General features: G+C 32.7%; 2 protein-coding genes and 1 non-coding gene across 3 annotated transcripts; 1 reads left to right on the forward strand and 2 right to left on the reverse strand.

Moving 5' to 3' along the window:
* Nucleotides 1–12,987: 12,987 nt before the first annotated feature.
* On the reverse strand, nt 12,988–14,339 carry LOC18041418 (putative F-box protein PP2-B12). The gene is made up of 2 exons (XM_006431718.2): nt 13,873–14,339; nt 12,988–13,390 (listed from the first exon to the last, which is right to left on the reverse strand). The coding sequence occupies exons 1-2, from the start codon at nt 14,337–14,339 to the stop codon at nt 12,988–12,990; spliced, it is 870 nt and encodes a 289-aa protein (XP_006431781.1).
* An 8,354-nt stretch (nt 14,340–22,693) lies between these two features.
* Nucleotides 22,694–30,734, reverse strand: LOC18041130 (ubiquitin carboxyl-terminal hydrolase 12). The gene is made up of 5 exons (XM_006431721.2): nt 30,719–30,734; nt 30,482–30,611; nt 29,813–30,198; nt 23,487–23,539; nt 22,694–22,705 (listed from the first exon to the last, which is right to left on the reverse strand). Exons 1-5 carry the CDS (start codon nt 30,732–30,734, stop codon nt 22,694–22,696), a joined length of 597 nt encoding a protein of 198 aa, XP_006431784.2.
* A 33,690-nt stretch (nt 30,735–64,424) lies between these two features.
* Nucleotides 64,425–64,528, forward strand: LOC112098670. Its single transcript, XR_002905780.1, has one exon. It is a non-coding gene; the product is annotated as a small nucleolar RNA R71 (small nucleolar RNA).
* The last annotated feature ends 7,561 nt before the right edge of the window (nt 64,529–72,089 follow it).

A 72,089-nucleotide genomic window follows, 5' to 3' on the forward strand; every position in this document is an offset into this window, starting at 1 on the left:
TAGTGATGCATAATAAAAAAAAAAGATAAATAAAGTGGGTTGACTAAGCATTTTTGTTTGATTTGAGTTCGTATTATTTCTAAGCTGAGGGCATATTTATTTCATCTTGGTGAGAGCATGTAATATCACTTCTTTATTATTTTCTCTCTCAATTACCATTCATTGGAGTGACTATTTTTATTGGTTTTAATTTCTTTGTGAGAGTGTCACTACTTCCAGTGAGATTTTGGGGTTTGACATGTCATTCTTGAAAGTAGCTATGACAAAGTCTACTGGGCTGATTCATGTGGATGGTTGATGTGGGTGTGATGTTGCTTTAGACTGGAGATAATGCTTATACTTTTATTTGATTGCTATCATTAATCTGATGGAATAAATACGAGTGTTTCTATTAAAAAAAAATTATTTTGAATTTGAATTTTGTTTTCGCTTTATTTGCTAGGGACTAGCAATAAGCTGGTTGGGGGGTGTGTTGAGTGTTAGAAAATGCATATTTATAAAGGAGAAAACCGTCATTTTACATTTCAAATCTTACTAACAACCCTTACTTTTATGTATTTAACCTTCTTGTGATTTAATTACATGTGTTTTATTTTAATTAAGTATTTTATGTATTTTAGGGGCATTATAGTCATTTCACAATAAAGGAGAGATCAGACGGCAAAACGGACATCACTTTTGAACTCAGGACGATCGAAAACCTTAGGAGGAGCATAAAAGGAAAAATGACACTATTCATATGTACGGTATTATTCACGTGTACGGTACTATCTACGTTACTGTTCACAATACTGTTCACATAGATGGATCGGTGATGTGGCATTGACCGATAATGTGGCATTGACTGATGAGGTGTCATGATCCTGTTGGGCTAAAATTCTTATGTACTGTTAATGGTGACGTGGCAGCATATCAGTGGATGAAAAATCTCGCGTATGGTACATGCATCACACAGGATTATTTTCAACCAAACTGCGTTACTGTTCATCTGAGTCAAACCGCGTTACTGTTCATCCGAGTCAAGCTATGTTACTGTTCATCCGCGTGGTCAAACGACGTACTGTTGACTGATGACGTGGCGCAATCCTGAGCGTCCAAACTGTTTTTAATCCGATGGCCATGATTTACTCCATGTATCTATAAAAAGGGGGCCTCCCCCCCCCCTAATTTGATATCTCTGAATCCATTTTTGGGATCCACTTTCTATAATTCCTTTTCCATCTTGTATTTTCTTCGTATTTTAATAAATTTCCATTTTTCCCCTAGTTCAATTATGAGTGGCTAATTTTCTTTCAAGCTTGGGTTGAAGGTGAAGTCTCAACATGTGTCATAGGCTTAATTTGGTAAATTTATTTTCTCTTCCCCTCTAGTTTTTGTGGATGTTTTGACTTCTCGTCGACAAATAATACTAATCTTGTCTAGTACCGCCTTGGTTTCATTGGCCCTCTAGTACAAGGTTATTATTATTTGGCACGATAAGCCCTTGGCACCATATTGATTAGAGCGTGATTCATGAGGTGTGGATTCCCCCCTCATGATTTAATTGACATTAATATGGATTATTTAGCCCATGATGCATGTTGATACGGATCCAGATACCCAAGTACATCATTTCAATAGATTTCGCTTCAATTTATTCTCGCCATTGCAATTCCAATTTTAGAATCTCAATTCCAATTTTAGGATAATTTAAATCACTTCCACCACAATTTCAACCACCCATTTACAAAATTAATTCTACACACAATTAAAATCCACCTCCTCGTGGGATCGACACTCGTCACCATTAATCTATACTACAATAGATTCGTGCGCTTGCAAGTACATTAAAATTTGCACAACATCAACTATGATAGTATATCCTTCAAAGCAAAAACCAAAAAACTTGTTTTCCCTTTTATTGAGAAACCTAAAACAAGAAACTTAAATATAGTTAAAGCCTGTTCTGTTTATCAGAACCAAATCAATGCACTCCTCAAATTAAAACAAAATGACCTTATTTGTTTGAAAAAAGATTTGAGTTTACAGAGAATCGAAACCCAATTACAAAATGATTTTATAAAAAGAAAAATCTCTGATTTCAAAGATCTCATTGAAAAAGAAATATGTGCTGACCTACCATCTGCTTTCTGGAATAGAAAACAACATTTGGTAGATTTGCCTTATGAAAATTCTTTTGATGAAAAACAAATACCTACCAAAGCCTGTCCAATCCAGATGAACATGGAATTGGAATAACATTGCAAAGAAGAAATAAAAGATTTAGAATTAAAAGTACTCATTGTAAAATCCAGGTCCCCATGGTCTTGTGCCGCTTTCTATGTCGACAAAAACTCTGAAATAGAAAGAGGAACACCTAAACTTGTAATAAATTACAAACCCCTGAATAAAGCATTAAAATGGATTAGGTATCTCATACCTAATAAAAAAGATTTACTTCAAAAGCTACATTCTGCTTTCATTTTCTCAAAATTCGACATGAAATCAGGATTTTGGCAAATTCAAATTCATCCTAAAGACCATTATAAGACTGCTTTTACTGTTCCTTTTGGACAGTACGAATCGATTGTTATGCCATTTGGTTTAAAAAATGCACCCTCAGAATTCTAAAGAATTATGAATGATATTTATAATCCTTTCTCTGATTTCTGCATAGTTTATATAGATGATGTGTTGATCTTTTCCCAAATAGTTGATCAACATTTCAAACATTTAAAGACCTTTTACCTTGCCACTAGAAAGGCTGGTTTAGCCATTTCTAGTTCTAAAGTTTCCTTATTTCAAATAAGAATCAGGTTTCTAGGTCATTACATTTCCAAAGGAACCATTACTCCTATTGAGCAATCTCTTATATTTGCTGATAAATTTCTTGCTAAAATTCTTGATAAAACACAACTACAAAGATTTCTAGGTAGTTTAAACTATGTTCTTGATTTTTGCCCAAACATAAATAGAATGTCTAAACCATTGCATGACAGATTAAAGAAGAATCCTGTTGCATGGACCGATGAGCACACTAAAGCCATTAAATTAATAAAAAATTATGTTAAAAACATTCCTTGTTTATTCCTTGCGAATCCTGCATTACCTAAAATTGTTGAAACAGATGCTTCAAACTTAGGTTATGGAGGAATACTAAAGCAAAAAGAGAATAATAAAGAACAAATAATACAATATGTTTCTGCCCATTAGAATGAATGTCAAAAAAATTACTCTACTATTAAAAAAAAATTATTTCTATTGTATTATGCATTTCTAAATTTCAAAGTGATTTATTAAATAAAAAATTTTTACTCAGAATTGATTGCAAAGCTGCAAAACATGTTTTGGAAAAGGATGTTCAAAATATTGCTTCAAAACAGATTTTGGCAAGATGGCAAGCCATTTTGAGTGTTTTTGATTTTGATATTGAGTTTATTAAAGGTGATACAAATTCTATCCCTGACTTTCTAACCAGAGAATTTTTTCAAAACAGATAAATGCCGCCCAAGAAAAAAGACAAGGCCAAAGCTGTTCTTAAAGACACTGAGTCACAAACAACCTCCAAAGAACCCCAATCAACTCCCTCTAAAGAAAAATTACTTTATTCTGCCATGCCCATTAAATCTTGGATTGAAATGGTTGAAGAACAAGAAACCCAATCTAAAGCCATTACCTCAGAAGATCAGGTAAAAGAATGGATGAATTTCATTACAAAGTCTCCAGAGCTTATGCTCGCCTTACAAAATATTTCTCAAACTAAAGCCGTTTCTCAAGTTCTTGAGAAAGAAAAATTTATTTCTAAAACAATTTCAAAACCTTCTTCCTCTAAAGAAATCATTTCATGTGAAAGCTCTTCTTCACAAATTATTGTTTCTCAATCAAAGCTTTCACAAAAATCATCGGATTGGTTTAATAAAGCCTATCAACAAAATGTTTTAACTATGGAGGATGGGTTTTATCATTCTGATCCATTTCAGGCAATTTCAAAGATTTTCCCGAAAGGCTGGTTTTTCAAACCATGAGATTTATCCAAACCCCAGTCTTTCTACCAAAGCATACTTGAGTTCACTGAGTCAATAAAATTTAAACATTTTTTCCTTAGTGAAGCTCATTCTGAGCCAGCCTATTCCACGGCTACCATTCTTAAAGTCTTAAGTCCAAATCAGTAGAGTGACCAACTCCACAAACCAAAAACCTTTTCCGCCAATTTTCAAAGACGTCTAAACCACTGCTTATCTTTCTCCTATTGGGATTATCATCAGGCCTGGTTTAACACCTTTTTTATCCAAAATCCAAAAAAGTCTCACTCTTGGTTATTTTTCTTCAATTAAAAAATAACCGTTCAAAGCCTTCCAAATTGGTTCCAAATTTGGTGGAACTATTTTGGGCCAAGCCCAAAAGTTCTAACCCAAAATGCCATCAAATGTTTAAATTTATTTAAAGCCCACTATGTTCCTTCTAAGTCTGAGAAGAGGTTTCCTCCTTTTCTCTGTTTCTGTACAAACTTTTTCCTTCCCTGGGTTTGGATGTGGAATTTCTAATACCACACCATAGACACCCAACTAGTCTTACAAAGAACCTTCAAAGTCAAATGGTGGTCTAAATTTGACGAACAATCAAAATTGTCTGAAGCCACGGTCCAATCTTGGCTTTCTACAAGAGGCCTCCTTGCCCCAAGTAAAGACGTAACCAAAGCCCAAAGCACTTTCCTTGCCCAGAGAGCGAAAGCCTAATCCCTGCTGGCCAGTGCCAAAACCGAGGATGAATATTTCAAAGTGATGCAGTAACTTCTTACCACAAGATCAGAGACATCTGCTGCAAGTTCTCCATTAAGCTCCTCAGGAGAAGCTGAATTGTTCATCTCCCTCGGAGATGAAAATGAAGATGACTGCTTCAGAATTTTCTCCCCATTAAAGCATTAAAGTAAAAAAAAAAAAGAGTAACGATTGTCTTCATTTTTATGTATTTTTTCACTTATACAGATTATTGTAATTATTTTCAATCCAGTTGTATTTTCCTTTATTTTCTTTGGGTGGTCCTCTGGACACAAGTGAGAGCACACATGTCTCTTCACCCATCTTTTGTTTTCTTTCAAAGTTGTAAAGAAGAAAGATGCTGTCCCCCACATGTCTTGACAGTCCCGATCCATCATCTACACATGTGAAGCTACAACAAAAGCCAATAAAGCTAAGTCCATCCACAATAATGCTGTCTCCACTAACCAACCACGCATGTGAAGCTACAGCAAAAGCCAATAAAGTTACAGTTTCGCTACAATGGACGAATAAAGCTACAGTTTCGCTACAGTTGAAGCTACAGACTCACCACAGTTCAAGCTTCAGTTGTTTTAAATTCAAAGCTATGTAACATTTAAGAGTAGAGTTTTGTTTACAATTTTTAGATTCTTTCTCTTTCTTTCTTTGGTAAATCAGGATCAAGACATCAAGGAAACTCATTCCTGTCTTGTAATTTTTCCTTTCTACAAATCTGTAAATATTTTCCATTGTAAAGCTCTCGGATCCAAGCAATATATGTAAGCATCTCTCATTTAATCTATTTAAAGTTTCAAATGTATGTTTAAATTTCTGCAATTTCAATTTATAAAACCTATTACGTTCCTCTAAGGTAAAGAGACCGGATCTCTATCCTTAATTGTATCTTCTCTTCTCCCTCCATCCAATCAGAATACTATTTCTGGGACCCAGATCTAGTATTATCTATGAGCCTTTAGATCTGTTGCTAGGTCTGCTTTAAAATCATATAGTTAAAACGTTTTAAAATTAAATTGGTATATCGGCTAGAAAACAGAACGTGCGAGATATTGATCTGTTCTAAGTCAGATCTGACCTCAAAGGTAGATTAAGTTCTGCATCGATCTGGTAACAACGCCACGTACTGATTTAATTCTAAATTATTAATTGAATATTAAAGTTTAATTTACATTTTCTATCGAATTCACATCCATCATTCGATCCTATTTCCTACTGGTATCAAAGCCACGAGGAGGATAATGTAATATAGGTTAGAGACTTTGTGTTTAAAGACTTGTGTTAAGTTGAACATTGTTTGTGTGGTGAGTGTTTACCTCTGGGTGCCTAGGTAGCATTTGGTCGTAAGTCCCGATTTGGTTGAAGGGCAGTAAAACCAATTCTTAGCCTTGGATTGTAGCCATACCGACAAGACTAAAACTAGAATATAGGCTTTTACTCATGGATTCTTTGCTCTGTAGAGCATCGTCCTTTTCTAGCTATTCTTCCGGGAAGACTATCGATTCAAAGAATGTTGTAAATTCAGAAGAATTTGTTATTGAAGACTACAAAGATTTCTTGGTAGTTTAAACTATGTTCTTGATTTTTGCCCAAACATAAATAGAATGACTAAACCATTGCATGACAGATTAAAGAAGAATCCTGTTGCATGGACCGATGAGCACACTAAAGCCGTTAAATTAATAAAAAATTCTATTAAAAACATTCCTTGTTTATTCCCTGCGAATCCTGCATTACCTAAAATTGTTGAAACAGATGTTTCAGACTTAGGTTATGGAGGAATACTAAAGCAAAAAGAGAATAATAAAGAACAAATAGTACAGTATGTTTCTGCCCATTGGAATGAATGTCAAAAAAATTACTCTACTATTAAAAAAGAAATTCTTTCTATTGTATTATGCATTTATAAATTTCAAAGCGATTTATTAAATAAAAAATTTTTACTCAGAATTGATTGCAAAGCTGTAAAACATGTTTTGGAAAAGGATGTTCAAAATATTGCTTCAAAACAGATTTTGGCAAGATGGCAAGCCATTTTGAGTGTTTTTTATTTTGATATTGAGTTTATTAAAGGTGATACAAATTCTATCCCTGACTTTCTAACCAGAGAATTTCTTCAAAACAGATAAATGCCGCCCAAGAAAAAAGACAAGGCCAAAGCTGTTCTTAAAGACACTAAGTCACAAACAACCTCCAAACAACCCTAATCAACTCCCTCTAAAGAAAAATTACTTTCTTCTGCCATGCCCATCAAATCTTGGATTGAAATGGTTGAAGAACAAGAAGCCCAATCTAAAGCCATTACCTCAGAAGATCAGGTAAAAGAATGGATGAATTCCATTACAAAGTCTCTAGAGCTTACGTTCACATTACAAAATTTTTAGAAAATTTTTGAAAAACCAAAGTCTTTTTTCTTTATTGCAATCAGAATAGAAGTTGTTATGAAGAAGAGTTTTATCTAGTTCAAAATCTTTTTCAAGAACATTTATTACATTTTCAGTGATAGCAGAAAATGTAGGAGAAGTTGGAAGAGAAGGTTCCTTCTCTTCCTGTCTTTGCTCATGTTGATTACTAGCGTAGATTGGGTGAGGAACACTAGTGGTATAGTCAACAGAGTGAATAGAGGAACTAGGTATATCCGATGTGGAAAACCTAGGTTGATCTTTTACTGATTGGAAAGGAAGATTTATAACAGAAGGAATTTTTGAAAATTTTCTTTTCAAAGAAGGAATACTTGAACACGAATCTTTATCAGAGAATCTAGATGATGTAGATCTCTTAAAGGATAATTTGACTTTACCATCAAAATACTGAGTCACATTTTGTAACTCTGTATTGGGCTCAAGTTGTTTTGGAATCACTGGTGCAGTGGCTCCTTCAAGAATCCATTCGTCTGGAAGATTGATATCTTTTCATTGGATTGGCTTTGGAATAACGGTATTAGCTTTAGACAAGTCAGTCTGCAAGAGAAGAGTCTCATCTCTTTTTGACTGAAATTTATGTTGCGTGCTAAACGCAGAGATCATGGCTTTGTAAGAAATTTTATAGATTAATGCAACTGGGACAGATTCCTCAATCATGTGATAATTATGGGTCTTGATTTACAAAATCATGCTTTTTAAAATGTTTTTGTCCTTTAGAGAAATCATTATATTCGGGTAACAGTTAAATGAGATAGGACCTTTACAAAGACTTGATTCTATACTACTTAGTAAAGAATCATCGAAAGAGATGAATCGCCCATCTCTTAAGACAGCAAGAATAGAAGTATTTAGACCTTCTTTTGTTAAGGGTTTTATACCAACTTGAATTAAACCGATGTGGACATAATTAAAGTTCTTTTCTTTTAGTTTCTTTAAAGAGTTTTCTGAGAATAAGTGAATTGTCTCAAATGGATTTGAAAGGGTTATGTCACGTTCTTCAGTTTTTATAACATAATCATTCTTTAAAAAATCAATTTTTTTTGTTTTATAGATCATTTCTTTAGAGATCTTTGGTAATTCTCAATTATCAATTGCTTTATTAAAGTCTTCAATAACATATTCCTCATAATAGGCCTAAATTTAAATAGGATTCTGAGTCAGAATCGCTATTACTGGATACAGATGTATCTGAGTCAATTAACTTATCAACCTGTAGAGGCTCACTGTCTCCCGTCATGGAAGACTCAGAGTCAGAAGACTCAAGAAGCAAAGGAGCTACTTTAGAAAGGATTTCTTCGTCAAGGCCAAGCTCATGGAGCTTCCTGCTCATTCGATAGAATTTTGCAGTGTGGCATTTCTTTCCACATTTATAACATGTGGCTTCTTTATAATTAAAGGGGGTTTTTGTCGTGTCTTTAAAGGTTTTCTTTTTAGAGAAATGGGGTTTCCTATAAGGCTTCGAAGGTTTCTTATGGAAGGGTTCTCTAAAGTTATGGAAGGGTTTCCTATTGCTTTTATATTTGTAATGCTTTCTGTAAGGTTTTGAAGAACACTTACCATTACAATCTTTAGAAGTGGAGGCTTTAAAGGGATCATAATTGAATTGCTTACAGAAGCTGCATAATTCTTGCTTAGATTTTCTAAGCTCCCATTTTAGACGTTTATGAAGTTTTAAGTCTTGACAAAGCTTCAAACCTTCCTTATTAAGAAAACTGACTAATTCACCGTAGGTGAGTTCGTCATAAGGAATACGGTTGTCATAGAGGGCTTTTATGGAATTCCTAACCTTTTCTCCTAATAGGGTAGGTAAACCTGCAAGGAATTTTTCTTTCCAGGTTATATGATTTGCATCATCCCTAAGGAAGAGTTTGGTAAATAATGTGGTTTTGTAACTTTGGAATTCACTAAGTTTCCTACATCTCAGGTTATGTAGTAACTCAGCATTTTTATCTCTTAGGTGTGAAGGATCACCTATGAAATGAAGGGATATAGTCAGAATCAAGGTAGCAACGGCATCCTGAATTAGACTATTGAACTCATCGAGGATGGGGGCACCATTCTCATCTGTTTGAATAGAATCAAGGATATCTAAATGTTGCTGTTTGGTGAGAAGATGGTCCCACCAACCTTTAAGTTGACCTGTAAAACCAGCAATGAGAATTTCTGCAATGGCCTTGTCAGAAGTTCCCGATTGAGTTTTATAAGCATTGGCTGCCATGGTCATCTATTGCAATAATCCTAGGATGTTGTATTCAGACATACCATCAATGTTCTACTCATAGACAGAGGATGCATTAAATCGTAATTGGTTTAATACACTAGGCCTGTTGTCTATGGCAAGGTCAGGTGGAGACTTGATAGTAGGTAGAGCTAATTCCTAATGAATTTTGTTGGCTTTAGAAACAGGTTCTTCTTTAAATGCTTTTATATCAGAAGAGGCTATAGAAACATCGTCTTGTTCTAGTACACCAATCTTACTAGATTGGGCACTGTCAGGGGCTATTTGGATTTTATTAAAAGAAGAAGAAGAAGCTTATATTCTATCTATTTGTTCTTTAATGGCTTTAGCAAAATCTGATTTTGACTCTTGAACAAGCTTTTGACTAGTTTTCGAAACCTGAAAAGGTTTGAAAATAGGTTCTTTAAGCTTTTTGTCAGAATCCGACTTTGATGTAATAGGGGAAACACTTATGGTTGACTTCTGGAATTGGTTTTCTATCCTAGTCAACTATTTTCCTATAGTATTTAGATTGGCATTACAGAAATTATTCTGTTGGATAATTCTATCTAAATCCGATTCTAGATCTTTATGGATTTTATAGGGTGAGGCTTTAATCTCAATAGGAGGCTCACCATGTTCAATGATTAGACTCCTAAGAGGTGGATGCTCAGATTCTATGACTCTACCACTACCAGAGAGGTTCCACTCAGTGGTTTTCTTTCTAACAATAATGCGATTTGATTCTTTAAAAGGATATGAAATGTTGTTATCGGAAGCATACATTTCAAACCAATTAAAAAACATAATATGAACTTTATGCAAATTTACAAACTCATAATAAATTTCTTGAATTTCTTTTCTTTGGTTTATAAAATTTTTGAAAAACCAAAGTTTTTTTTCTTTATTGCAATTAGAATAGAAGTCGTTATGAAGAAGAGTTTTATCTAGTTCAAAATCTTTTTCAAGAATATTTATTACATTTTCAGTGACAGCAGAAAATGTAGGAGAAGTTGGAGGAGAAGGTTCCTTCTCTTCCTGTCTTTGCTCATGTTGATTACTAGTGTAGATTGGGTGAGGAACACTAGTGGTATAGTCAACAGAGTGAATAGAGGAACTAGGTATATCCGATGTGGAAAACCTAGGTTGATCTTTTACTGATTGGAAAGGAAGATTTATAACAGAAGGAATTTTTGAAAATTTTCTTTTCAAAGAAGGAATACTTGAACACGAATCTTTATCAGAGAATCTAGATGATGTAGATCTCTTAAAGGATAATTTGACTTTACCATCAAAATACTGAGTCACATTTTGTAACTCTGTATTGGGCTCAAGTTGTTTTGGAATCACTGGTGCAGTGGCTCCTTCAAGAATCCATTCGTCTGGAAGATTGATATCTTTTCATTGGATTGGCTTTGGAATAACGGTATTAGCTTTAGACAAGTCAGTCTGCAAGAGAAGAGTCTCATCTCTTTTTGACTGAAATTTATGTTGCGTGCTAAACGCAGAGATCATGGCTTTGTAAGAAATTTTATAGATTAATGCAACTGGGACAGATTCCTCAATCATGTGATAATTATGGGTCTTGATTTACAAAATCATGCTTTTTAAAATGTTTTTGTCCTTTAGAGAAATCATTATATTCGGGTAACAGTTAAATGAGATAGGACCTTTACAAAGACTTGATTCTATACTACTTAGTAAAGAATCATCGAAAGAGATGAATCGCCCATCTCTTAAGACAGCAAGAATAGAAGTATTTAGACCTTCTTTTGTTAAGGGTTTTATACCAACTTGAATTAAACCGATGTGGACATAATTAAAGTTCTTTTCTTTTAGTTTCTTTAAAGAGTTTTCTGAGAATAAGTGAATTGTCTCAAATGGATTTGAAAGGGTTATGTCACGTTCTTCAGTTTTTATAACATAATCATTCTTTAAAAAATCAATTTTTTTTGTTTTATAGATAATTTTTTTAGAGATCTTTGGTAATTCCCAATTATCAATTGCTTTATTAAAGTCTTCAATAACAAATTCTTCTGAATTTACAACATTCTTTGAATCGCTAGTCTTCCCGGAAGAAGAGCTAGAAAAGGACGATGCTCTACAGAGCAGAGAATCCATGAGTAAAAACCTATATTCTAGTTTTAGTCTTGTTGGTATGGCTACAATCCAAGGCTAAGAATTGGTTTTACTGCCCTTCAACCAAATCGGGACTTACGACCAAATGCTACCTAGGCACCCAGAGGTAAACACTCACCACACAAACAATGTTCAACTATAACACAAGTCTTTAAATACAAAGTCTCTAACCTATATTACACTATCCTCCTCGTGGCTCTGATACCAGTAGGAAATTTTATTAACTTTATTATTTTAGTTATTATTAATTGTTGTTAATATTATTTTTATTAATATTATCATTATTATTATTATTAAATTTTATTAACTTTATTATTTTTATTATTATTAATTATTGTTAATACTATTTTTATTAATATTATCATTATTAACATTTATTATTATAATTATTATCATTAAATTTTATTAAATTTATTATTTTAGTTATTATTAATTATTGTTATTATTATTTTTATTAATATTATCATTATTAACATTTATTATTATTATTATTACTATATTTTATTAACTTTATTATTTTAGTTACTATTAATTATTGTTAATATTATTTTTATTAATATTACCATTATTAACATTTATTATTATTATTATTAAATTTTATTAACTTTATTATTTTAGTTATTATTAATTACTGTTAATATTATTTTTATTAATATTATCATTATTAAGATTTATTATTATTATTATTATTATTATATTAACTTTATTATTTTAGTTACTATTAATAAAAATAATATTAACAATAATTAATAGTAACTAAAATAATAAAGTTAATAAAATATAATAATAGTAATAATAATAAATGTTAATTATTATCATTATTAACATTTATTATTATTGCTATTATTATATTTTATTAACTTTATTATTTGGGGCAATGTTAATTATTACTTTGATTTTTATTTATTTTTGTGTAGGCTTGAGGTGGGGTTTGAAGTGGGCTTTCTAATCTCCATCATTAGTTCATTACTCAACATTAAAAGATATTAAATGGGAAGGCATTGTTTTTAAGAGATAATAATTGCGAAAAAGAAATATGCAAAATAAGGAATAACGATTTTTGAGATATTGTAGAAATATCAGAAAAGGAAATCCTAAATAATTTAGAAAATAAAATCCTAAACTTAATTAACGTCAAAGACTAAAGTAAAATAAGAAAAAGGAAGAATCATTGTTATAAAAGGAAACTAATTGTGAGGAAGTGTAAATTATGATCGTTAGGACTTAATCTTGCCATTCAAATTAAGTATGATGGGGTGAGTGCGTGTGTACTAATTAAAGCTCAGCTAGCAGCCACGAATCGATCTTTGGTTTGAAATGTCTTTTTATTTTTTCCAGGAAAAAATAAAGACTTACAGCAATATCATTCACAACAATAACTCTAGCATTATAAGTCATTCGTTTAGGTATATATGCTCATCTAAAGATCATCAGTATTTTGAAGTGTTTCATTTGGTTATTTGCCATATTTAGGCCTAAGCTCAATTCCTTGGATAATGATGCCACGCTTTTGCACAGATCCTGATTCACACAGCTTACAGACCACTGTCCCATCATCTCCATTTTCATTAAAGAACTCACCCATCTCAATTTCCGTCCACCCGTCTCCTCTGTCTTGAGATAGTTGAGGAGACACATTTGTCGGAGGATCTAACAACGCGCTACGCCTTTTGTGATTATTGCTTCCCTCAAAATAGACGTCAAACTCTATAGGTCTAGCATCAAATCCTTGTCTACTTTTGACAAACTTGAATACAAGGTAAGCTCCATAGTTCGTTTTGGATGATAAAATTCTTGTCTCAATTCTTGCTATGATTTCGAACCACCACACCTCCCTGAGTTTAGCCACTTCGGGAAACCTGCAAATGTAATGGCACATCATCTATGGATTGTAGCAAGAGAAGCAATTAACTCCCTTTAATTTGTTCTAATGAGCAACCGATATTAAAACAAAAATTAATGGAACGACGGATCCAACTAGCAAGATACTGTCCAATTTGGGCTTAAAATAAGTTTCTTTTACGCTCATGGTTTTTATCTTTGTATGTCCAAGACCACCCAAAAGCCTCTTACTAGTCCAAGGATGGTCTTTCCTTATAAGCTCATCATTCACATCATTCTTAAGCAATCTGAAATGTTACGAACAATGGTTAAGTCTGGATGTCCGAATTTTACGCAATCCAAATTTGAACTATTATCAGAGTTGTACAATGCTATATAATAACTCTAGCGTGTTGTACAACTCTGATCCTAGTTTAAATTAAGATTTAAAAAATTTAAATGTCTGGGCCTTTGTATGACTCTTGAAACAAATGCCAAGTTGGAGGAGAATAAAACAAACCTAGACTCTTGTAGAGAAAGCCAGTTCCAATATTGGGGTGAATCTCCCCATGCTATGGAAAGTCCCCTTGCACCAACCATGTAACATTTCTTTCCAGTCTCTTGCATTAGCGAAAAGCTCGTCGTATGATTGTTGATGAGGATGGGGTTATGACAAAGATAAAAGTAAAGGTCCTTCTTAGACAACGAAGTGATCATCAAAGACGAAGCAGAGATTGATGACGAGTTGGAAATGATCTCCTTGTAATCGGACGGCAGAAACTTCTCCCAAACGGAATCCGAATCCGCAGCGGATTTGAAGGCAGGACAAGCCAATGATAATCTGCTTGCATCGCGGGGAGTTGTAAGAGAAATGATGTATGAAATGCACCGTGCAGGCAGAACAAATGTGATGTCCATTTTACGTCTTTCTGATGACAGCTCCTTTTCAATGTTATCCTGAATCTTGAAAATTATTAGAAAATACATGAAGCAAAAAGCCAATCTCAGTGAATATATGTAGAAACTAATTTAAAAGCGAACAAGAAAGATACAGTGTGTAAAACAGAGAACCAAATTACAAAAATTTTATAATAACAAAAAATGTGCAATGTCACAGTTGAAAACTTTTCTACAAACTTATTGTTCACAAATTGATTCAGCATAAATGCTTAAGTATATGTATTAGTTAGATTAGAACACAAATAATAAAAGTAAATAATGTAGGGTGTGAAGGGTTTTTAATTCAACAAATAGAGCTATATATTGCATATCTGTTTGAGTTTAATCAAGAGTTAATGACTCTACGTATTCAGGATTCGAATAATGCTGAGTTTAATCAAGAGTTTATGGCTCTACATATTCAGGATTCGAATAATGCAAATTGTTCAAAATTTTCAAGCAAAAGCCATAAGACAATCTATGTGACTACAAATGCGAAGAACTTGAAAAAAGAACATGTGATTATCAAACAAAGAGAATGCCACTACAAAATCTTTAATTACAACAAGTTCTGTTAAACTTGAAAGTCGATTTTGTATTTAGCATATCATACAACAACTTTACTGATAAGTATAATAACGTAAGCTCCAACTAATAAAATGGTATACTTAATAAATTTAAGTACCACCGATGGCCATGTGATTATTTTATGGTTATACTATACCAGCCGACTTATGCTAAATAGTAAAAGCACCTTTCCTCTTACTACATTTGTTCTATTTGCAATTATAATTAATTGCCAAAATGACTTTTTTATTTTTATTTTTTTAAAGGAAGAAATATGTAAGGTTGGGCAAACCCCAAAATGACTTTTTTAAATTTTTTTTTTTAAAGGAAGAAATATGTAAGGTCGGGCAAACCCCAAAGTCAATCCTTTTACTTCCTATTTTCTAATATTTGAACTTAGGTGGCCAGCAAAGCAAAACGGTTTGAAACTACTCGGCCAAGCTTCTAAAAGGATTTATTTTAGTGTCTAATCAGAAATCAAAAGATGAGAGACAAATGCATTTCCAGTGCCCCAAAAAAAAAAAGTCCTAAATGTCATACGTGAGTCATAATATCTGATAAAAATAGCTGAACCATCTATGAGTTTGACCTCGCTAACCATAAGAACCGAATCATGAACTCCGTCATTCTTTACCTTATAACCTTCACTTGAAAAATTTGATGTTATGGGATGTATTATTTCCTACAACATAGAAATATCTCTATGTAAGACAACAATGTTAGCGAGAACTAATTGTTTTTTTTTTTTTCTAAGTCAGATCAAATCATGCAGTACCTCTTGTTTATTTCGTTTCAAAATGATGGGAGCGAGTAATTTTATACTAACCTTTTTGTCATCCACTGTTTTTGCCTTATCCTCAATATTGGATCCTGGGTTTGGAATGTCATCCTGGATGTTGTAAATAATTTAAAACTTTTAAAAAAAAAACTATCAACCAATCTCCATAAATATAACTATACAGATTTGATTTAAAATGGAAAAATACTCTTTTAGTCCTTAAAAGTTTGAGTTAATTACCTAGTTTGTTCCTATATTTTAAAAAATTACCCAATAGATCCTTGTCATTTATGTTTTTGTTAAAATATATTTAGTCATCATTAGTTTTCTACTTATTAATCGAATATTAGATGAAGACTATCAATCATTTGATTCAACAGCTACAAATAGAAGTAATATTTTATTCTTGACAAATTAGATTCAACAGCTAAAAAGATTAACAAAGGTGTTTAATCTTAGTAATTTTAAAAAAATGCAAAGACTGCCTAGGTATTTGGTTTCTGTAAGGATTAAATGAGTATTTTTACCTCGAAAAGAAGGGTGCATCCTGAAGTGTATCAACTTAATTCTAGTAATAACAAGAAAACAATGATTGAGGAAGGTTCATGCACGAGGTGGGCTACAAGATAATGATATGATCGTACTACACTTATCGATTTTGCTCTATAATTAAGGAACCGTCTATCTTAGCAGTGAAGTATTTTAGTATCTACATACTCAGAAAAAAATAAAGAACTGAAAAATAAATCGAATCCTACTGCTAAAATTTGGCAACAGACATGAGTCATAATATCAGATAAAAAGAGCTCAGGCCCTTACGTGTTTGTGTTTGACCTCAGTATCATATGAATAGAGCCATGAACAGAACTACCAATCACCTTAGAACCTTCACTTGAACCAATTGAGGTTTTTGAATTTAGTCTTTGTGATGATTGATAACCAATTTTTCTTAATAAATAATTAAGATTGATATAATTAATAATTTGATTGATTATTATGTTTCCATCTTTGAAGCCATAAAAGATCTTTGATCTAGCACATGGAAGCTTCTTTGGGTAGTTAAGATTTGTGGTGTTAAATGTGGTAATGTGATATGTATAATTTATGGCGTTGAGTATGGTTGTTAGGTTAGATGTGTGGTTATAATTTGTGTGGTAGTTAGGTTAATGTATGGTTGTGATTAAGTTGTAACAAGTATAAATACCTTCTCTTTTAGTTGGTTTAAGCAACAAGAAGTAGTAAAGGTTCGTGGTACTAAAAGAGTTGTAATTGAGGACTTGTATTAAGTTCATAAGAAACAAAGAGTGTTTTTGAGTGTTTAATCATTCAAATTCAACGCAATATTGCTTGTGTGGAATTGTCTTAGTTGCAATGTCACTAATACGAATCACTTGAAATTTTCATTCTCACATGCACTATATTATAAGAACCACTGCCATTATTTAATGAAACATATGGTAAGGAGAAAGACCACTATATCATGCAGATATGACAAGGATCATCATCATGACATACACAAATAATAATTATAAAGACAATTATGTAATGCATATATGGCAATAATCAAAACCATTACCATATACAAATAGAGTAAAAATCAAGGGGATCGGCTTATAATGAATCTTGAGTTATATCTATAACGCTTGGGAACCCTTCAATTCTTGAGTAAGTTTTTGAGAATGAGTTTTACGCCCATGAGCTTTTATACGGAGCAGAGTCAAACAGACTAGTGGCCCTACATTACCTTTATATGTGACAATGATTAGTTAAAAGAAGGAATTGCACGTAACAGGGGTGCTAGAAAAATTTTTCACATTGGTTGAGAATGAATCTTAGAGTATTTAATTAAGGTTAGGGCAATCCATTCTCCAAAAATAAATAAATAAATTAAAGGCTTGGACAACCATAAATTCTTGAGCTAATATTTGAGTATAAGTTAGGCTCACAAACTTATTATTTAAAGCAACAATGGAAACATGTATCTCTTATGCATGTATTTTGTTTTAGAATGATGTTGGCACGTAAGTTTACACTAACCTTATTGTCGTCCACAAATTCTTTTTGCTTTATCCTTACTTTCGGAATGTCATCCTGAATCTTGTATGTCATATAAAAGAATAAATTGTCTTATATGATGTGGGTCATAGTGTGATAAAAAGAGCTCAAGTGTCAATATATCCGAGTTTGATCTCACTAACCATAAGAACCGAACCGTGAACACCGTCACTAGCGACTTTAGATTCTTCACATGAAATAATTGGTGATTTCACATCTAATGTTTCCTACAATAAAGAAATATACATACAAAAGCCCAGTGCAAGATCGAATTGTCTTAATTGTAAAGTCACTCATAAGAATCACATAATGATTTCATTGTACATGTACATATTGGCTGGGGAATCAAAAGTTGTGTGATGGACATACGGTAAGTATCAGGACCTTCGTGACGTACAAAAATGATAAGAATGAAGATCATGATAAATTTCAGAGAACAAGGTCACCGCGAAATACAAAAATTACAAGAATGAAGAGCATTGTTATTTAATGCATATATCACAATAACCAAAACGATTTCAAATACAAATATAGAAAAAATCAAGACTATCGACTGAGAATGAATCTTAGGTTAAGCATATAAGACTTGGATATCTTTCAGTAAACTCTTGAGTATGAGTTAGGTGGACTTTTGTATGATATTAGATTCACATACACCAGTGGGGCACACTACTTTTTCCATGTGTCAATGATTAGTTAAAAAAAAAAAAAGGTTTTGCAGGTGATTGTGTAATAAGGAAATGTCCCACATTAGATAGGAATGAATTTTAGGTTTAATATGTAAGGCTCTCGTATTCTAATTTGAGTATGAATTAAGTTCCCGGGCTTCCAGATACTAACTAATGAATCATATATATCTTGTATATTTAATTTAGATAGCACCCCTCAAATTATCCTTCCATGTGACATAACTAGTAAAAGAAGAAAATGCATTGCTTCGACGAGATGCCGAATCATGGATTAAGTGAAGTATATAAGTTTTAGGCCAACTTTCAACTCCTGTGCTGTTTATACTAACCTTATTGATACCCATAGTTTCATTTCAGTCAAAATTTTAATGTTCAAACTATATTGTGTGATTTTTTTATATATAAAAAACTCCTTTTCGACAAACACATTACGTTGGACTAACATTAAAGAAAAATTATATGCACCCCTATCCATGCAAATTTTTGGACAAGTTTGTGATTAATTCAAAGTTTGGGACAACTTTAATTATTACTTTGATTTTTATTTACTCCAATGTTATCTTGAATCTTGTAAATCATTTGAAAATACATTATGCAAAAAGCCAATCTCAGTGAATATAACTATATATGTGGAACCTGATTTAAAAAACGAACAGGAAAGATACAAAATTGTTAAACAAAGAACCAAATTGCAAAATCTTTAAGGTAACGAAAAAGAACAACGTCAAAGGTGCAGCAAAATTTTCTATGAACTCATTTGTACAAATTGGTGCAGCATATAAATGCTTAATGCTTTGGTAAATATATTGGTTAGATGAAAACGTAAAATAATGAAAATAAATAATGTGCGGTGTGAGATTTTTTCATTCAATCATTACAGTTGTATATGCCATATCAGTTTGAGTTTAATCAAAAGGTTATGGCTCTATATTCTAGGTTATGTTTTTGAGTAATTTTTTTTTACTTACCTTTCTGCCACCTACAGTTTCTTTTACTTTATCCTCACTCCTGGATTCTGTGATTCGAATGTCATCCTGAATCATGTAAATTGTTTAAAATATATCAAACAGAAGTTGTAAGCCAATCTATGTGACTACAAATATAAAGAACATGATTTACGATAGAACAAGAAAGACATAAATTGTCAAACAAAAATAATGCCATTACAAAATTCTTTAATTACAAAAAATGTTAAACTAAAAGTCGACTTTGTATCTGACACATCATATAACAAATTTACTGATAATCATTATAACATAAGTGCTAACTAATAAAATGCTGTACTTTGTAATTTAAATACAGCCGATGACAATGTGATTATTGTACTAAACCTGCCGGCTTCTGCTAAAATACAAAAGAACCGTTCATCTTACTACATTTGTTCCACTTGCAATTCTAATTAATTGCCAAAATGATTTTTTTAAAGAAAAAAAAACGTAAGGTTTGACAAACCCCAAATTGATTTTTTTCTCCTTACTTCTCAAGTTTTGAGTCCAAGTGGCCAACCTTAAAAATGCTGTCTAAAATCACCTGGCCAAGATACTAAAATGATTTATTTTTGGTCTATTTAGAAAATCAAAGGGAAAATGAGGATTATCTCCCTGTTGTTTCGGCAATCCCTTCTCAAAAAAAAAAAAAAAAAAAGCCTTGGGCTATCCTCATGAGCTAATATTTGAGTATAAGTTATGCTCTAGTATTTATAGACAACAACTGAATCATGTATGTCCTTATGTATGTAGTCCATTTCAGAATGATGTTGGCACACAAGTTTACACTTACCTTATTGTCTTCCACAATTTCTTTTGCTTTATCCTCACTCGTCTCTGGTTTCAGCATGTCATCCTGAATCTTGTATATCATATAAAAGAATAAAATATATTCTTAAATGATGTGAGTCACAATTTCAGATAGAAGGAGCTCAAGTCTCTGTATCTCTGAGTTTGATCTAACTAACCATGAGGACCGGTCCAGGAACAGCGTTACCAATCATCTCATCAGATTCTTCACTCGAAACAACTGACGTTTTTGCATCAAAAGTTTCCTACAATAAAGAAATATACATTCACACAAAAAATTAATGAAGAGAAATTGATTTAATCTTGTGTTAAGAGTACGTAGTAATTGAAGGACATGTGTCACAAAATTGAAAGAGCTCAAATCCCTACATTTTTTCGTTTTTTCTCTTTAGCAGTGAGAACCGAACCACGAACACTGTCACCAACCACCTTAGAACCTAGAACCAAAACGAGAATGAGAAAGACCAAAAAGAAAGAAAAATTAGAAATTTTTGTTTTATTGCAGTATTTATGCCAGTCTCAAATCATAAACTGTGCAGCATTTAATTGGAAATGGCTTTAGCTGAAAGTTTTACAATTGAATTAATATTTGTATGTTCGTCAATTTATAAACTACTCCAAAATCTCAGTCACTTTTTTTTTTGGTCAGTTTAGCATTACTCGTAACTAAATCGATATAAATAAGAATTTTTTATCTTTTCTTCTTTACTAGATACTTGATTGCAGCTTTCCTCGAAAATCGTAATATTTTGAAGTTATCGAGAAAGCTCTAAAATTCAAGGTAAGATTCCTAAAGCTTTCTTTCATACAGCACACTTAATGGCTAGAGAACAACTCTATATATCAATAATAGAAATAGCTAATTATAAGATTAATTAGAAAAGAATAAATATATTGACCTGCCAAAAGTTTTTCTTTTCGATGAAGCCTTTGTCGTCCTGGCCTAGTGTTCTGGTTGTAAGAGCTTGTCTGAGAAGAAGAAAATTTCCCCCCCGGGGAGTGAAGATGCATTTTAGAGTTAAAATTTGTTTCTTTTCCAATTTATTTAACGGCCAAAATTTTTTTTTTAAAAAATGAAAAATAACTAAAGCCTAGTGTCAGTTGCCAAAAAGTAAGAAAAGACACGTCCATATATAAAACGTAATAGAAAATTAAGGTTGGCAGAATGCCGAAAAAATCAATTTTAAATATGTCTGCTTTAATGTGTTAATTAATATTTTTCAAAATACACAGTTAAATAGATCTATTTTATAATTATTTTTGTCAGAGTTCTGTCCCATTTTTCTATCCAAATATCACTGCTCTACATGATATCAGATGGAAAAAGGTTCAAATCCATACATCATTGAGTTTGACCTCAGTACCCACATGAATCGAAACATAGACATTGTCACCAGTCAACTCATCACCTAGAAACCAAAAAAGAAAATGAGAAAAGCAGGTTAAAAAAAAGGAAAGCAAAAATAGAAAGACCAAGACAGATTTTGGTTAATTATAGTCTCTATGCAAGTTTCGAATCATAAACAGCTAATTCAGATTTTTAGCTCATAACTCCCTCAGGATTTGATAATTGTTAATGATTAAAATTAGAAGTTTCAGAATTTTGAGTCACTTCTTTTCCGTCAAAGTAGCATTACTGATAATTAAATAGAGATACATAAGAGTTTGTAATTTGTCGTCATTATTAAAAAGTAGCATCTGAGAATTTCTGTATATATATATGTATGTATACATTTAAAGTTAATTAATTGAAAAAAAATGCTTTAATCAAATAAAAGAACGAGGAAAGAGAATATTAAATAGAAATTGACCTGGCCAAGCCTTTCCGTTTCGGTGAAGCCTCTGTCTTCCTGGTCTAGTCTTCTGGTTGTAAGAACAAACCAGGGAAAAAAAATGATTGATTGTGTAGTTAAAAGCATTTGTTCCTTTGGCAGTTTTAATTAACTGATAAAATTATGTTTTTCAGCGGTCCATGAAAAGAAAAATAAAAGATAAAATATAAATTAAATCCTAATGCTGCAAATTCTTGAATGAAACTGTTAATACATGATATTTTATATCCAATTAACTGCGTACATCTTTTGATTTGATCTCAGCAACATGAAAATTATCACCAATCACTTCAGAGCCTTCACTGATTGAAACATTTGATATCATTGAACCTAGTAGTGTTTCCTACAATAGTAAAATATCCATATATAACAGTTAATGGAATCATGTAGCACTTGTGAATTTTTCTTTAATTTTATACTGACCTTTTTGTCGTCAAGATTTTCCTTTGCTTTAACCTTACTGCTGGATCCTGGGTTTGGAATGTTACCCGGAATCTGAAATAAATTATTAAGATACAAATATATCAAGCAAAAATTCCATTGGTAAAATAGAAGGTTTGAATCTTCCAGGGTTGAGGCTCTTGAGGGAGTAAATTTTTTTTTAATTTAAAAAAGCTAAAAATTCCTACATCTTTGAATTTTTTCTCTTTATTCGCAAGAATTGAACATTGAACATTGTCACCAATCACCTCAGAACCTAGAAACAAAAAAGGAGAATGAGAAGAGCGGATTAAACATAATTGAAAGAAAAAATAGAAAAACCAAGATAAATATATGTTTTATTACAGTCTTCAGGAAACTCTCGAATAATACACAGTTAGAGAATTAAAGACTTTCAAAATCTCAGTCACTTTCTTTTTTTTTTTTTCCCAGTCAAAATAGCATTGCTTACAATTAATGATTATATGTAAGAGTATGTGATTCTTTTTATTTATTTTTTATTACTTTTGTGTGCATGCTAATTCAGATGGTAAAATTTCTTAAGTGGAAAACAACAGGTGTGAGATTTGAACCCTACTCATGTGAGTGGGGATGAGATTTGGTGGCCGTTAGACTAATCCAATCTGGGATGAATTGTTATCATTAGATTTTGCAAGATTAATAGATCAATAAAATGACTATATATGTACATATATGAGTTTGAAAATGGCTACATGAACTTATTAATAGAACAAAAAATAAAAAAATTAAATAGAAAAGAAAAGAAAATGTTGACCTGGCCATTTTTTTTCTTTTCGCTGAAGCCTTTGTCGTCCTTGCCTTGTTTTCTGGTTGTATGAATTTGTCTGATAAGAAGAAAATAGAAAAACAAAATGATAGATTTTGGATTTACCATTTGTTCCTTTTCCAATTCTAATTAACTTCCAAAATAATGTATTTTTTGCGTCTAATAAAAAATAAAAAATAGTATATCAGTTAAAAATGACACGTGTCCATATATATAATATCGGTAAAAAAGAGCTCAATTCCCTAAATACCTCAGTATCCACATGAACAGAACCATAAACATCGTAACCAATCACCTCATAACCTAGAAAACAAAATGGAGAGTGTGAAAGACGAATTAAACAGAAATTATAGAAAGAAAAAAAATAGAAGGACGAAGACGAATACACGAGAATTTATCAACTCCTCCAAAATCACTTGTAACTAAAAACAAATACACAAGAATTGATGATTTTTTTATCGTTATTTGAAGATGCTACCATCTATCTTCACTTGGCATACTAAGATAGTGAGAACGACCAAATAAGAAACACGTGGGATCCATCATTTTATACTTTTAAACAACTGTTCTTTAATATTAAAGAGGATGCGTTCCACTATGTGATCGACCGCTCATGTGGAGGTGGTGACACTGACCCACACAAGTATTATTCTAGATGAACAACATTTACATACATACATACATATATAATCATTCTCAGGTGCAGACATCCGCATTTTTCTTAATGCGAACACACTATTAAACCGTGCCGTTTAAAAGAGTTAAAAATCAACTCTCTTAAATTCCGCAGTTTTAAAGTGTGGGCATAAAAAAAAAATGAGGGCACCCGCACTAGATAAAGACGACATACATACACGCATACATACACATACACACACACACACATACACACACACACACACACATACATACATACATACACACACACACACGTTATACTACTTGACAAGACGCATGTCAAGAACTCATTGGCAGGACCGTAGGGCCTACACCGTCCAGATAAATATATGTATATATATATATATAGACACACCCGCGCACACACACACACAAAGTAAATTGAAAATTTTACCTTAATGAAATAAAAGAAAGAGAGAAGAAAAAAGACTGTATACAAAAAAGAAAACAAAAAAGAAGGAAAAAACGAATTGCAATTTGACCTGGCCAACCTTTTCTGGTTCGTTGAAGCCTTTGTCGTCCTGGCTTTGTTTTCTGGTTGTAAGAGCTTGTCTAAGGAAAAAATGAAAAAAAAAAAAAAAAACCATATATGAATGCGGGGATATTGGCTCATGAGTGAGTAATTAACTCAAATTGTAAGGACTAAGTGAGCGTTAATCCTAAAAATTTTTAATCATCATAGTGGATATAGTCATCAAACGATGTAAAAAAAGCATCTAATAAAAGAGAAGGAATTGAATTCTACCAGTACCGGAGGTAATAATTGTTGGAAATATCCTCCAATTTCGTTCATTTTTTCTCGTATTTGATTCATGTTTAATTCGCTTAATTTCTCTGTTCTTTACTTCCTCATCCGCTTCATCAACCTTCAATGAAATTAAATAATATAGAATTAAAAATCGTAGGAAGTAAATTGTTTTGTTAACTTCTAATCTAAAGAAAGTATCAACCTTTTTTCTTTTTTCTTTTTTATATTGCCGTAATGGAATGGAATTTACACTGACCTTGTTCTCGTTGTTGTATCTGCAGTGGCTTCTGCTTCAATTAGAAACACACTCTTTGACAATATTGAAGGACATGCATTATGAAGGAAGCTTGTGAGAATTAATGCTTTTTATTTTTATTTTGAGTTGTCGTTGGACCTTGATAATGAAAATGGTCTGCTGGATGGAGCGATAAAATAAATTTATTGTGGGGAATTTTCATTTTTCAATTTTTTTAAAAGAAAGAGAAGGTTGTTGACCGAAAAATCAGGTTGAATAGTCGCATGCCTACCAAAAAGTCAAGATGATTGGAAGATAGGAAAATGAGGATTAGGCCCTGCTTTCCGGTAAAACCAAGCCAATTTTTTTTAATATTTTAAAGTAAGCATAAATATCCTTATTATTATACCACTTATCATGATGTTAGCTTTTGAATTTAAATGTTTTACAAATATTCTACCATCATCATAAGGGTAAAAGTATAATTTAATTTATAACATATGAAATTAAAACAAACAAAATCATATTTTTATCAACAAATAATTAAACAAAAAAAAAAATAGGGACATCCTGTACTTACCAACTCACAAACAGCTTGAAATTGAAAACATTTCAACATTTTTTTTTTCAAACAGAAACATAAAAAGGTTGGTAGAATCAAATCAAGTTAAACTTTATTCAGTATCTCCACAAAGCACAAAGCACAAATCTGTTCCTTCAAAAAATCTTAAAATCTTTGCCAAAGCAACACATAAGGGAAAGCTATGGGTCATTTAAGAAATGAAGGAAATCTTCAGAACAAACAAATCAAGGAAAATCCAATTATGGCGTGCAATGGTGTGCGCCAGGTTCCATTACACTACTAAATTATATAGCTTAATAACTTTGTCGGACTTTAACAAATCCAAGATTCTGAATTGCAACATTTATAGATATATATACATACTTACATACATACATATATATATTCCTAGGTGCAGGCATCCTCATTCTTTTAATGCTAACACGCATTAAGCTATATAGTTTAATAGATTTATTGTTCAATTCACTATAAAGCCATATGATTTAATAGCTTGCCTACAGTGACTCTATTAAACTATATGGTTTGATAATGAGTGTGCATGAAAAAATAAAGAGACGCCGGCATGAAAGAAGGACTATATATATAGTTTTTTCGGTCTAGATGCCCAAATGAGAATTTCATATAGGTTCATTATTACACCATATGGTATAATGGCAAATCATATGTAATTCACATTTAGGTATCGGATCCTAGATTTGTTGAAGTCTGAAAAAGCTATTAGCCCATATGCTTTAATAGTGTAATGACATTATATTATTAAATTATATGGTCTAATAACTTTCCTCAATTTTAATAAAGTTCAAGATTCTAAACCAGGTTAGCACCCACACACACACACATATATGTATATATATGAAAATTCTAACACAAGGATGTTTGCATGAAACAAAGTGCGAAATGTTAAGTAAGCTGATCAAAATTACCAAAAGGAAAGTCATCAATAGCCAAATCAACAAGGGGTTTATCACTTCACACAACTTGCTCAAGTCAAAACTATTTGTCAAGGAATAACTCCAGCACAATTTTAAACTTGAATGCCAAAATTATGTAGGAATATTTCATTCTGTTTTACAAAGATATTGTGCAATAGTTTAGGAAGTATTCACTTATTATCCTTTAATTTTTTTTACAAGTATTCTTCTTTAATGTTATTAAGTCTTTTAACGGCTAGTTAGCATTTATTTGTATAAATAACTCTGTAAATTTCATTAATAAACATAACAAGTATTATATTCTTCATAGAATTTTTTCAAATCAATAGTTTACAATCCAACAAAATGATTTTCAACATTATAAAATGATTAATGATATCGTAAAATACCAAATTCGCATTTTATTTTGCCGACATATATATTAATAATTTATTTAGTCTTTTTATTAATTGAAAAAAGGAAATTTCACTCAATGAAGGGGTCGTAACCCGCCTTACCCCCAAGTGACTGTAGGCGTAATGCCAAAAACACAACTTGACAACATCTTGAGGACCCCATTATGTTTGAAACTGAAAGGGAAAATACAAATAATTATTGATCATAGAGGAACATATGATTAAAGAAAGACTTTACTGAAAGGCAAAAATGTATGTACATATATAAAAATATACACACATATAGGCGTGACCGCGCTTCTCTCTACAAACTTCTAAATTTTTTTTTCTTGAATAATTTTTCATGGCATGAACACGTAACTTATACAATATTCAATTAAAAAATCCAACTGTCAATAAAACGAATAAACAAAGATTATAAATGAATTTGACTTAAAAATAAAAGAAGACTATAATTTAGGTGGTCCATAAAACATTTTAAAGATAGCATACTTTAGCCTGGAGCACATCCGATGACGATCCCATTATATGAGCATATTACAAAGTCAATGTATCCAGCAGTGGGATCAATAAAGAAATTAAGGAGGAAAGAACATTAATATAAAAATTACTTAAAATTACTTAGCCAAAGTATTTCCTGGCCAGCTAAAGGGCATTTGAGGCCTTAGCCAATTTTTCTTTTTTCATAAGGCCTCTTAACATTAATATAAAAATTACTTAAAATTTTTCACGAAAATTTTTTTGTTGATAGAGTGATTTCGGGTCAATTTAGGATTATTGTAACTGGTAACTTATAAAAAGATTTTGGGCCAATTTAATATTATTGTAACTAACGAAATAAGTTACTTCTATTGTGCGTATGAAATAAGCACCTGAACAAAAATGCAATCGAGTGTTTAATGAACTGTGTTGTTATGATTACTATGAATTTCAAATGCAAAATATTTGCATTTGATAAATTTTATTACTAAAGTGTTTGTTTTATTGTATAATGACTAAAATGGACCGAATTTAATTTTTTTTCTAGAGAAAATTTAATAAATTTTCAGAAACATTTTTTTAAAGTACGCAAATTTACTTGAATTGAAAAAAATTCAATTACTTAAAATATAAGGAAATTAATAATGGTTATAAAAAATAATAAAATTCACACACACACACACACACACATATTAAGTAATATGAAGTTGTGTTAAGTGTTCGCTTTAGATCCGAAATTAAATGGTGTTGAAATAAGTTTACAACATTGTAAAAGTCCGTTTACGATGTTGTAAATCCATCCCAGATTTTATTACCGGACTTTAATTCTAAATTGAAATATTTTTGGTTGTGGTAATATGGTAGATTTATGATTTTTATATTATTGTTTATAGAAAAACATGATATAATTATTTTATTGAAATAATAAGGTTATACAAGGAACTTTAAAAGAGTATGGTGACTTATTTTGTAAGTTTCTTTTAAAAAATATTCCTGTACTTCCTCTTAAAAGGTCGATAATCTTTTCACCCCCCCCCCCCCCATTTTTGTAAATCTACCTGCTTCTAGAAAGTAATTACAAAAAATTCAGATTATTTTTAAAAACTTTCAAATAAAAAAGAATTTTTTAGAACTAATTAATTAAATTTATCTTAATTTGTATTTTTCCAACCTAGATATTTTATTATATTTAATTACTAAAGTTGCTTTACCCTAAGTTTAAATTTATCATTTTACATTTATAAGGTAATTAACTTCAATCTTTTTAATTTTATACAATATTTATTATTTCTAAATGATGTGTCAATACTAAATTATTGGTATAATTATTAATTTTTAATTAACAAACATAACATCTTTAAGGTACAATACTAATGTAAATTATCATGATATCAAATTCATGTCATTTACATCTACAATACTGAAAACTATTGTATTTCATATAAAAACCTTAGATTATAGATCACAAGATTAAATACCAAAATTATTCTATACGAGAATTAATAAATATTCTCAAGTCAATTAATTTGGTCATTTTATGTCAAGAAAATTATCAATGATCCATCTTAAGTTTATTTTGTGTTCAAAAATACTAAAAAAGTTTTAATTTGTTTCAATTTAATTTCACCCTAAGTTTACAAATTGTATCAACATAATTAAATAAAAAAAATTGATAAAACAGAAACAAAGATATAAAATTATCGTTACAAAATTATAAAACAAAAACAAACACAAATGACAATTGTGGTCATTTTATAAGGTAATTTTTTTTCTCGAATAGTTGATAGAAATTACAAACTTAGGATGGATGATTGAACAAATTCTAACTTTTACAGTATTTTTTAACAAAATGTAAACTTAAGATGAATGGCTGATAATAAGCTTTTATGTCGTAATGATAAAACAGTCAAATAAAAGTTATGTTAAAGCAACATTAATGATAAAATTTGGTCTAAGAAAACATAAGGAAAGATTACAAGAAGGGTTAATTAATTAAATGCACTAATTTTTTTGCTAATTTGTATTTATTAAAAATAATGAGAACAAAGTGTATACATTTCCAAGAAATGGGTGAGTTTACGCAATAAGTAAGGTGAAAATATCACTGGTCTTTTTAAAATAAAAAATGTTAGCTTAGTATAGGTGTCACATTTGGGAGCTACAAAATAAATTTTCTTGGTCAATCACATTGGTTGAACCGCCGAAATAAGGGAAAATTTTATTTATTTATTACAAGGAGGCAATTACACTCAATCTTAAACTTTTTACCAGCCTTACCCCTCGTAATAACAAAGTGCATTAAGCCAAAAACAGAAAGAGCGACAACGTCTTGAATTCTGAAGCTAAACCTTCATTCACTTATAAAAAAGAAAATACAGATACTAAGAGGAACCAGCGATGAAACAAAGACTTAAGACTTTATTCCAAATTCAGGAGGATACCTAAACAGGGTACACGATCGATAATAAGAGTTTTAATTGATTTGATGAAAGCAGTGAATAAGCAACCAACGAATTGGTTGCAACCACAATCAATTCCTCTTTCTCTAATAACAGCAAGGGAGTCCTCCTTGGAAAGAGTTCCGTCAGTGTCGGTAGGTTTAATAACATGAACCTCAGCACCAAATGTACATGTATTATTAAGAAGGTACCCTTTTAAATGTTGATTAAATTCTGCTAGAGTAAGAAATTTGCCGAAGCCCCATTCACTTGTATGCTGATCAAAGGTCCTCACTGGAGATTTAGCATCTTGGACTGCCAAGTAATCCTTCCTAATCTGATCATACACAAACAATCTGTAGTAGACATTAACACTCCAAGCAGCATTAGAATAAGAATTGCTTTCATCTATTTTCACGTAAAGAGAAAGATGATCGCTGCTCTCGTTTCCCTTTGGGTAAAAAACCAATCTCCTGCCATTAAATTCAAGAAAAATTATATTAGTCGCCAAACAATTACATATTTGATCTTCAGACACAAAGAGAGAGTCTTTGGGTCCGGGTACTCTCAGTGGAATTCATATCATACGATAAAGAAGAATTTTGATCCAGTTTATTTTATAATCTTCTATCATTTATCTTCAATCGAATATCTACTACTAATCATAATCATAACAACCAAAAAAAAAAAAAAACAACTCAGCACTGAATTCAAATCTGATAAAGAAAGCAAGCATGTATAAACGTGCAGACGCACCAATAGTAGCCTCCGGATTCGAAAACACCAGATTCAAATCTATTCACTGTTGAGTCTGCTAGTAGATTGAATGATTTTATTTTAAATATGTAGTCAGCTGGAGGAAGACTCCTTTTTCCTCTCAAAATTTCTGAAATTGAGAATACACTGTATTAATACAAATTTTGTAGGGAAAAAGATATATAGACAAGAGCTTAACATTAATTTTTAGAGAAGTAGGAGGATTAATAAACGTACCGTTATCGTTAGCCATTGTCAAATTCCCGAATTCTCAAGCATTTACCGAAGGATTAAAGTCAAATAGGAACAATTCTTCAGAGAAACGCTCTGGTCGAAGTAATCCAAACTGCATTAAAAATCCATTCTAGACCGTCCAAACGACTTATTAGAATGGACATATTGAAATTAAATCATAAATCTAATGGCAATCATTTTCCAGTACATAATCCAGATGTCACTTTCAATTTCGTGAAACATGCTCGTGCAATTACAGGTGTACTTTTTTCACAAATTCACACGCACGAAGAACTTAATACTAAATTAATTAGGGCTTCACTTATTAAATTCACTTTCAATGAATTTAACTTTCTTTTCTTCTAAAAAGAAAAAAGGAAAATTCAACCTCTGAATTTTAAAATATATCCATGTCCTTTCAAATATGGATAATGTCAAGAGATCAATGAGAACAAGTTTTCGACAAACGTCCAGGCTGGACTAGTGAACATTTCGTGAATCCATTCTAGATCGTCCAAACGACTGATTAATGAGAACAAGCTGAGATTGGATCTAATGGCCATCATTTTCAGGTAATAAATCTAAATGTTATTTATAATTTCGTGAAACATGCCAGCGCAATTAAATAACCTCAAATTTACGCTTACCATTAATTAGGGCTTCACTTTCAACAAATGTGATTTTCTTTTCTTGCGAAAAGAAAGAAAATGACAGTGCAACTAAACAGACGTGAATTCTCAAATTCGCACCTATCTAGTCTTGCGTCTTGTCTTGGTCCACCTTAATCCCATTAATTATAGGGTCTCATTTACGAAGGTGCTCCAAATATTACTTTCAATGAATGAATGAATGAACGAATGCGACTTTCCGATCTGAAAAAAGAAAAAAAAAGGAAAGAGAAAAGAAACTAAAATTTAAGAAAATATTCATCCCCTTACAAATACGGGTAAAGTCAAGAAATCAATGGGAACAATTTCAGAGAAATTAATGTGCGGGCCAGAATTGTGCAAATTGCGTTACATCCACGAGTATGGACAAAATAAATTATAACTAATGGCTCACCCAACTCATAATTTGCACACAATTATGATTCAAATTTTATTACGAAAATAATAGCAAATAAATTTACAGTTAATGATAAGATAAAAATTAATTCAAATCTAATCGCAATCATTTTCCAATACAGAGTCTAAATTTTACTTTCAATTTCGTGAAACATGCTAGTACGATTAAATCAATGGGAACAATTTCAGAGAAATTAATGTCCGGGCTAGAATTGTGCTAATTGCGTTACATCCACGAGTATGGACAAATTAAATTAGATCTAATATGTTCACCCAACTCATAATTTGCACTTAATTTTTTAAAAAAAAATTATTGCTAAAATAATAATAAAGAATTTACTCTTAAGGATAATGTAAAAAAATTAATTAGCAAACCTAATGGCAATCATTTTCCAATATGTAGTCTAAATTTTACTTTCAATTTCGTGAAACATGCTAGTACGATTAAATAACAAATGTATTTTTTTTCCCCCTCAATTTCACACTTGGGACTTAATATCATTAATCTAAATATAAACAAAGATTTTGTAGGAAAGATAATTTTGTGAAGCTTGTTTACTTGGGCAATTTTTTTTTTTTAAAAAAAGATTTGCACATATGTCTTTATGTATATACCAAGCTTATTACCTATTAGGAAAAATAAAGACAGATGGAGATAAAAATCTTAAATTCATGAATGTCTACAATCAAGAAGAGATTGAAAGTAGTTTGGAATGGGAGAAGGGCGAGAGAGAGCGCCTAACAATTTTTTTTTTTAAGTATCGATGCAGGGGTTTATTAAGAAAGTACAACAAATGAGGGTTATTTTAGGAATTAAGAAAAGTATGTAGACAAAAGGGGTTTAAAAAGAATGTTAGAGGTGTGCTAATAGTCCAACTCTTGTAAAAAAATTAAGGATGAAATTGGTGGTGCATTTGCTAGATTGGAATCGGAATGAGTTGGAATCGAAATGAATAAAAATGAGAATGGGTTGAAATGGGAATGAAGAATTAAAATCAAAATAAGTTTATTATTTGAACTGTAGTAATCAGAATCAGAATAAGTTGGATTGCCATTAATGGGTTTGCTTTGTCTTGGAATCGAAATCAGAAAGAGTTAGATTGTATCAAGTTACTAGAACGTATTTAATGAATTGTTGTCATAATTATTATTTTGTATTTTAATTATTGTGATTATTTATTTAAAAATTATTATTATTCGTAATTATTGTTGACAATATATTAATATTCTATAAATTTTTTTTTATAAATAATAATAATAATAAAAATTAACATTATTACATTAAATAATTATTTTTATTTTATCATTAATAATGACAATATTTCAAAATATATTAATTGATTAGAATAATTATATTAATTAATTATAATAATCATTGAAAATAATTTTTTAACTAAGGATAAAATGGGCATTTTCAATTTTTGCAGGAGCAAAATGGTTAGTAAACGCACAATGAGTTCAATTAAGAAAAGAAAATTGTTTGTATTCAGAGAATTGAGGTTGTCAAGAAAAAGAATCCTTAATATTTTGAATTTATACGTAGTTTTTTATAATTTGGGTAATTACTAATTTATTTTTTCATTGGGCCCAAATGAATTATTTAAAAATTATTATCTTATCCATTTAGCAAGATTATTAATTTAGCACATTGGTTTAAGTCAAGATCAGAAATTTTATAATTTAATCAAGATTATTAATTTTTCAAACATGCATTTCTCAAGTATTTACCGCAGGAGTAAAGTCAAATAGGAACAATTCTTCAGAGAAACGCTCTGGTCGAAGTACTCCAAACTGCATTGAAAATCCATTCTAGATCGTCCAAACGACTACTTAGAATGGACATATTGAAATTAAATCATAAATCTAAGTGTAAAAGCTTGTTTAGTCCCTATATTATGAGGTTAGTGTCCATTTAGTCCCTGTATTTTTAAAAACACCTCAAAACGTCCCTGCTACTAAATATTGACACTCATGCCATTATTTTTTATTATTTTTAACTTGCTTTTACAATATTACACTTTTACAATAATGTTTCTTTTTTGGATATTAATAAAAAATTAAATTATCATATTAAACTCAAAAATAAAATAAAAACAAAAAAGGTATATATTAATTTTTGTGGAAGCTCACGTATGTCTAAAAAATTAATATCGTAAAAAATTACATTATCAATTTTTTTAGAAAAATTAATATTTTAACTCAAGAGTGTGTTCCACAAAAATTAATATATATATATATTTTTTATTTTATTTTATTTTTTGGTGTTAAACTGGTAATTTATTTTTTTCTTTTTAATAATGTCTAAAAAAATTATTATAATAGGGCAATGTTATAAAAATAAGTTAAAAGGAATAAAAAATAATGGCAAAAGTGTCAATAATTTAATGGTAGAGATGGTTTGAGGTATTTTTAAAAATATAAAGACTAAACGGACACTAACTTCAAAATATAAATACTAAACGAACTTTTACCCTAAATCTAATGGCAATCATTTTCCAGTACATAATTTAGATGTCACTTTCAGTTTCGTGAAACATGCTCGTACAATTAAAAAACAGGTGTATTTTTTTCTCAAATTCACACGCACTAAGAACTTAAAACCAAACTAATTAGGGCTTCAGTTACTAAATTCACTTTCAATGAATTTGACTTCTTTTTCTCTAAAAAGAAAAAAGGAAGAAAGAAAATTCAACCTCTCAATTTTAAAATATATCCATGTCCTTTCAACGATGGATAATGTCAAGAGATCAATGAGAACGAGTTTTCGACAAACGTCCAGGCTGGACTAGTGAACATTTCGTGAATCCATTCTAGATCGTCCAAACGACTGATTAATGAGAACAAGCTGACATTGGATCCAATGGCCATCATTTTCAGGTACAAAATCTAAATGTTATTTATAATTTCGTGAAACATGCCAGCGCAATTAAACAACCTCAAATTTACGCCTACCATTAATTAGGGCTTCACTTTCAATAAATGTGATTTTCTTTTCTTGCGAAAAGAAAGAAAATGACAGTGCAATTAAACAGACGTGAATTCTCAAATTCACACCTATCTAGTCTTGCGTCTTGTCTTGGTCCACCTTAATACCATTATTTATAGGGTATCATTTAGGAAGGTGCTCCAAATGTTACTTTCAATGAACGAATGAATGAACGAATGCGACTTTCCTATCTTTAAGAAAAAAAAAAAAATGGAAAGAGAAAAGAAACTAAAATTTTGTAAAATATTCATCCCCCTACAAATACGGGTAAAGTCAAGAAATCAATGGGAACAATTTCCGAGAAATTAATGTGCGGCGCAGAATTGTGCAAGTTGCGTTACATCCACGAGTATGGACAAAATAAATTATAACTAATGGCTCACCCAACTCATAATTTGCACACAATTATGATTCAAATTTTATTACGAAAGTAATACCAAATAAATTTACTGTTAATGATAAGATAAAAAATTATTTCAAATCTAATCGCAGTCATTTTCCAATACATAGTCTAAATTTTACTTTTAATTTCGTGAAACATGCTAGTACGATTAAATCAATGGGAACAATTTCCGAGAAATTAATGTCCAGGCCAGAATTGTGCAAATTGCGTTCCATTCCACGAGTGTGGACAAATTAAATTAGATCTAATGGCTACCTCAACTTATAATTTGCACCCAATTTTAATTCAAATTTTATTATTAGAAAAATAATAAAGAAATTTACTATTTGGGATAGCATAAGAAATTATTTCAAACAGCAGTCCTCTTTCCTTTCTCCTTCTCGATTCTCTCTCAGAATAGAATCTCCGTAAACGCAATGGCTGTCCAAAGGATTTAATCTATGTTAATCTAATTAAAAAAAAGAAACCTTCAATTAATAAACTGTGTTAATCAACCAGCTGGCAATCAAAATTCATAAATACATAATAAGTAAATAACTACTATATATATATATCGTCTCATATATTTTCTAACTTTAAAGCTCAAATTTCTTGCTGGTTATGAGTTTACTAGAATCTGAATATGAGGACTATGTGGAGCGGCTATTTATATATTGTTCTGTTACCCTATCATAAATATCGCCGCCATTTAGTTGATTTTTTCAAAATTACAATTTTATCATTAAATTTAATTGTTCAATAAATAATTCATAAACTAGATAAATATATCTAATTTATAATTTATAATCTATCAACATATTTTAATCTACAGTATTTTACATTTGACTGAAAAAATTAAATTAATTTTTTTAAAAACATTTACAAAAATGTGGGACATCTTTCTAATGTTTAAATTATTATCTTTTGGTCTACGATATTTTAAAAAATTTCCTAATGTATTGTCATTATTATGAAAATGATAATAATATTTCTTTCAAAGATAATCTGTGTTGATTGTTGATTATAATACTTAGTATGTACTGTAAATAGGTGTTGAACAGTCACTGCTTTCGCAAATGAACTTTCGGGTCATTCATACTTTTAGGGGAAATAATGCGGTTGCTAATGTTTTAGCAAACTTGGGTCTTCACTCTTCAGTATAATCATTTCACTTCGTGGAATGCCTCTCCTTCAGAGATCAACGCTTTTCTTTCTTGGGGATGCAAATGGTTTTCTAAACTTTCGCTTTTGCTAGTATATGTCATGATTGCATCTTAGGGTCCGGTTCCGGTGCAACTGTGGTACCGTGCCACAGTTGGATCCAGCCGTTGGATTCACTTGGATGGGTGGGATTTATTGAGATCCAATGGCTAGGTGCAACTGTGGCACAGTACTACAGTTGCACCACGGTTTTCCCCTGCATCTTATACCTTTATGATTTTGAGGAGGGGTAATACTCACAATGTCTCCCTAATTAGTTGTACTTCATTTTTATACTTTAATAAAGTTCCCCTCATTCCGTTGATGTTATTTTTAAAAATCATATATATACTATAAATTAGTGATAGATCAAAAATTAAAATTAGAAGGGAATTTTTATTCATGTTCCAAATAGATAGAGATTAATAGAAAAAATAAAATACTGCATATATTACAAGGATAGGGTCATGTTTGATATTTGATTGGGGTACATTTATCAAAAAAAGAAAAATTAAAGTTTTAATGGGGTGCATTTATAAATAGGGTGTTATTTTACAAAAAGTTGGAAGTGGGATTATCCCCCACCAAAAGAAAATAAATAAAATCAAGGAAAGGACAATCAGATACCTATTATTTGGGAAAATATCAAGAAGATCCGTTAATTTTTAGAATTTGTCAGATAGACTATTTTTAAGAAATTTATGCTTATTGACTATAGTAAGATTTTCTACTTTTATTCTACTTTTATTTGTTAAAAGGTTACTAATGCTTTTTTTTCTGTTATTATTTTAACATTAGAGATTACGTAAGGTATTAAAAGTTATCAAAACCTAATTATACATGGTAAAAATAACGGATTATAGGAAGAAAGTATCATCCTCCTTTTTACAATTATTCAAGTTTATTCTCTTGTGGGAGAAAAAACCAGATTATATATTTATACATTTACACAGTTTACACATTTGTTTTAAGGGAAAATTGTCAGTTTTCACTCTACTGAAATTAATATATACTACTTACTCCTACTACAAAATCCAATAATCCCCTGGCACAAAAATTCAAAAAAAGGGGATGAATGAGTCATTTGCTTGATATTCAATCTTGGGATTGTAAAATATAAAGAAAAAATATTTAAAAATAATAAAAAGTATTTACACTGAAATTTATATTTCTTGTTTTTAGTAATCAAATTTTTTATTTTAATTTAAATTTACATAATTTATTTAATTATAATAAATATGAACAAAAGTATATATGAAACTAAGGATAACAATATAAAATTATGGTTCTAGGAGGGCTATTGGGTATTATGAAAATAGTATGGAGTAAATAGTATATATTAATTTTAGAGTAATGATACAGCCACAAACTCTTGTACAAACTTATTTTGTACAAACTGATGTGGCATGATAAGATTGGTTGAATTAAATATCACTTAACCCACATGATTTATTTTTATTAATTTATATTTTCATTCAACCAATGAATTAATGCTACATCAGTTTGTGCAAAATAAGTTTGTACAAGAGTTTGTGGCTGTATCATTACTCTTAATTTTAATATGGGAAATGGACAAATTTTCCTTATTTTAAGGGATGTATTTAAAGCATAAATTTTCTTTCTTTTCTCTTGATGATGCCTGAAGGTCTAACCTAAACTACATAGATTATTTTTGTCAAATTAATTTCTAAATATTTTAATTAATTTTATTTTTTTGATGTTGAGAATCAAATAAAACGGCATTGAATGAAGTTTTCAAAGACATAATCCGAACTTGTCAAAGGGATAATCTGCACTTGTCAAAGACAAGATCCGCGCCGAACGGATTGACACATTTCCTTCCGTATTCACATATGTAATCTTTGAAGAAATGTAGCCTCTGTATCTATAAATAACTCTCAGTGTATAATGTTTTATTCTAGAAATGAAAACACGTTTCTTCATGGTATCAGAGCCATGAATACGCTCAAGTTTCTTCAAGTTTCGCTGCTCTGTTTGTAACAAAAACAGAGGAAACCAAATTCCTCCCACAATCATTTTTCCCACCATTTTCTTGCTTAAACCCATTCCTACCATTACAGATATCCATGCCGATTAAGAAACAAGCCACCTATATGTAAAAAAACTTGAGTTTACAAATTTATCAACAATCCCATCAATTTTCCAAGAGTGTGTTCCTCAAAAACCAAGAATACCATCAAATTTCTCAGTTTCCAGTGAGGAAACTGTAAAAATTTCGAATTTAAACACATCTACACGCGCTCACACCCGCCACCCGAAGCCACGGCCAGTCAACCACGCGCCTTTGTCATCATTCACACGCTCTCACTTGCTCCAGAGGTTGAAGAAGACGTCAACTGACATGTCGTTTTTATCACCCGAAGCCACGGCCAGTCAACCACGCGCCTTTGTCATCATTCACGCGCTCTCACTTGCTCCAGAGGTTGAAGAAGACGTCAACTGACATGTCGTTTTTATCTCCAGAGTGCAGTAGTATTAAAACGACGTGTCATTTTTTTTTTTACATTACAACCAACATGCAGTTTGTAAATTAGAGATAAAACGACGTGACGTTTAGTCTCCAGAAGTGCAGCAGGCTTAAAACGACATGTCGTTCATATTCCATCAGAACCGACATATCGTTTCGTTAAGCAGAGGCCAAATGACTTGTCATTTTATGATTTAAAGAGGTTATTTTTTTCTTCTTTCAATCTAGACGGAAAAAAAAACAAAAAAAAACAAAAAACAAAAAAAGAGAAAAAAACAAAAAAACAAAAAAAATGGAGAAAACTCCAACTGAATCTTCTCCTGCTGTCATTCAATCTGTTCAATCTGATGGAGTATTTAATGCTGGAATTATCCTCACTGAGACAAACTACGATGTTTGGTCTCAAATAATGGAGATGCATCTTGTAGAAAGAGAAAAACTCTAATATATTCGTAGCAGCACAAAACCATCTGAGGAATCTTCAAAGGAATATGAGAAACGGTATAGTGAGAACCAAAAAGTAAAAATATGGTTACTCATATCCATGTGTCCGGAGATCATGAAACGATATTTACGAATTCCTATAGCCTACGAGATTTAGGATGCATTATCAAAAGCCTTCTATGATGGAAGCGATGAATTACAAGTTTTCACTCTAAACCAGAAGGTATTCTCTACCAAGCAAAATGGACAACCACTCTCTAAATTCTACGGAGAATTGATCGAAATATTTCGAGAACTTGATCACCGAGATAAAGTGGTCATGAAGGATCCAGAAGATGTTGTAATATACAGAAGATCTGTTGAAAGATTGAGAGTGCACATTTTTCTTGCGGGGCTAGATGAAGAATTTGACCAAGTTCGTGGAGAAATTCTATGAAAAGATATTATCCCAGACTTAGAAGAATGTTATTCTCTGATCCGAAGAGAAGATGTACGGTAAAGCAAACTAAACAAGAAGGTCGACTAGAAACATCTACTATGATAGCACGACAGCAGCCTCAAAGGAAGCTTGTTGACCAGTCATCACTCTATTGCACTCATTGTAGAAATAAGGGTCATACAAAAGAACAATGTTTTGAAATCATTGGATATCCTGACTGGTGGGATACTCGAAAGAAGAACACCAATCATGGATAAAAAACTGGAGTAGCTGAATCCATATCCACTACAGATCTTAAAAAAGAATCTTCAGTGCAAATCACAACCTCTGTCAGTCTAGGTAAAACCCTTAAAACTCTTACACATGTTATTAATAGTACATGGATAATTGATTCTGGGGCAACTGATCATATGACTTTTGATTCTCGACAAGTATCTCAATTGAAACCATCTTCACAAAAACATATTTCCACTGCAAATGGAACCACAACCTCAGTTATTGGGGAAGGATCTTTACGACTCACAAATGAATTAAACTTAGACTCTGTGTTAATTGTTCCATCTTTAGATTATAATCTTTTATCTGCGTCTCAATTAACCACTTACTTATCATGTGTTGTAATTTTTTGGCATGATCATTGTGTGTTTAAGGATATCCAAATGAAGCAAACGATTGGTTATGGTATTAGACAAGGCAACTTGTACTACTTGGAGATGTCATCAACAAACACTGGAAAGCTAAGCCCCGCACTAGTCGTAGATAGTTCCATAAAAAAAGGGAAATCAGAAATTTGGTTATGGCATAGACGTTTAGGGCATGTGTCATTTGGTTATTTAAAAAAATTATTTCCTAGTTTGTTTCTGAAATTTGATGTTTGTAACTTTAAATGTGATGTTTGTGAACTTTCAAAAAGCCATCGAACTACTTTTCCATTGTCCTTAAATAAAAATCCAGTTCCTTTCATGGTAGTACATTCTGATGTATGGGGGCCATCTAAAGTTTCTACAATTGAAGGTGCTCGTTGGTTTGTTACATTTATTGATGATTGTAGCAGAATGACATAGATTTTTCTGATGAAATCAAAAGACGAGGTAAACTCTTTATTTCAAAGATTTCATAAGATGGTGACGACTCAATGTCATACACAAATTTGAGTTCTACATACTGATAATGGAGACGAGTATATGAGCACAACAATTCAACAGTTTCTGAAATCACAAGGATCTGTCCATCAAACCACTTGTGTGGGGACACCCCAACAAAATGGCGTTGTGGAACGAAAAAATAGACATTTACTGGAAGTTGTTCGAGCATCACTAATCCAAGCCCACATGCCACTATCTTATTGGGGAGAAGCACTGACATCCGCAACATACTTGATCAATCAAACACCTTCAAGCTCCCTTGTATTCCAGACTCCTTTCCAAGTTCTGAATGATGCAATTATGTCACCAAATGTTCCAAATCTACCCCCACATGTGTTTGGTTGTGTTACCTCCGTTCATTTGCCACAACAAGACAAATTATCTCCTCGAGCACTACGTTGTGTGTTTGTAGGGTATGCCTTACATCAAAAGGGATACCGATGCTATCATCCACCATCAAGAAAAGTATACATCATCGTGGATGTCGTTTTTCATGAAGATATCATGTACTACTTGTCAGAGTCTGAATTTTAGGGGGAGTATAATGAAGAGGAAATTCATACTCTTACTTATCTTCCACCTGAAGAAAGTTAATCTTCCATTGAGATAGTAAACCTTCAAGATATTGGAAAAGCAAATGGTGATGATTCTCAGGCTGAGATAAGTGAAGACACATTTGGGGAGCACAATAACTCAGACACAACTGCAATCGAGAATGAGTCACATGAAGAAATACCTAACCAATCGTCTGCAGAGGATGTTCCTACCACAAGTCCCATCAGAAGAATTCTTCCCCAGCATCAAAATAGAGGTATCCCTAAACCCACATATGATCCTGACTTCTCTAGTAGAGTCAAATACCCTATGAGTCATTTTGTATCTAACCATCACTTGTCAGAATCAAATCAGTCATTTGTGAATTAATTATCTACTGTATCTATTCCTAATAGTGTGCAGGAAGCCTTAAAAGACCCAAAGTGTAAAGCGGCTATGAATGATGAAATGAGATCTCTTCAGAAAAATCAAACATGGGAACTAGTTGATCTTCCACCAGGAAAGAAACCAGTGGGTTGCCGATGGATCTACACTATAAAGTACAAAGAAGATGGCTCTATTGAACGATACAAAGCAAAACTCGTAGCTAAGGGTTACACCCAAACCTACGGGATTGATTATACTGATACATTTGCACCGGTAGCAAAAATTAATACTATTCGTATCTTATTATCATTAGCAGTCAACTTGGATTGGCCAGTGCAACAGTTCGATATAAAGAATGCTTTCCTCCATGGAGACCTGTCTGAAGAAATTTATATGGATCTGCCACCAGGATGAAGTGGACCAGAACGACTCAATCAGAAAGTATGCAAATTGAAGAAATCATTGTACGGGTTGAAGCAATCCCCAAGAGCATGGTTCAGGAAATTCACAAAGGTTATGGTTCGTTTTGGGTATAACCAAAGCAATTCAGATCATACCTTATTCATTAAAAAATGACAAGGTAAAATCACTGCCCTTATTGTCTATGTGGATGATATGGTAGTTACAGGCAACGACGAGGAAGAAAGAGAGGCTCTTCAGAAGTACTTGTTGAGAGAGTTTGAGATGAAGGATTTAGGTGCCTTAAGATACTTTCTTGGAATTGAAGTTTCTCCATTTAAGGGAGGAATCTTTCTCTCTCAAAGGAAATATGCCTTAGATCTATTGCAGAAACAGGAATGATAGCTTGTCAGCCTATTGACACCCCAATAGAAGAAGGACTGAAGTTTTGTATTACCTCATACCAAGTTCCAGTAGACAAAGGAAGATATCAAAGGTTGATTGGAAGATTGATGTACTTGTCCCACACAAGGCCAAATCTTGCTTATGCATTGAGTGTTGTAAGTCAGTTTATGCATAATCCTGGAGAACAACACATGAAAGCAGTAATGCGGATCCTAAGGTACTTGAAGACAAATCCAGGAAAAAGAATCCTATTTTCCAAAAATGAAGATTACAGCAACGTAGAAGTTTATACCGATGCAGATTGGGTCGGGTCAATTAGTGATAGATGCTCTACTTCAGGATACTTTACCTTTGTGGGAGGCAACCTTGTCACATGGAGAAGCAAGAAACAACATGCCGTTGCCTGTTCGAGCGCTGAAGCAGAATATCGAGGCATGGCCCTTGGGGTATGTGAAGGGCTATGGATAAGTTTTATCTTAAATGATTTAGGCTATCCATCACAACAACCAATACAACTATATTGTGACAACAAAGCTGCACGAGATATTGCTCATAACCCAGTTCAACATGATTGAACAAAACATGTCGAGGTAGATAGATTTTCATCAAGGAGAAATTAGATGAAAAAATCTTGGAACTGCTGAAAATTCAATTAGAAGATCAACTTGCAGATATTTTAACGAAGGCCATTTCAAGCAGGGCATTTACAAAATTCCTAGACAAGTTGGGTATGCAAGACATCTATGCACCAGCTTGAGGGGGAGTGTTGAGAATCAAATAAAACGGCATTGAATGAAGTTTTCAAAGACATAATTTGCACTTGTCAAAGGGATAATTTGCACTTGTCAAAGACAAGATCCGCGCCGAACGGATTGACACCTTTCCTTTCGTATTCACATATGTAATCTTTGAAAAAATGTAGCCTCTGCATCTATTAATAACTCTTAGTGTATAATGTTTTATTCAAGAAATGAAAACACGGTTCTTCATTTGATGCGTTAGAAGGTGTTAGGGACATTATATGTAATGTGATTTAGCACATTACATATTATGTGTTTTTTATATGGTATCAGAAGGTGTTAGGGACATTATCTCAGATCAGTTGAAATTAAGTCATGGTAAAGAATACAAGGCTGAGACTATCTTTAACTCCTAAACCAGCTTATGAGTATGAGTTAGCACATCGTATTAGAACTATCTTTTAAGTTTTGAAAATTTAAGAGTAGAATGAACAAATAATATTAGCAATAATAACGAAAAAAATGGAAAAAAAGTTTAATCCTTCAACTTAATTCAAAGCGAACAAAATGGAAAATCAATACAGAATTTGCACAAAACGATACTTTATTCCTTCTAATAGCAAACAAATCCGTAATTCGAACAGCATTACAAAAAACAATTTAGTCAGACTGCACAATCAACATCATTCCGATATATATGAGCTCTTTATTTTAAATCAGCAAGAATTTGAACAATTATTATTGGAAATTGATTGATGCAGGTAAGCAGTAACCATACAACATGCAAAGCAAATGACAAAATGAACCTTAATTTGTTGAACATGTGCATGCATTTGGCAAGCAATTTCATGTGGCAAACAATTGGATGTAACTTTTGATTCTTGGCATAAAGTTGTTGAGTAAGTGGGAGATATGAGTAAGTGAGAAGCATGCAATTTTTGACTTTGGCACTACAGTGGAAAATTGAAAGAAAATTTATATTATTTTAATGTCCACCATTGTTGATTTTTGGACATTGCCTGCCCTATAAATAAAGGCTTCATTTGCCCTCTTTATTATCCCATTTTCTCCAATTCAAGTGAGAGTGCCAAGAGGTGTAAGTTGAGAGTGTTGAGAGCTTTGAACTCTAGTTCTAGTGTTTTTGAGAGTTTGGGTGTATTGAAATTTTGGGTTGTGAAACAAAATATAGTCTAAATTTTACTTTCAATTTCGTGAAACATGCTAGCACAATTAAATCAATGGGATCTTTCAGAGAAATTAATGTCCGGGCCAGATTGCGTTACATCCACGAGTATGGTCAAATTAAATTAGACCTAATAGCTCACCAACTCATAATTTGCACTCAATTTTAATTCAAATTTTATTGCTAAAATAATAATAAAGAAATTTACTATTAAGGATAATATAAAAACGTTAATTAGAAAATCTAATGGCAATCATTTTCCAATATATAGTCTAATTTAACTTTCAATTTCGTGAAACATGCCAGTACAAGTAAATAACAGATGTAATTTTTTCCTCAATTTCACACTTAGGACTTAATATCATTAATTAGGGCCTCACAAACTAGATGTGTTATGTTACTTTCAACGAATGTTACTTTCTTTTCTTTAACAAAAGAAAAAGAAAAAAGAAAATTCAAGCTTGAATTTTTTAAAATATCCATCATCCTTTCAAATACAAGAAAAACGTATAAATTAATACTGTTAGACTAAGATGTATTTGAAGCATAAATTTTCTTTCTTTTCTCTTGACGATGCCTGAAGGTCTAACCTAAACTACATAGATTATTTTTGTCAAATTAATTTCTAAATATTTTAATTAATTTTATTTTTTTGATGCATTAAACATGTGATTTAGATCACATTACATATTATGTGTTTTTTTATATGGTATCAGAAGCTGTTAGGGACATTATCTCAGATCAATTGAAATTAAGCCATGGTAAAGAATACAAGGCTGAGACAATCTTTAACTCCTAAACCAGCTTATGAGTATGAGTTAGCACATCGTATTAGAACTATCTTTTAAGTTTTGAAAATTTAAGAGTAGAATGAACAAATAATATTAGCAATAATAACGAAAAAAATGGGAAAAAAAGTTTAATCCTTCAACTTAATTCAAAGCGAACAAAATGGAAAATCAATACGGAATTTGCACAAAACGGAACTTCATTCCTTCTAATAGCAAATACATCCGTAATTCGAACAGCATTACAAAAAAAAATTTAGTCAGACCGCACAATCAACATCATTCCGATTTATATGAGCTTTTTTTTTTTAAATCAGCAAGAATTTGAAAAATTATTACTGGAAATTGATTGATACAGGTTACTGCAACAAGCACATCAAATGACAAAAAGAACCTTAATTGATCTCAGAAACAACACCAAACTCTATGACAAAAGAACCTTAATTGACCTCAGAAACAACAGCAAACTCTACGTGAACGATTAGAGTACCATCATTATTAAGGTATCCGCATCCTGGATCATAAAGATCCAGTAGTGGCACAAACTCATTGGAGCCCCATTTTGAGTCTTTTGAATTTTCAGTTGTAAACCAATGGCTCACTGCAAGAAAAAAATTAGATTTTCTCAAGTTATACACCTAACAAATTCTTTAAAAAAAGTAAAAAAAAAAAAGGAAATTCTAAATGAAAAGTTCATAATGCATTGATCACACTGTTTTTCCGAGTGATTTATCCGGCGATGATCCAATACTCGCAGCTTGAATTTAGCATACACTTTCCTATTTGGTTGAGGGCTTTCCTCTTTATCAAGAATGAGGTAAAGAGCAAGGGACCTGCCCATCTCAGAACCGTCTCCCATAGGGCAAATCTTTATCTTCCTGGAATCGTCAGAAGATATTAAGAATCTGAAATACCTTTATCAATAAACTTACAGGCTAGCTTTGCATGATTTTAGTGATATATGCTAGAGTAGAATGTACCATTTTCTTTCTTTAACAGTAAAGCTTTCAGAATATTGACTTCCCGCGTATGCTAAGTTTCTGAAGTTAGGGATCTCCCATGTGTGAGTACTTTCAGCAGGTTCAACACTAACCATAGAAAGAGTTTCTCCGCAGCCAGTAGACTTAATAACAAAAACCTCAACTCCAAATGCACAGCAATCGTTCACAAGATATCCATTCGAAGGCTCCATGAAAGCTTCAAGGCTTAGCAATCGGTCGCAACCCCATTCTTTCTTCATGCGATTGAATTCCCTCACAACCCCTTTAGCCTCTACACAATAATGGAAATGTTCATCAAGCAAGAGCTGGATCTGGATGGAAAAATAATGCTTTAATAAAATTATATTAAAACTAATAGAGATTTTATCCTACATCCTCTAAGAGTGAACTTGGATTAAGTATATAAGACTTGGGAAACCTTGAACTTCAGTGAGGCCTGTAAGATTTCATATTATATCAGAGCTGAACTCATGAATAGCTGGGTCTACATTACTTTTCAACATGATAAAAATAACCCCATGCATGTGAAGAGGATATTAGTTTCTACACTAAAAATATAAGTTTGAAATAACCATCAACTCTAGGACTTCTATAGAAAACAGGGCTTCTTACCTTCAATGGGCAAGTACTTATTCTCGTTCTGGTCCTGCACAAAAAATTTGAAATTGACATAAATACTCCAATTATTATCACGATGATTATTGGCGTCATCGATTGCCAAGTACAGTGAAATATGTCCACTGGCGTTCTTTTTCTTGTCTCCATTAGGGTAAAAAATCAATCTCCTGGGAATTTCAACAGACAAATTAGCATATGTGACAAATTAACTTTATTTTATTAAATTGAAATTAAAATTAGAATAACGCACCATTTGTAGCCACCGGCTTCAAAGACACCAGACTGATATCTATCGTCAAATTTCGCGAAGAGTTGGGAGTATGACTCTATTTCCATTATGAAATGAGCTGGTGGTGGAAACTCTCTTTTAACTGTATATGGAAATCAAGGATATCCATTAGTGGTGACTTCATAAGGATGATTGATAATTAATTTGACAGAAGATTTTCGAAACAGAAACATTAAATTTGATTGTAGAAAGTATTACCAAGATAAACTACTAGTTAAAACTTTAAGAAGGAGAAGAATATAAAGGTACCTTTTCCGATGGATACCATTGCCGAATTCTTGATTCTTGATTCCAAAAAGACCAAACAAAAGATTTATATGTTTTTGTAAGTTTAAAAGTTAGAAGGGAATTGGCATAATGAAGTTAATTAGGAAGATTTTGAGGATTTAAAAACAGAGTTCATAAGTTGACTCATTGTATTATTTTTTAAGTCAACCTTAGCGGGCTGAGTGCTCGCTGTTTTAATTTTTAATTTTAAATGAAAATACTTGTATACAAAATTGTTTTAAATTATATCCCTAACATATCCAAAGCATAGTCAAGTTCGTTTGAGGTGGTGGAGGCTAACAAATTTGATATAGACTCTTTTAGTAGAAGCAATAAGTCACGGATTTAAGTCCAAATAGATACCTTTAATCTAAGATGGGGATCCTTACAAACATACAAATAAATATGGTCTTTAAGTAATTTTTTTTTTTTTTTTGCATAACGATTTTTCTCTCCAAGTACTATTTTTCGTGTTTGAAAGGACGCATCGCATAAGACCCAATTTTTTAAAAATGTAGAAAGGTGGACAAAGTCTTAATTAGTTTTTTTAATCCTCTGCTTCCCTATGAATTTAAGGTCAGTTGGCCATTAAATAAAGTTTTTTTAACACTACTAGGGCCTAGCCCCGTCTTGGTATCATATTTTAACTCAATAATAGATATATTTTTTCAACTTTAACACCTAAAAGTTTAGCTTTATGAAATTTGTCCCTTAAAATTTCATTAATTATGGCCCCGCACCCTACTAAAGTTATTGCTAAGATTTTTGTTTAAAATCTTTTTTAATTTCACGCCTGAATTTTTTTTAATTTATTTCAAAGGATCTACCCCAATTTTTTATTTTAAAGCAAACCTCGGAGAAATGAGGAAAACTTATAAAGGACAAAAAGAGAAAATATTACCTAGTCTGGGGAGATAATAATTTTGTTTAACATTAAAGTTGGTTAGCAATATGTTGGTGCAGGGTTCGATCAAAGCCAGGGTAAATTAGTAATGAAACTACGGATCTTCTTGTATGTAATAAGTTAGTAATGATAGCATGTGAAAAAGGTTAACATGGTCTTTTGAACGGCTAAACTAAGAATCATAGAATTAATATCATTTCATTCTATTGTCGATTGTGTTGTTAATAGTTAAATATAATTGATAAATTATGTTAGTGGAAAAAAAAAATATACAAACAGAACTTAAGCACGGCATTTTTGAAGCCTCTGATGTTTTTTAGTTCACTAATTTCAATAAACAAGAAAGACTCAACTAACAAAAACCGTTTAAGAAAGATTCGAGTCAAGTCTGGCATACAAAGTATGCCAAAGACTCTAAATAACAAATAGCCTATTTAGTCAATTAATAGAGCGTCATAGATGGTTAAGTCAATTAATATATCAGGTAACATTACTGATTAAATAGCCTGATTAGATTAGATAGATCTATTATCAAATAACACAGAATATTTATCGATCCAACTAAAATTAAAGAACCCAAAACATACAATCAATTATGATTTATTAATGACATTTCCAAATACATAATCAAACAAAGACCTCGCGAGAATTCACATCTCAACTACCACTTCTATTTATCATCGTTAGTCCAGGTGACGAAACGGAAACATTATTGAGTTTGCTGATAGAAGAAACTAGGTTTCTGAATAAAGATAAATTTTATTAAAAATCTAAATGAATAAAACTAGGATTTTAAGCCCCTTTGATAACAAGCCTAAATATCGGGAATTTACCAAAATAGGCAAATCCGAAATATAATATGATAATTAAATTTTCCTAATAATAAAAAAGGCACTCAAATCCGAATTCTAGAAAAAAGACAAATATCCTAGAAGAATCAGAAAAAAGGAAAAAAATCTTAAAACTAGAAAATGACCAGGAAAAAAGTAGAATTTCCAGCTCGATCCTGGGGTAGAACGGTTTAGGCAATTCTAGATTTTGTTCGTCTCATCACAAGGTTCAAAATGATATATTATACACCAAAAACAGATACCTATAACCCAAGTTATGGCCTTTGGAAGGTACCCTGCTCGTGACACACAATACCCTACATCAACGGAGAAAGGAGGTAGATACAACCTAGAACATTGAGAAGAATTCACAAATATGGCTGATGTCAAAGTCATTATACATGTTTATATGGCAAGAATCATCACCATTATAACTTCATGATATGTATATATGGTAAGAAATCATAGCCATTATGAGTTCCATATTCGGAAGATAAATCGTCGCTTTATGATGATTGATTTCTTAATTTTATGTATTGCATTCTTTGAGCAATTTGAGATAATAAGAATAAAATTCTCCATTACTGTATATTTCTTATGTTGCGGAAGCCCAAGTTGAGTAATTATCAAATTATGGTGATTGCAACTTCCGGAGAAATATAAATAAGGTAACAAATAAATTCAAAGAAAATATAACATAATAATTTACGTGGTTCGGCCTATACCTTCGTCCACGGGTAAAGACTAGAAGATAATTTTACTAATAATGAGAATTTACAAAAGTGGGAAAAAACTCAAAACCCAATTCCCAATACACCTAAATGGATCCCTTCAGCACCTAAGGAAATCCTCTTCTACAACTCACGTGGAATGAGCTTAGATCTAACAAATATTTTTTGAATGATTTACAAATGCATTTTACTCCTCTATTTATAGGTGAAGGTTACAATATGAATGCATGGAAAAAATCTTGGCCATTTTCAATTTTAATGGCTTCGGTGTGACTTTGGTGAAGAGCTAGAAATTTCATGCTAGCACATGCAATTATAGTCAAAACGTTGCTAGCCATATGCATGTGAAAATTAGATTCGGTGCTGACTTTTCAATAATTCTCTACCTCGGTGAAAGTTTATCCAAATCTGAGCTGAATACTAAACTTCCCATATATCAAATCATCCTCTAATCTCTGATTTTCTCATTATTTTAAACTTGCAAGATATTGATCAAGTTTAGACAATACTAAAACTTGATTGTCGTTACCACATTGGTCAACATATCTATGGGATTCTCTGCAATCTTGATTTTCTGAAGAAGAATCTTTTCCTCATCAACAATTTCTGGCACAAAGTGAAATCGTACATTGATGTGCTTCGCACGTGCATGATAAATTTGGTTCTTTGTTAAATGAATAGTACTTTGACTGTCGCAATACACATTAATGTGCTCTTGTGCCAATCCTAAGTGTTCAAGCAAGCCTTGTAACCAAATAGCCTCTTTAACAGTCTTTGTAATTGCCATGTACTAGGCTTCTATGGTCGACAGTGCAACTATAAACTGTAGTGTAGACTTCCAACTGATTGGCCCTCTAGCAAAAGTAAATACATATCTAATGGTTAACTGTTGTTTGTCTAGATCACCAGCATAATTAGAATCAACGTATCCGATCACACTTTGACCATGTATATCATCTCGATCAAATAGTAAACCAACATCCACGGTCTTCTGAATGTACCGTAGGATCCATTTCACAACTTGTCAATGTCATTTACTAGGATTATGCATATACCTGCTCACTATACCAACTGCATGTGAAATGTCGAGCCTTGTACACACCATTGAATACATCAAGCTATCCACTGCATTTGAATACAAAACTTGTAACAAGTATTCTCATTCCGCATATGTTGAAGGAGATAGTTGTGTAGAAATTTTAAAATGAAAAGCCAACGGGGTACTCATAGGTTTTGTCTGCTCAGTCATGCTGAACTGTTGTGGTACCTTCTTCAAATATTGCTTATGATATAAGGCTCTATCTCTGCATATCTCCATGCCAAAAATCTTCTTAGCTTCACCCGGATCTTTCATCTCAAATTCTTGATTGAGTTGAATTTTTAACTTCTCAATCTCATTTTTGATCTTGGATGTTATTAGCATATCATCAACATACAAGAGCAAATATATGAAGAATCCCTATTATAGCTTGCGAAATACACACAATGATCAAATTTATTTCTTGTGTACCTTTTTCATTTCATAAACCCATCAAATAGTTTATATCGCGGCCTCAAAGATTGTTTCAATCCATAAAGCGACCGTGTCAATTTGCAAACCCAATTTTCTTTTCCAGCAACCGTAAATCCATTTGGTTGAGTCATGTAGATTTTCTCTTCCAAATCGCCATGTAAAAATGCAGTTTTTACATCGAGCTGAACTAGTTCAAGATCAAATTGCGCAACCGTGGCTAGCAAAATTCGAATAGATAAGTGTTTCACAACTGGAGAAAATACTTCATTGTAGTTTATTCCTTTTTTTTAACATAACCTTTCGCTACTAATCTAGCCTTGCATCGAATTTCATTTTTATATGGAAATCCTTCATTCTTTGCACATACCCATTTGCACCCAATTGCCTTCTTTTCCTTGGGTAGTGTAACCAACTCCCAAGTTCCATTTTTATGACGAGACTGCATTTCTTCATCCATTGTTAGCTTCCACTGTACACTTTCAAGGCTACTTATTGCTTCTCTGTAAGTGGAAGGAACATTATCATCTATAATTGGAAGGACATAGGCCACCATATCAACAAAGCGAGCAGGTTTGTGAATCCCCTTCGTGGCCTTCTATATGCAATTGAATCTTGTTGCTGTGAATGTTCTTGGGCCAAAACCTCTTTATCATCCTCGGTCGATTGAGAATCACTATCTGTCTCTCGACACCAGTTGATCATTTTTAACCTTTTCAAACTCTACTTACTTCAAAGTTCTACTGGCTGTCATCTCTGAGAATCTTTTTGTTTCAACATGGTTGATTCATCAAAAGCAACATCTCTGCTGAAAAATATCATTTTGTAACTGGATACTAGAGACGGTATCCTTTTACTCCACCAGTTATACCCATGAACAATGCTTTTTTTGCTCTTGGGTTTAATTTAGATTCATTTACATGATAATAAGTAGTGGAACCAAAAACATGTAAAGAATCATAATCAGTAGCAGGATTACCAGTCCACATCTCTATAGGTATTTTGCCCTCAATTGCAGCTGATGGAAAATAGTTGATCAGATGGCATATATTTACAACTGCTTCAACTCAAAATTCCTTGCCCAATCCAGCATTAGACGATATACAACGAACTTTCTCCTGTATAGTTCGGTTCATGCGTTCTGCCACCTCATTCTGTTGTGGTGTACCTCGAATAATAAACTATCGTACAATGCCCTCATCTCGGCATATTTGTAGAAATGGATCATCCTTGTACTCACCACCATTGTTTTAGCAAAGTCTTTTGACCTTTCGACCAGTCTGAATCTCGACCATTTTCTTATATTTCAGAAATATGCGTAAAACTTCATTCTTATTCTTCATCAAATACACCCACACTTTTCTTGAATCATCATCAACAAAAGCAACAAAACAGTGCATACCTCCCAAAGAAGCTGTTTCGATAGGTCCGCACATATTACAATGAACATAGTCCAAAATTCCTTTTGTATCGTGAATTGCTAAAACAAACTTTACCCTTGTCTGCTTGCCCAGAACGCAATGTTCACAAATTTCAATTTGCAAGAATTTGCACCTTTCACTAAAACTTGCTTTACCAAAGTCTGCAGTGCTTTTACAGAAACTATTGATGCTAATCCAATAACTATATTCCCTTGAAAATTGTACAAGTTATTTCTTCTTGTGCCTTTCATCACTGTTAGCACGCCAGCTACTACCTTCAATAAATCATCTCTAAAAGTGATTATGATCCCTTTATATTCTAAAACTCTGAATGAGATGAGATTGTTCTTCAAGCTTGGCACTTAGCGAACATCTGTCAATACTTGAATTGAGCCATTATGATTTTACATGCATTGTCATTACCTATGAAAACAACTCCACCGTCTAGTTTCTTGAAGCTAGAAAACCAACCCTTATTAGGACATATATGATAGGTACAACCCGAATCCAAAATCCACTCATCTGAATTACATGTCAACGTCATGCCAACCAGACTAAAGTCTGACTCCTCACCATGCTCTGCTACACAAGCATCAGAAGTAGCCTTGCGCTTTTGTAACTTAGGACAATTTTTTGTCCAATGCCCTTTCTCGTGACAAAAAGCACATTTATCTTTGGCAGGCCTCCCTTTAGACTTACCTTTTTTTTTCAGATTTGCGGCTTTGTAAACGACCTCTCGCTGTCAATGCTTCTGCAATAGTATCTCTATGATCTTTTGTCTTTCTTTTTAGTCTCAAAGTTATACAATATACTGCATACAACATCGAATTTGATGTTGTCCTTCCCTTAAAGCAAAGTGGTGGTGAGATGATCATATTCATCAGGAAGGGAATTCAACAGCAATAAAGCCTTATCTTCATCTTAAAATTTCTGATCCAAATTTATCAAATCTGCTAATATCTTATTGAATGAGTTCACATGGTCATTCATCGACATGCCAGGTGCATACGTGAATCAACAAAGTTTTTTTCTTCATATAAAGCCTATTTTCAAGGCTTTTCTTCATGTACTTTTCTTCCAGTGCCTCCCACAAATTCTTTGCTATTGTCTCCTTTAGGACAGAGTACTTTTGATCTTTAGCCAGACATAAGTGAATAGTACAACATGCTTGTCTATTAATCTTTATCCACTCCTTATCATCCATCTTGTTAGGTTTTTCTTTAAGGGCGACATCCTACTCTTGCTAACATAAGACATCTAAATCCTCACATTGCCATATACCAAAATTATTAGTACCATCGAATTTCTCCAATTCAAACTTTACATTAGTCATAGTAGTCCTCGCTAATGAAGACGACGACGATGCCTTTGCCATCCTGCTTAACTCAAATGATCAGTGCCTTCAACAACTATTTACATTTAAAAACAACCTCTATGATGTTAATTTCATGTGAATAAATGCACCAGGAAAGTTCCCACACCTCCCTCTTCGACTTCTGACGAGCCTTATGTTGTGCAAATTTTATTGAACTCGCAAGCGCACGAATCTATTGTAATATAGATCAATGGTGACGAGTGTCGATCCCACAAGGAGGTGGATTTTAATTGTGTGTAGAATTAATTTTGTAAATGGGTGATTGGATTTGTGGTGGAAATGATTTGGAATATGCTAAAACTTAAATTAAAATGGCAAGAATAAATTCTAAAATTGGAATTGAAATGGCAAGAATAAATTGAAGAGAAATCTATTGAAATGACGTACTTGGGTATCTGGATCCATATCAACATGCATCATGGGTTAAATATTCCTTATTAATACCAATTAAATCATGAGGGGGGAATCCACACATCATGAACCACACTCTAATCAATATGGTGCTAAGGGCTTATCGTGCCAAATAATAATAACCTTATACTAGAGAGCCGGTGTAACCAAGGCGGTATCTAGACAAGATTATTATTATTTGTCGACGAGAAGTCAAAACATCCACAAAAACTAGAGGGGAAGAGAAAATAAATTTACCAAATTAAGCCCATGACACACGTTGAGACTTCACCTTCAACCCAAGCTTGAAAGAAAATTAGCCACTCATAATTGAACTAGGGGCAAAATGGGAATTTATTAAAATACGAAGAAAATACAAGATGGAGAAGGAATTACAGAAAATGGATCCCAAAAATGGATTCAGAGATATCAAATTAGGGGGGGCCTTTTTATAGATACATGGAGTAAATCATGGCCATCGGATTAAAAACAGTTTGGACGCTTAGGATTGCTCCACATCATCAGTCAACAGTACGCGGTTTGACCACGCGGATGAACAGTAACACGGTTTGACCCGGGTGAACAGTGACGCGGTTTGGTTGAAAATAATCCTGTGTGATGCATGTACCGTACGCGAGATTTTTGGTCCACTGATATGCTGCCACGTCACTATCAACAGTACATGAGAATTTTAGTCCAACAGGATCGTGGCACCTCATCAGTCAATGCCACATCATCGGTCAATGCCACGTCATCGTCCGTCTATGTGAACAATACCATTTTTCCTTTTATGCTCCTCCTAAGGTTTTCGACCGTCCTGAGTTCAAAAGTGATGTCCGTTTTGTCATCTAATCTCTCGTTTATTGTGAAATGACTACGATGCCCCTAAAATACATAAAATACTTAATTAAAATAAAACACACGGAATTAAATCAAAAGAATGTTAAATTCATAAAAGTAAAGGTGTTAGTAAAACTTGTAGTGTAAAATAACGATTTTCTCCTTTATAAATATACATTTTCTAACACTCAACACCTTATATAAGGAAAAGCAAAAATAAAATTCAAAACCAAAATGATTTTTTTTTTATTTAGAAACACTCATGTTTATTCAATCAGATTAATGATAGCAATCAAATAAAAATATAAGCATTATCTCCAGTCTAAAGCAACATCACACCCACATCAACCATCCACATGAATCAGCCTAGTAGACTTTGTTATAGCTACTTTCAAGAATGACATGTCAAACCCCAAAATCTCACTGGAAGTAGTGACACTCTCACAAAGAAATTAAACCCAATAAAAATAATCACTCCAATGAATGGTAATTGAGAGAAAATAATAAAGAAGTGATATCACATGCTCTCACCAAGATGAAATAAATATGCCCTCAGCTTAGAAATAATACGATCTCAAGTCAAACAAAAATGCTAGTCAACCCAATTTATTTATCTTCTTTTTTTTCTTTTATTTATTTATTTATTTTTTGTTATGCACCACTACATCTTTTTAGCCCATATAACTAGCTTCTACTTCAAACTATAGTTCCCTAAAATCAAGAAGGACTTTTATTAGGACGTAACGTAGGCTAGGGACATGGCTAACAAAGAAGGGAAATAAGGAAAACAAAGTTTATGTTTGAGAAAAATACAGAGAAATTTTTTTTTTTGAAAGTTACAAGGTGGATTTCACCTATTATTGTTATTTTTATTCTTTTGAAACAACAACTTTTGTTTTGTTTTGTTTTTTTTTTTGGCATAACTTCACTGAACAAAATAATTATTTACATTTTCTCAAACATAAATAGGTGATGGAACTTATAAGACATTGGGTAATACTCCAAATCGGAGTGGGTCAAGATGATAAGTTGACAAAGAAAAGGTTTTTGTTTTTTTTTTAAAGGCTCAAAAGGGTTAACTATGGATATTTAATAAAAGGGATGGCTAGAAAGGCTCAAACGGATCAAAGATGGCTTTTCCATCGTCTTTTAGGGCTCTAAATAATCATCCATATCTACTAGTTAGATGGGCCTCCCAATGTAGCAACACATTTTTTTTCTTTTTTTTTTTACCATTTTTTTAAGGGTTATCTCAAAAGAAATCTAGAGATCGTGTATAAAATAATAAACTGCTAAGCTGTATAGAGAATGGGCAAAAGGGTTACTCTCCAAGAAAATGATAGGCTCAATAACTCACTTGGTACTTATTTATGACATGTTCATTCCTTCAAGCAACTCATATTTGTCTCCGACATCAACATGTAAAGTAGCAAACATAGCATAACATCACTTAAGACCAAAGATAATACAAATACTAAAATTTGAAATTAATCACGTCATCCAATGTTAAAACAAATCACACAAATATTTTTTTTTAAACAACATTCTACCCCCCAACCTATTCTAAACATGAAAGGAAAATATGCATGCAGAAATGTGAAAATGATGCATAAAAACTAATTAGAAAAGTTACACTTAAAATGATAGAAAACAAAAATGGTTTTTTTTAAACTTAGAAGATGCGTTTCTAGAGGCACTACACTCCATATTCAGCCATCTTTGACTCAAAATTTTGAAAATATATATTTATAAGGAGAAATTAAAAAGAAGAAGAAAAATGAACATCAAAACATAATAAAGAAAAAGAAAATGTCTGAATTTTTTTTTTAGTTTTTTAGTTTTTTTAGTTTTTTTTTTAATTTTCTTTTTAACGATGAAGATGCGTTTCTAGAGTTACTACACTCCATATTCAGCCATCTTCAACACAAAAAGTTAGCAACAGTTAGTTTCTACAACAAAAAAATTAGTAAAAACTTAACCAAAATTCCACAATTGTCGACTATTCCCTCCCCCTAACCAGAACGAAACATTGTCCTCAATGTTTGAAAGGAAAGAAGTAGAGTTTAGAAGACATCACCTGGGTGGTGCAACACAAAAGAAAATATTTACAAGCGGAGAGTTAAATCTAATTTGTACTTCTTACTGCGGCTACTGTTACCATCATTATTTGGGCGCTCCAACACAAAGGTCCAGGGGTCTGGCTCCGGTTTATAAGCTTGTAACAGATCAAGTAGCTCATTAGTAGTGTGAGCACAAATAAAAAGGTTTTTCACATTAGAAGGAATGAAATAGTTTTTTATTGCATGATTAAGAAATGCGATAAAGCCATCATAAAAGTTATTAACATTTAACAAACCGATGGGTTTATGGTGGATGTGCAGATGGGCCCAAGATGCTAGTGTGATAAGTGCCTTTAGTGTTGCAAGATCTCTTGGAAGGAAAATAAAAGCATCAGCATGATTAAGCATTTCAGTTATTCTTTCTTGCATACCTGAGACGACTAACTCTTCTCCAGTTGATGAGTCAGATGAACTGCCCAATGGTTTTAAGACTCTTGGGATGATGCCTAACACTTGACTTCCTCTGATAAAAGCTGCTTCTGAGACCATTTTTGATAACCCTCGGTTACCTCCTCCATACACCAAGTGTAATTTTCTCTCTGCTATACTTCGACCAAGATCGATGGCTGCCTCAACGAACTCTTTATGTTTGCCATAGGTAAATCCAGAAAGCACACAAATGTTCTTGAATTGTCTATTTGGAGTAGCTGCCATTGTGATACTTCTCAAAAAAACAATTTGTGAGTGCTTGACAAAAAAATCACATTTAAGAGTCTTGGTGACAGTGGGTCACAGTTGTGTATGAGATAACATGTCAGTGTCAAATAACGCGTAAAGCACATGGCTCGCGAGTCAAAAAGGAAACAGTAAAAAGGAAAAAGCAAACAGTAATAAAATTATTAAAGACAATAATGCACACAATAAAATAATAGTGAAATAAAATAATAGTAAAGTAAAAGGATATTTACAGGTAGTTGCGACTGTGGCTCACATCTTCCTCTGGTTTTACGTCCAGAAATGGCTTGAACGCCCTCTATGGGTCGAGGATAGGCTTCCTATCTAGTTTTCTTATAAACTGGAAAACAGGGTCGTTTATAGTCAGATTCCCAAGACTATATTGTGCATGCTCTTTCTGGAATAATGGCCATAACTGGAGAATCGCTCCTTGCACATATCCAGTGGGATGCGTTTCAAGAGACAAAAGGATATCATCCAATGACTCCTTATTCCAGCCATCCCTAATGAATTGAATCTTATCTTCCCTGTTATCAGACACCATTCCTAAAGAACATGGGTTTTTATGGCACCTCATTCTGGCACACTTATGACAAGCAACAGAAATTCTTCGAGCTCGTCGTTTTCTTGCATAATTTCCTTTACCACAACCAGGCATGTATGGAATAAATTTTAGAGGTAACTCAATTGCCGATCGTACTTTAGCCTCGATTAACCAACGGATGTCAGCAGGTATGTTATTCCTCATGAGTAATCGCATGCGTTCGGACCGAGCTTTATAGATCGTAAGGAGGGCATTCTGAGGAAGTGAAGGGAATCGCTTGTGAAGCTTCGCTAGAGTCTCGTTTCTGTCCATACCTTCACCTCAGAATATCAATTATTATGGGAAACTGAAGTAATCGACTTGATTGTCACGGAGTACTGTTATCCGCCACTTCACCGGGGTAACAAACTAAAGCACACAAACAGAAAAACAAATTAAAACACACAAAGAAAATTAAAATCGTTCTCTTATTGAATTTACCTCAAGCTCCAATTGGATGTCGTAAACACTTCTCTCAATGTCTCTGAGTTGGCTTTGTAAACCCTCAACATAGGCTACTAACTCTGGTGGCTGTAGAGCCCAAATGCGATGTGTTTACAAAATTGAATCTGGCTTTTGAGATGAGTTTTGACACGTTGAAGTGGTTTAAGAATGTTCAGGAGGAACGGTCTAAGTAAGGTACTCATGATTAAAAATGATAAGAGAAAACTTAATAGTTAAACAAACACACTTATGCAAAAATAATTTAAATTAGCAGAAGAATAATATAAAGTAAGAAAAAAAATCAAATCAACGAAAAGAAAAAAAATCAATTCAAATATGGTGGGTCACTCAAATTTATTTCGGTGTCTTCTCCATGTAGTTGGTACTCTAGATATGGCTTTAATATTTGACCATTAACTTTAAACGGGACACCGTTCTTTGGGTCCTTAAATTTCAATTGCCCCATGTGGAAAAATAGTATGTACAATAAATGGGCCAGACCAACGAGAGTGTAACTTACCTGGGAATAGGTGCAAGCGAGAATTGAATAAAAGCACTTTCTGACCTGGAGTGAAAGATTTTCTCATAATGTGTTTGTCATGGAAGACTTTCATTCGTTGCTTGTAAATCTTGGCATTTTCGTATGCGTCATTGCGAATTTCTTCAAGTTCTGCCAGTTGTAATCTTCTTTCTGAGCTGGCTTGCTGCATATCAAAGTTGAATTTCTTGATGACCCAATACGCACGATGCTCGAGTTCCACAGGTAGGTGGCAAGCTTTTCCATACACTAGCCTGTAGGGTGACATCCCAATCGGGGTCTTGAAAGCCGTTCTGTATGCCTATAATGCATCATCAAGTCTTAATGACCAATCTTTCCTGTCTGGCCTCACCGTTTTTTCTAATATGTGCTTTATTTCTCGATTGGATATCTCAACTTGGCCACTGGTTTGCGGATGATAAGGGGTTGCCACTTTGTGAGTGATTGAATACTTTGTCAAAAGAGCTTTGAATGCTTTGTTACAAAAGTGGGCACCACCATCACTGATTATTGCTCGAGGGAATCCAAAGCGTGAAACAATGTTGCTTTTCAAAAATGCTATCACCACCTTATGATCATTGGTCCTACATGGAATTGCTTCTACCCATTTCGATACGTAGTCAACAACAACCAATATGTATTGATGGTCAAAAGAAGGGGGAAAGGGTCCCATGAAGTCGATACCCCATACATAAAAAATCTCAACCACTAAAATTGGATTTAGTGGCATCATATTCCTTCGCGTAATGCTCCCCATTCGTTGACACCTATCACATGAAGAACAGAAAGTGTAAGCGTCTCGAAATATAATTGGCCAATAGAAACCACATTGTAAAACTTTAGTTGCTGTTTTCTTAGCACTGAAATGGCCTCCACAAGCTTGTTCATGGCAGAATGAAAGAATATTTTGAATTTCATTTTCTGGGACACATCGTCTAACAATTTGATCAGCACAATACTTGAACAGATACGGGTCATCCCAAAAGAAATTCTTTATCTCTGCAAAGAATTTAGCCTTGTCTTGCTTGGTCCAATGCTCTGGAAGTTTATCTGTAACAAGATAATTAACTATATCAGCATACCAAGGTAATACTTCCACACTCATTAATTGTTCATCTGGAAATGACTCATTCAATATTAATGTCTCTGTAATTGTGTCAAAATGGAGACGAGAGAGGTGGTCCGCCACAACATTTTCTGTCCCTTTCTTATCTTTGAATTCCAAGTCAAATTCCTGCAAAAGTAACACCCAACGAATTAGTCTAGCTTTTGCATCTTTTTTTGTGAGAAGATATTTAAGAGCAGCATGATCCGTGAATATAATTATTTTACAACCAATGAGATAGGATCGAAATTTTTCCAATGCAAACACTACTGCTAGCATTTCTTTTTCAGTAGTTGAATAGTTCAACTGTGCATAATTTAATGTCATACTAGCATAGTAAATAACATGGGGAATTCGATAAACTCTTTGTCCTAAAACTGCTCCTACTGCATAATCAGATGCATCACACATTAGCTCAAATGGTAAGCTCCAGTTTGGGGCCTGAATGATGGGTGATGATGTCAACAATTGCTTTAGTTTTTCAAACGCCACAAGACATGAATCAGTAAAGATAAAAGGTACATGCTTAGCAAGTAGATTGCATAAGGGTCTAGAAACTTTGCTAAAATCTTTAATGAAATGTCTATAGAAACCAGCATGCCCAAGGAAAGATCTTACTTCTCTGACTGTTTTGGGTGGAGGAAGATTAGAAATGAGATCCACCTTGGCTTTGTCAACCTCAATACCTTTGCTCGAAATGATGTGACCGAGAACAATACCTTGTTTTACCATAAAATGGCATTTCTCCTAATTTAAGACAAAGTTCTTCTCGATACATCTCTGCAGAACTAGTGTTAGATGATGTAAACATTGATCAAACGAGTCACCAAAGACAGAAAAATCATCCATAAAGACTTCAAGGAATCGTTCAACCATATCAGAAAAAATGCTCAACATGCATCGTTGAAATGTAGCAGGTGCATTACATAATCCAAATGGCATTCTCCTATATGTAAATGTGCCAAAAGTGCAAGTGAAAGTAGTTTTCTCTTGATCTTTTGGTGCTATGGGAATCTGATTATATCCTGAGTAGCCATCTAGAAAGCAATAAAATTCATGGCCTGCTAATCTATCAAGCATTTGATCGATAAATGGTAAAGGAAAATGGTCTTTACGTGTGACAGAATTCAACTTTCTATAATCAATGCATACACGCCATCCTGTAGTTACTCTAGTGGGTACCAATTCATTATCGGCATTCGTAACTACTGTGACTCCTGACTTTTTGGGGACAACTTGTACAGGACTGACCCATGAACTATCAGAAATTAGGTAAATGATACCTGGGTCTAATAGCTTAAGGACTTCAGTTCTAATAGCTTCTTTCATATTAGGATTTAACCGACGTTGCATTTCTCTAGTAGATTTAGCATTTTCATCGAGGTGAATGTAATGCATGCAGTCCACTAGGTTTATACCTTTTATGTCTGCGATGGTCCATCCTAATGCTCCTTTGTGCTCTTTCAAAACATCCAACAACTTACCTTTTAGTTCGTCATTTAGGGATGATGAAATGATTACCGGTAGAGTACTTTCTTCTCCCAAAAATGCATATTCCAATGTGTTGGGCAATAGTTTGAGCTCGATTTTCTGTGGTGATTCTGATGATGGGATGAGTGTCTTCTCTGATGGTGCTAGTTGTTCAACTCTTGACTTCCATTTATTAGTGTCCATGGATGGTGCTGAGTCAAGTAGGGCGTTGGCCTCATCGACTGATCTGTCAATATCAAAATCAAAACCAAAGTGAGTTAAACATGTTTGTAAAGGATCATCACTAAGGTTTGAAACAAAAGTATCATCAACTAATGCTTCAATTAAATCCACATCAACAATTCCATCATCTGCATTGTGAGGTTGTTTGGCAATGTTGAAGATGTTCAGCTCCATAGTCATGTTGCCAAAGGACAACTGCATATTTCCAGTCCTGCATTGAATGTGAGCATCTGCAGTTGCCAAGAAAGGTCGGCCTAGGATAATGGGGATGTGCTTCCTTGAATCTTGTATTGGTTGAGTGTCAATTACAATGAAATCAACAGGAAAATAAAACTTGTCTACCTGGATAAGCACATCCTCCACAATACCACGAGGTATTTTTGTGGACCGATCTGCAAGCTGTAACACCACTGGAGTTGGGTGTAATTCTCCCAGTCCAAGTTTCACAAATACTGAATAAGGCAACAAATTTACACTAGCTCCTAAATCCAACAAAGCATTCTCAATTGTGTGGTTCCCTATACTACATGAGATAGTGGGGGAGCCTGGGTCTTTGCATTTTAAAGGAATTTTATGTTGGAGTATAGAACTAACGTTTTCTGTTAAAAATGCCTTATTTTGAACATGCATATTTCTTTTTTTAGTACAAAGGTCTTTAAGAAACTTGGCAAAAGATGGAACTTGCTTAATAGCATCAAGTAAAGGGATGTTAACACTTACCTGTTTGAAGATTTCAAGAATCTCACCTATGGATTTTTCCTTCTTGCCTTTAGCTAACCTCTGGGGGAATGGAGCTTTGGGAACGTATTCTCGTCGGTTGGTTTCTTCTTTCTCCTCCGGTGATGAGTCCTCAACATTCACAGGTACAATTTGATTTTCTTTTGTCACCGGCATCTCCACTTTGTTGTCGACTTCTTTTCCTTTTCGCAAGGTCATGACTGCTTTGACCTCTCCATGCTGCTGTGGTGAACCAGTACTTGCTTCATGTACTCCTTTAGGATTAGGCACTAGTTGACTTGGAAACTTGCCTTTCTCAACAGTCATTGCCAAGGTCTGAACTGAATAAGCAAGTTGTCCCACCATTTTCTCGAGGCTTGAGACTGATTGAGCTTGTGAGTTGAAGCCTGCTTTCAACTCATTTCGTAGTCCATTAATGGTGCGGTTCTGTTGCTCAATCATGGAGTGAGTAACATTCTTGAAATTCTGGAATGCATCCTCCCATGGTCTAGGTTGAGAGTGGTTCTGGTTCTGATTGTATGGTCTGAATGGTGGCTGAGAGGCTTGAGGAATTTGAGGAATTGGTGGAGCTGGAGCTGCTGGTCCATTCTGTTGGAATCCTTGAGACCATGAAAAATTGGGGTGGTCTCTCCATCCAGGATTATATGTGTTGGAGTATGGGTTGTAATTCGATGGTTTTCTCATTACACCTATGGCATTGGCTTAATCTGAGTATGAGTCATGGTCATGTGGTTCTGTTGATTCAGCAGTCGATAACGATGCTATTTGTCGAGCAAGACCTTCAACCATCTCCTTGACTTCTTTGATTCCCAAAGTTGACTCGCAAATGTGAACCTCATTTACTCACTTAATTCTTCTAGTATTCCTGAGTGATTGACTCCGTTGTTGGGAATTATCCGCTTGTCGCTGGAAGAATTCCCAAATCTCTTATGCACTTTTTGACATTAGCTCTCCTCCACTTGTTGCCATTAGTCATTATTGCACATTCGGCAATAATTCCTCCAAAAAGTATTGGCATTGGTGCCATTTCTCATACCCATGATGTGGACACTTCAAGAGTAGCCCATTGAATCGCTCCCATGTTTCGAAAAACTGCTCGTCTTCTCTCTGGGTAAACTCTGAGATTTCCTTGCGAATAGCATTGGTTTTATGCACTGGAAAATATTTATTCAAAAATTTTGTTACCATTTGTTCCCATGATGCAATGCTATTAGCAGGCAATGTATTAAGCCATGAACGAGCTCTATCTTTTAAAGAAAATGGGAATAATCTGAGTTTAACATCATCGTCTGAAAAATTCTCGTATTTAAAAGTTTGACAAATAGCATGAAAATCGTTCAGATGATTATATGGGTCCTCATTTTCTAAGCTATAGAATGTGGAGAGACAATTTAGCACACTAAGTTTTAGTTCAAAGCTCCTAGCAGCTACATTTGGGTATCTTATGCATGATGTGCTCAAATTAGCTAAAGGACTGAAGTAGTCCTTAAATGGCCTTTCCTGTGGTTGCAAATCCATTTTATTTTTAATTTGTTTATGTGTGCGAAGTGTTTTTTCTAGTTCAAGGTCTATAGGTTCAAGATTAGGTAATAATGACCTACGACCATGCATGCAAAACAAATAAAATGAAAATAAAGATGGGAACAAAACAAATAAAAATAAATAAGAGGGAGAAATTACGATATTAACCTTATTGCGCTATTAAAATCTTTCTATAAAAATACACAAAAACAAATACGTGAAATAAATTAACTAAAAATAAATTAATAAGATAAACAAAAAAAATTACAAAGAAAAATAAATTGAAAATTAAATTACAGAATGTTAAAGAAGAGAAAAAGAAAAGAAATACTAACCTTAATATGTATATTCACTTTTTTTTTCTTTTTTTTAATAATTAAAAAAATACAAGAAAACAAATAAAAGAAATTATTCACAAAAATTAATTCTATGAATTAAAATTACTTACCTCCCCGGCAACGGCGCCAAAAACTTATTGTGCAAATTTTATTGAACTCGCAAGCGCACGAATCTATTGTAATATAGATCAATGGTGACGAGTGTCGATCCCACGAGGAGGTGGATTTTAATTGTGTGTAGAATTAGTTTTGTAAATGGGTGATTGGATTTGTGGTGGAAATGATTTGGAATATGCTAAAACTTAAATTAAAATGGCGAGAATAAATTCTAAAATTGGAATTGAAATGGCAAGAATAAATTGAAGAGAAATCTATTGAAATGACATACTTGGGTATCTGGATCCATATCAACATGCATCATGGGTTAAATATTCCTTATTAATACCAATTAAATCATGAGGGGGGAATCCACACTTCATGAACCACACTCTAATCAATATGGTGCTAAGGGCTTATCGTGCCAAATAATAATAACCTTATACTAGAGAGCCGGTGTAACCAAGGCGGTATCTAGACAAGATTATTATTATTTGTCGACGAGAAGTCAAAACATCCACAAAAACTAGAGGGGAAGAGAAAATAAATTTACCAAATTAAGCCCATGACACACGTTGAGACTTCACCTTCAACCCAAGCTTGAAAGAAAATTAGCCACTCATAATTGAACTAGGGGCAAAATGGGAATTTATTAAAATACGAAGAAAATACAAGATGGAGAAGGAATTACAGAAAATGGATCCCAAAAATGGATTCAGAGATATCAAATTAGGGGGGGAGGCCCCCTTTTTATAGATACATGGAGTAAATCATGGCCATCGGATTAAAAACAGTTTGGACGCTCAGGATTGCGCCACGTCATCAATCAACAGTACGCGGTTTGACCACGCGGATGAACAGTAACACGGTTTGACTCGGGTGAACAGTGACGCGGTTTGGTTGAAAATAATCCTGTGTGATGCATGTACCGTACGCGAGATTTTTGGTCCACTGATATGCTGCCACGTCACCATCAACAGTACATAAGAATTTTAGTCCAACAGGATCGTGATACCTCATCATCGGTCAATGCCACATCATCGGTCAATGCCACGTCATCGTCCGTCTATGTGAATAGTGTCATTTTTCCTTTTATGCTCCTCCTAAGGTTTTCGACCGTCCTGAGTTCAAAAGTGATGTCCGTTTTGCCATCTAATCTCTTGTTTATTGTGAAATGACTACGATGCCCCTAAAATACATAAAATACTTAATTAAAATAAAACACACGGAATTAAATCAAAAGAAGGTTAAATTTATAAAAGTAAAGGTGTTAGTAAAACTTGTAGTGTAAAATAACGATTTTCTCCTTTATAAATATACATTTTCTAACACTCAACACCTTATATAAGGAAAAGAAATAGAAAGATAGCCATTAAGAGGAGAAGGGGAGGAGGAAGAGATGGAATTGAACCACGCAAACGGGTCAACTAGAACCTAAAATTGAAGTTAGCTGCCATTTCTATTTCTGCCCACCTCATTGGCACCAGAAGACACCCATCGGATATAAAAACAGTTTTATATTTTAAGCTATTAATCTATCAGTGAGCTAAAATTTATTAATTTAAAAAGAGCTTTATATTTTAATTAATTGTGTGATTTGGTACACGTACTATCTTTTTTCCTAAATTCATGTATGAATTTCAAAAAAGAAATACATAAATAATGTTATGCACATGCATGCAAAAGCTAAAAATTAATGCAAGTACGTTTTACATGATAATCTTAAATAAAAAAATGTACCAAATTTGATACATGTTTTGCCAAAAAATTAAGGATGAAATTGGTGGTGCATTTGTAAAATTGGAATCAGAATGAGCAGGGATACGAATAGGTTGAAATGAGAATGATGAATTGAAATCATAATAACTTGCTTAGTTAAACTGTAGTAATCAAAATCGGAATGAACTAGATTGCCATTCGTATGTTTGCTTTGTCTTGGAATCGGAATTGGAATGAGTTAGATAGTAACGAATTACTAAAAAGTACTTATTGAGCTATATTCATAATTATTATTCTGTATTTTAATTATTATGATTATTTATTTAAAAATTATTTTTTATTTATTTATTTAAAAATTATTTTTATTAATAATTATATTTAACAATATATTAATATATTAATTAATTGAAAAAATTTGTGTGGTTAATGATGATGATAATAATAATAATTGAAAATATTTTAGTAATTAATTATTATTATTTTTATCATTAATAATAATAATAATTCAAACTATATTAGTTACATAGAATAATTCTATTAATTAATTATTATTATCATTAAAAATAATAATAATTAAAAAATTCAAAATATATTAATTAACTTTAATTAATTATAATAATTTTTTAACTGAGAAAAATGGATATTTTAGTTTTGTAGGGGGCAAAATGGTCAATCTTGGGAATGGGAGATTGATTGCAAGCAACACCATTGGGAATCAATCTCTCATTCCCTATCCTCAATTGTAGGCAGGCTTCACAATTCCAATTTCGATTCCTGTCTTCATTTTGCGAAGTAAATACTGTCAATTATTCTGATTCTGGATTCCGATTGTCCAATCCGGAAAGTCATGCACCATGAGTCCAATTAAGAAAGAGAAAACTACTTTTACTTAGAGAATTAAAGTTGTCAAGAAAAGGAATCCTTAATATTTTTAATTCATACGTACTTTTTATAATTTGGGCAATTAATAATTTATTTCAATTGGGCCCAAATGAATTTTTTAAAAATTATTATCTTATCCATTTAGCAAGATTATTAATTTAGTACATTGGTTTAAGTCGAGATCAGAAAATTTATTATTTAATCAAGATTATTAATTTTTCAAACATGCATTTCGGCAGGAGTAAAGTCAAATAGGAACAATTCTTCAGAAAAACGCTCTGGTCGAAGTACTCCAAACTGCATTAAAAATCCATTCTAGATCGTCCAAATGACTAATTAGAATGGACATATTAAAATTAAATCATAAATCTAATGGCAATCAATTTCCAGTACATAATCTAGATGTCACTTTCAATTTCGCAAAACATGCTCGTGCAATTAACAGGTGTATTGTTTTCTCCAATTCACACGTACAAAGAACTTAATACCCAATTAATTAGGGCTTCACTTACTAAATACACTTTTCAATGAATTTGACTTTCTTTTCTTCTAAAAAGAAAAAAAAGGAAAAATGAAAATTCAACCTCTGAATTTTAAAATATATCCATGTCCACTACTAGAAAAATAGTCTTTACCGACACTTGCCTTGTGACACTTTATTAAAAAGTATCAGTAATTTCATGCATTTGGGGCATTTTTCGTGTTTAACAAACAAGTATCATAGATCACTGATATTATAGTGTCAGTATATTAAACATAAAAAATCATTGATGCTAAGGTATCAATCGCAAAAAAATTATCATTTTATTTTTGTTTTCACCTCAACTCGAACCCAAGATCTATAAACTTCAAACTTTTACTTTCAATCGCAAAACTGCTGAGCCTAAAATTTTTTATTTGTTTAATTATTAAAGTCTTAAAAATATAAAATATATCCATTGCAATCTAAACCTAAACCTAAACTTCTCCAAACTTCTAACGCCGCCTCTCTCATGAAGTCTCTGAAAATTAAAATTGAGAGAAAACAAAACTTCTCTAGTGTCATTTTGTAAGCTACCACGCCAACTAATTTTTGATGAGATTGGATGAAGAGACAGAGAGAGATATCTTTGGTGGACTACGCTTCATCCTAAGATGACGACATATCAGAGCAGAAAAATGAACAGTCACGAAACCCTAACGAACAACCACAAATTTCTACCCACCAGTCTTCTCCTCCTACTCTGCTGGCAAATCCGACCCGGAGCATGAACTTCGCCTGCGGTGTGGTAAGGCACCACCTTGTTGTGCCAGCAGCCAACTCCGGTGTGTCAGCACATTCAACATAGTGTTCGAACTCATGTGCCTTCCAAAACTAGGGGTCTTCGAGCCTGCTGCGTACGATTAGCCAGCCTTGTGGCTCATTGACGAAATCCAGTTCGGATTCCGGGGGTGGGCGTATGGGTCCTAACCAGATCTTCCTTTCTAAGAGGTTGATAAGACCTCAGGGTAAGAAAGTGAAGGAGATGAAAGGGGAACGTGGTACAGATCCTTAACTAAGAAGTACTCTTTAGCAGGTTTCAACAGAAAGTCAAGATCTATTGACGTTCAGTAATTTCTCTTTTCCTCTTTTAATTTTGATTAAAATTCAATATAATTATATTCAACTAATTTTAGGGTTTCTCATTTGTGGCAAGGAAAATCTAGATTGTCGACTTCAAATCAATGGCTGAAAAATGTGGCGCCGCCTTCATTACACCACCGGCTTCAAAAAACATCTGATGCTTCTGTTCTCTTGAACTTGGCCTCTATGCTTGTGGTTTCAAGAACGGATGGTGCCTCTTGAGTTGCGATTGTAATGGTGAACAAATTAAAGGGTACTATTGATGGGTATGATAGTTACTACAATATATCCTTTCGCCATTAATAAATAATTATTTTTTTATTACTTTATTGAATTGCATAAGCTTACGATCTTACTTACTCTAGACTTGATAAATATAAAATTATGGGTGAGTATTGTCCATACGATTGTTGATTTTTTGGGTGAGTACTATTTTTTCCCATTGTGGAAGAGCTGTGAATTGATTAGTTGATCTCAAGATAATCATTATATATTTCGCTAAATTCTGATACTTAGCTACCATGTGAATATTGGGTGGTAGTACCCCTAACCTTTTCGTTCTCGGTTCTTACATTATTCTTCTACTCAATTTAGTACTTCATCGTGATTTCAGTTTTTTGATTAATCAGCACATTTGGCGGTAGAAGTTCAAATTATTATATGGGGATTGATGATATTCGAGTTGCTGGACACTTGATTTTGAGGTAAAAGATTAATTAATAGTTTATGAAATTATACTGAAAATTTGAGGATTGATAGACTGTTTATTGTGAACTTGGTTGTTTCCGAACTTGACTAAATGACTTTCAATTGATTTGAAAGTTTGATTAAACTAAGTTTAAATGAGAACATTTTAATTCTGGAAATTTTGGAATGAATTGGGTTTATATTTGATTTTGAATGGATTTCTCAATATGGTTGGTTGTTGTCCAATTTTATTAGAAATTACATATGTACCATGTTTGATATTGAAAACGTATAGTCTAACAGAGTTAGAATAAGCTGAAATTCGGCTAAACTACACTTCTATTTGCATATTTCGAATCTGGAAAATTTTATTTTGATTGAATTTGTAATTTATTTTTAATTATTTTTCAAACTCTGCTGTCTCTGCAGTAACTTCTTTTGACAAAACTGTTCATTAATCTTTGATCCTATCAAACACCAGCCTAATGATATCGGAATAGCCTCAAATTTTAATATGTTGTTGACTTATATGTCCACATAAAATCTGGAAAGTATCATTCTGATATATTTAGTATTTTAAATTTAATATATATTCAAACACCTGCTGCTACTTTTACAGTTTCATATGCAATTTTGACAGAATTGTTCATTAATGTTTGATCCTATCAAACACCAGCCTAATGATATTGGAATAGCCTCAAATTTTAATATGTTGTTGACTTATATGTCCACTTAAAATCTGAAAAGTATCATTCTGATATATTTAGTATTTTAAATTTAATATATATTCAAACACATGCTGCTACTTTTACAGTTTCATATGCAATTTTAACTTATATAGTTATATCATGTGAGAAGCAAATATAGTTTTCTCTAATGGCTGGATATTGGTAGCTAATTTTTTTTTCTTTTCCATGTATTCATATGCAGATTTGATCAATGTGTTTGAAGTGTTTATTCCTCAACTTCACTTATATCCTAACTCATACAGTCTATTGAATGGAGAAGCTGCTGGTGTGATAACGCAATTATACTACTCATATTCAAAGAGTGAAAGGCAGCCATCCTTCTCAATTTAACTTCTAGATTTATTAAATTTAGTCACAAGTAGTAGGCATTTGATTGGATGGTAGAAATTTTTGTGTATTGAATTTGGATTATTTAGTTATGAGAGTAGGATATCTCATATTTTTGTTATTGAAGTTTTGGAATTTGTAATATATATTAATAATATTTAAATGTGAAATGAAAGATTTTGTGATATAAATCAATTTCTTTTTGTTATTTTGTGGTGCCTTTTAATTTTACCAATAAATCAATAGGCAATGATCCAATTCAATTTTTTATTTTTTAAAATAAATTAACTAGTGATGCCATGGTAACAGTAATTATAGACACTAATAAAATATCAATAACTACTAATACTATGGTGTCATAATATCGGTGATGCTGTGGTAATAGTAATCACTGACACCACTTACAAGTGTCACTATTTTTCTGACTCTCAGATTACTGACACAATTAACAAGTGTTAGTGAAAGTAATTTCTGACACTATTCTAAAGTCAGTAAAGACTATTTTTCTAGTAGTGGCCCTTTCAAATATGGGTAATGTCAAGAGATCAACGAGAACAAGTTTTCGACAAACGTCCAGGCTAGACTAGCGAACATTTCGTGAATCCATTCTAGATCGTCCAAACGACTGATTAATGAGAACAAGCTGAGGTTGGATCTAATGGCCATCATTTTCAGGTACAAAATCTAAATGTTATTTATAATTTCGTGAAACATGCCAGCGCAATTAAATAACCTCAAATTTACGCTTACCATTAATTAGGGCTTCACTCTCAATA

This window comes from Citrus clementina, unplaced genomic scaffold, assembly GCF_000493195.1.
Source record: "Citrus clementina cultivar Clemenules unplaced genomic scaffold, Citrus_clementina_v1.0 scaffold_5, whole genome shotgun sequence".
Taxonomy (NCBI): Eukaryota; Viridiplantae; Streptophyta; class Magnoliopsida; order Sapindales; family Rutaceae; genus Citrus; species Citrus x clementina.

What these genes read in the sequence shown, in the direction of transcription:
- LOC18041418 (XM_006431718.2), bottom strand. Translation starts at nt 14,339, where the DNA reads ATGTATTTTCTAATAATTTTCAAGATTCAGGATAACATTGAAAAGGAG. An exon ending in CTTTCTCTACAAGAGTCTAG is followed by an intron (nt 13,391 to 13,872) that starts GTTTGTTTTATT and finishes TTACATTTGCAG; the next exon opens with GTTTCCCGAAGTGGCTAAAC.
- LOC18041130 (XM_006431721.2), bottom strand. An exon ending in GAATCCGGAGGCTACTATTG is followed by an intron (nt 30,199 to 30,481) that starts GTGCGTCTGCAC and finishes ATTTAATGGCAG; the next exon opens with GAGATTGGTTTTTTACCCAA. An exon ending in AGAAAGAGGAATTGATTGTG is followed by an intron (nt 23,540 to 29,812) that starts GTTGCAACCAAT and finishes TTTGTTTTCTAG; the next exon opens with GTTATGAGGTGATTGGTTAC.